The 72089-nt window shown below is 42.5% G+C and overlaps 3 long non-coding RNA genes across 5 annotated transcripts; 1 reads left to right on the forward strand and 2 right to left on the reverse strand.

The window, feature by feature from the left end:
- Positions 1-35375: 35375 nt before the first annotated feature.
- Positions 35376-46408, reverse strand: LOC310669219. The gene is made up of 3 exons (XR_014507078.1): positions 46172-46408; positions 45252-45368; positions 35376-35579 (listed from the first exon to the last, which is right to left on the reverse strand). It is a non-coding gene; the product is annotated as an uncharacterized lncRNA (long non-coding RNA).
- A 475-nt stretch (positions 46409-46883) lies between these two features.
- On the reverse strand, positions 46884-52481 carry LOC310668952. Its single transcript, XR_014506931.1, has 3 exons — positions 52387-52481; positions 50791-50868; positions 46884-47649 (listed from the first exon to the last, which is right to left on the reverse strand). It is a non-coding gene; the product is annotated as an uncharacterized lncRNA (long non-coding RNA).
- Positions 52482-59271: 6790 nt separating this feature from the next.
- Positions 59272-65997, forward strand: LOC310668950. 3 transcript variants are annotated; one of them, XR_014506927.1, is made up of 4 exons: positions 59272-59626; positions 60406-60518; positions 61598-61709; positions 65777-65997. It is a non-coding gene; the product is annotated as an uncharacterized lncRNA (long non-coding RNA). The 3 variants fall into 3 exon arrangements; XR_014506928.1 differs by having other exon boundaries at positions 59273-59563; XR_014506929.1 differs by lacking the exon at positions 59272-59626 and having other exon boundaries at positions 59633-60518.
- The last annotated feature ends 6092 nt before the right edge of the window (positions 65998-72089 follow it).

Raw genomic sequence — 72089 nt, forward strand, 5'->3', positions numbered from 1 at the left:
GTGTTTATATCACAGCTCTTGGCATTGAAGGAATTGACAGTTTTCTGTAGATACTATTCTCAAAAATATGAAGATGATTCTCAGATAATACTAATCTTCCTGGTACAGCAGAACACCTATAAGTGTGGTTATGACACAACACAGTGACTGTCCAATAAACCATGGTTTACTGGAGCACTGTGTCCACATACTTCCTTCTTTCATATGCCATAATGCAAAACTTCCAATCTTTGTTAAAACAGAACCTTCCCTTACATTAAAACCAGAAAACAATTGTTTTAGTTCCAATTACCAACCAGGATTTAATCTACAATGTAGTCTAGTTGATATCCTGTCATGAGATTAAACAATTTCCTGATTCAGGTGGAACATGAAAAGTGTGGTTTTAACAAACCCCCAAAGCTTTGTGTTATAGCACATACAAAAAGGGACACAGGAAAGAGTGGTAGAAGCATATGGGCACAATACTTGTTCTCAATCCAGTAAACCATTGTGCATTGGACTAAGATTATTACGAGTAAGTCAGGCCTTGTGACCCTCCAATGTGATAGGGTTGTTTATAGTGTATTCATAGCTTGGGAGCTTCATTGGCTCGTCTATTTGCTTCCATGCCCAAGTCAAGACACATGTTCTAATCTTTAAGGCCCTAAATGGATTGAAATCCCAAATCCTTTTGAAAGAATGCATCCTTCCATACCACCCTGTCCATAAATTAAACTCTTCAGATCAGAGCCTTAGCTGAGTACCATCAGTCACTGAAGTGTGTTACACATGTATAAAGCAGATGGACTTTTCTGTGGGAATACCTTAACTTTGGACTAGCTTCCAAAGATGTGTGATTAGTGCTAACACTGCAATCAGTCTGGTACCAAGTTAAGCCATTTTTATTTTCTCAGGCGTTTTAAACTGACTTTATGCCTGTCTTCTTCGTAGCATATTCATTTGATGCTTCTAAAATTTATTGCTGTCTGGATGATGATTTACCATGTTCTTTATTATTGTACACCATCCTGAAATCCATTAGAATGGAGATTTAAATTTTAAAATAAACAAAAACAAAACCGTTGCCCTCATTTAAACCCCAAAGTGTTTTATCAATTGCAGAGCTAAATTAAACATCATTGTGCAAGGCAAAATACAAACACATTACTGAAGATGATTGTGCATCAGATTACACAAGAAACATCTCTCTGTTGTGCAAGAAACACCAGCTACGGCAGCTGTTCTTTGTTGCACGAACTTTAAACCTTGCTATCAGCTAGGGCCCTTGCATTAGCTGACAGAAAACGTTGGATACTACCCTCTATAATTACAGGACTACAATTAAAGTTTGACAGCAGCAGTTAAACATACTGCTGTAAATATGCAATCAATAGCTTGACTGGAAAGGTTTTTAAATATATCTTAAGGGCAACAGGGGAACACAGATGGAGTGAGTTTGCCCACATTTTCTTTAATGGTAAAATTGTGATTCTGAACAAACCTTAATTGGTGCTGTCTTCAGTTTTCCAGAATATGTGTTTGTCCAAAAGGGCAGCAAAAAGCATCATCAATGTCAAGTATTCATTACAAATGAGGGGGCAAGATAATAAGGTTGTTTTGAAGAAATATAATGAGTAGAGTTTGTCACCATTACTCTGAAAAGAAAAAATTGCAGTATAGGATAATAGGCCATAATGACCATCAAGCATGTTTACTGTTCTCCAAATATGTATTTAACTAAAATAAGGTGATATTTCTGGATACTCATCGTACATGGCCTGATCAAAATGCACTTGTATCACACTCTTTTGACTCTGTGACTGGTAAAGTTAATGACTGACCTGGCCATTTTTTCTCAAATTAATAGCAGAGATGACTCTCTTTTTTTGTCCAAATAGATGGATTTTAAAGTTCCTGGGTAGGAGAATCACCCAAAGAATTTTAAGGAAGCAACAAAAGTTTGATAAGATTAAGGTTAAGGTTAAGCTTTCTGTTCTACCTACCAGTGAAATTTCCACTTGAAAGTAGCCCACTGGGACATACCAAGAAATGCACAAGGAGATGACCAAATCAGCCTGGGTTCCACTGAGTCTTGAGCCGGCTCTACAGTTGTCAGTTAACCTAGGGCCCAGTTGTGAAGCCACCTCCAGGCTGGTGTAGTGCAGAGCATGGGTTTGCCAGTACCTTGGTTTCTGTCCTAGCCCGTGTGAGCAGCAGGTCTGCAAAGTGGTGGATGCACCACTTTTCTCAAGCCCTGCTGATGTATGGCTGGGTTATGATTTCTGTGTTAGCCTTTAAAGTGCAATAAGACCTTTTCTCCAGTTCCCGCTAACTGGTGTTGAGGCCCAGCTGCTACATGTTGCCGCTTCCAAATTGTAAAGGGGAATCATCGCAAGGCAATCATACATACAATCACAGTTGTATGTGAGTTTTAGAACAGTGTGCAAAAATAGAATTAACAAGGTCCTCCCATCTTCCGGAAGGAACTATTGTTTCACAGAACTTAGCTCGTGAATCCCCTGTTATCAGAACCTCTCTTTAATATTTCTACAAGATAACAAATCTAGGGAAACCATTTAGAAAGCACATGGAATGAATTGTACATAAGTAGAAGCTAATTCTGTGGCAAAGAGAGATTAGGAAGATGCAGATACTGAGCAAGGTAATTAAAATGAATATCAGCTGATGAGGCTTGATCTGATACAAACTATATTTGAGGCAACAAGTATCTTCCAACCCTGACAGGCTCTTGCATGAGATAAGGAAGATTATGAGGGTTTTTGGGTTGGGTTTTTTTGCTGACTAAAGTTACAATTAAGTATTTATATAATCTTTTATGGTAGTTTTGTCCTAGATAGTTCCATGTCTAAATATGTAACCTGTGACTTTGCTTTCTTTAAAAGAAAGAGGAAAAACAGGAAGTGTGGTGTAGTGGTGATTAGGACCTGGGAGACCAGTGCTCAAATTCCACTCAGCTACAAGGCTCACTTGTGCGACCTTAGTCCAGTCACTCTCTTTCAGCTTAGCCTATTCACAGGGCTGTTGTGAGGATAATATGCTCAGAGGGAGAATCATGTGTGCCCCCTTGAGCTTCACCAGGGAAAAGCAGAATATAAATGCAATAAATAAAAATGAGAGGAATAAAAAGCAACCAGGAGAGAGCCAATCTAGCTTTTCTAGGAAGAGAGGTCCGAAGACTGAGAGTAGCCACCAAGAAGGTTAGCATCAAGATTTGCAGCTCTCCTTCAAGATTTGTACTTCTCAGTTTTGTGGTACAGTTCTCCAGCATAGGCATGCATACAAAAATGCTTAAGTTAAATCAAAAGTATACACACCTTAGTTAAAGTAACATACCCTGCCCCCAGCACAAAAGAAAATAAAAACAACAGTGGGGAAAATGCTTGAGCAAAACTACACACAAAAATGTGCTTGTTGGAAGAAATGTGCAAGAAAATGCATTTAGATTTTAATGTGTTGCTTTTTAAATCACAAACATGCTCAGAAATGGAGCAGACTCAATTTAAGACTGGAAAAGCAGGCAATGGAGAGAAACTGAAATTGACTGAATCCCCATATGCACTATACATTTACAGCAGATTCATATCAGTTTAGATAGTCATGGCTTCCCCCACAGAATCATGGGAACTGTAGTTTGTTAAGAGTTAAGTTGTTACAAGACTCGTGTTTCGCTCACTGAGCTACTGGGAAGTCCACAGAGTTACCTGGGAAGAGAGTTTGCTTGCATGCTAAAGCATTCTGTTTAGTGCAGTGGGGCCTGAATATAACAAATACTTCTAAGGTTTCAGAAGAATGCTCAAGAGATGGTGCAATCCTGGGCCCTTTCTTCTTCTATAGATTTGGCTTGCTTTCTCAATTGAAGATTTCCAGCTCTCCTCAGCCATTGATCCAACTGATTACAGCTGAAGATGTTGAGTAAACAAAACTGCACAGCATGCCACACTGACAAGAGACTCAGCTAGCTTGTAATCAAGACTATAATGAGGAATTTATTTGTTCCTTTCTCCCTAGGCTTGCCCATCATTACATGTTCATTAAGGAATAATTGTCATTGATCGACAGCTCTACATATGGATGATGGTAAGAGAAATAGGGCTATTAGACCTTCACCAACTCAAACAAGTGCATGCCACAACCAATAAGGTAGATTAATGAGAAGAATTAAGCTGAAGGAGAGTTACATTATGGACCATTTTCCTGTCTTATTTTATTTATGATTACTGTCAACTTTGTAACGTTGCAGAGACCTTCAGAAGGCAAAGGATAACCAAGTGAAACGTATCCAAAACCTCCGGCTATGTTGTTTGAATGTTCCAACTCTCAGCTGCTGATGGTCATAATTTTTAATGTGGCAGACATAATTGGGCTAGGAGATTTGAGATTACAATGATGCAATTAGTTTTATGACCTTTCCATTTCTTACGTGTCCTTAAATGCTACTTCCTTATCCTATAATCCTGCCCAAGATTTAATTATTTATCTATCTATCTAGCATGACACACATGGTTTCCCAGTCACACTACCACTCAGAACCTAATGGTTGGCATATTGCATAGTCCCATTTATTTACATAACGACTGTTATGTAATGGGCCACAGAGCTACTTAGAAAGTTTTCATTTTCCATTGGGTGGACCATTTGCTTCTTATGAAACTCCATGCAATAAAGACCTATAAGACCAGGGCTATTTAACCCACTTGCTCGAAGCAGAGTGCATAGCTACAGGATAGCCTGAAATTTCTTCACGACCACCACTTTCCAGGGAATCCAGTAAGTCAGAGATCAATAATGGAAGAGCTAAGCTTGCATTTCCAGGTGCATTATGTGCATGGCCAGGTGAGAGACCAACCAAAAATAAGACAGAGGACATTGCTGTTGGGTTGAAATAGGCCACAACTTTTATTGATTACATATGTAAACCGGTTTTGGGTGTGCATTGTGACCCCAAAGGTCATTTCTAGACCCAAACTCAGTGAGCTCTTTAGTTGTAACAGTGATGCAAATGATCATGGTTCCACAATATAAGAGATATCAGGGCAGTTTGACTGTCTGTATGAACCCTCAGTGATAAAAATATCAACAAATGTGTGAATGCACATGGGAGAATGCAAATAATATAGTATTTTGTGTAGGATTTTCACTGGAATAGGAGTTGCCTTGTCTTCCAATCCTGATTCATATACAGTGGTACCTTGGGTTACAGACTCTTCAGGTTACAGACTCTGCTAACCCAGAAATAGTACCTTGGGTTAAGAACTTTGCTTCAGGCTGAGAACAGAAAACGCGTGGCGGTGGCAGCACAGCAGCAGCGGGAGGCCCCATTAGCTAAAGTGGTACCTCAGGTTAAGAACAGTTTCAGGTTAAGAATGGACCTCCAGAATGAATTAAGTTCTTAACCCAAGGTACCACTGTACAAAACAGGCAGCTACATCTTGATGATTATTGCTTCATTTCTTATAAACAATCAGATCTGGTTATGTGATGATATGTGAAGTGGAATCATAGGAAGGACATTGGTGTACTCTAGTGGCCTGTGAGTAAAAGCTAGAGCTGTACATAGCCCCCACAATTCAATTTTGGAGCCAAACCAGTGTTTTGAAGCAGCCCTGATCTAACCTGCGATGATATGGGCATTACCCAATGCAGAGGCAGACCCTGAGCCTTGCACGGTCATGCAGTTGAAGGGTGTGACAAGGAGCTGCGCTTTTTCTCCCCCCCCCCCCATTAACATATGGATGGGAAGTGGGAGAAGAAGGAGGCACACACAGGCTACCTGCAAGTCTCCTCCTTCCCACTCTCCTCTCCACCAGACCACCCTGCTTTTGTTATTCCTGGAGCAGTCCAGATGGACATCATTTGAACCAGATGATCCAGGGCTGCCTTAAGTCAATCCAGCTCAATCTCAGGACATCATAAAGGTAAAGGTAAAGGTACCCCTGCCCGTACGGGCCAGACTTGCCAGACTCTAGGGTTGTGCGCTCATCTCACTCTAAAGGCCGGGAGCCAGCGCTGTCTGAAGACACTTCCGGGTCACGTGGCCAGTGTGACAAGCTGCATCTGGCGTGCCAGCGCAGCACACGGAACCGCCGTTTACCTTTCCACTAGTAAGCGGTCCCTATTTATCTACTTGCACCCGGGGGTGCTTTCGAACTGCTAGGTTGGCAGGCGCTGGGACCGAACGACGGGAGCGCACCCCGCCACGGGGATTCGAGCCGCCGACCTTTCGATCGGCAAGTCCTAGGTGCTGAGGCTTTAACCCACAGTGCCACCCGCACAGGACATCATAAATCGGTCCTATTTGGTCCCCTGGATCTAGTGCAGAATCCCAGTAAAAAAAGCGGGTGTCACTCAGAAACAGCTGACTGCGTGGTTCCATCACCAAGATGACCAAGACGTGTAGAGAGCTTCCTTTCCCCTTCCAAATGCACAGCTTGGATATAGGGTGATAAAAAATCTTATACACGTGGAGGGAAGGGGAAGAGGATTTGGGCTCAATACGAATAGAAACCTCCTCACATGCTCCTAAATTTAGTGCAAAAGACTAAGCCCCATCCTTGTGTGGTATGACTGCCATTGCCCAGCCTGAGCAGAGCTTAGAAGTATCAACAAACTATGTTTGTATCAACACAACTCAAACACAACTTCTAAATTAACTTGGGGGGGGGTTGTCATGGGTTGTTTACTGTACTTTTACCTGGCAGACAAGCAGGAGGTTAAATCCCCTCTTTGTTTTAATTTTCATTGAAGAGATTAAAATAATTAAGTGCTTATTAGCCCTGGGGCTGGCCTTTTTCTAAAGAGCCTTCTTATATAATTGGCAAGCTGCCACTTACCCTTTCCTCACTGCCACTCAGTTTATACGCTCTAAAGGAGAATAAAAGGCCATTGCTTTAATCATACAGGGAACAAGTCTTGTTGACCCAACCATCAACGCCGGGAAGGCTAAACACTCTCTCATGACTAATCCTTCATCATAAACAACAGCTAATAAATTAACTTATGATAGAAATACCAAGAAATGCACAACCAAATGTAGGGCAGTGTCCTGTTTCCCCTTGGATTTGACCTTGCCTGTTAATAACATAATTCATTACATGAAATGTCTTTCCTGATCATGTTCTTTCAAGGCTGCAGAAGTTTTCCATGGAAACTACTATCCACTTTAATTCTCTCTCTCTCTCTCTCTCTCTCTCTCTCTCTCTCTCTCTCTCAAACTCCAGAAATTCAGAGTTAAAACTAGTGCACTGACTGTTCCTTGAGGTGCCTGATTTGGCCACAGTGGCACACGCCTTAGTTGCATCCTGTTTGGATTACTTTGAAAGGTGTTTAGAAACTCCAACTGGCTCAAAGAGCTGCAGCCAGATTTTTGCCAGGGGCTGGTTATAGGGAGCAGACGACCCCCTTGCTACAACTGCTTCACTGGCTGCCAGTCTGTTTCCAGGCACAATTCAAGCTGCTGCTTATGAGCTATGAATCTCTAAATGACTTAGGTCCAAGCTATCTGAAAGCCCATATTCCCTCATATGGACCTGCCTTTGTCTTGGGATGTTTGGGAGAGGTCCTTCTCTTGGTCCTGCCACCCTTATAGCCATCCTTGGTGGGGTAAAGGGAGAGGGCCTTCTCAGTGGCTGCTCCCAAACTCTGGAACTCCCTCCCTAGAGAAGCTGGACTGGCTCTCTCTTCATTGTCCTTCTGCCAGCAGGTGAAGACGTCTTTGTTCCAACAAGCTTTTGTGAAATCTGCCCACCTTTCTCAGTGGGCAGTGTTGCGGCCAAGCATCCTGGCCCCCACTGTGATCCAGCTTGGGGGCAGGGGAGTTGATGCCCCCTCATGCTGACCCCAGCCACTGGCCCAGCATGGCCCCATTGGCCAATCAGTGCCAGCAGAGGGTGTGACTGTGGAAAATTTAACCGTGGTGCAGCTGGGACGCTCTCCTCTCACCCTTTTCATCAGACCTGAGTGCTTTTAATGAAGGGGCTGGTGCCATGCTGTTTTTACTGTAATTATTTGTAATATTTTAATAAACATTATATATGTACAATCATACCTTGGGTAACAGATGCTTCAGGTTGTGCACCATGCCGAACCCAGAAGTACCTGAACAGGTTACTTCAGGAACAAGTTACTTCAGCGCTTGCGCATGCGCAGAAGCACTAAATCGCACTTTGCAGAAGCACCAAATCACGACCTGCGCATGCACAAATGTAGTGCTGCAGGTTGCAAACGCTGCGGGTTGTGAACGTGCTTTCCGCATGGATCATGTTCGCAACCCGAGTGTCCACTTTTACTTCTGTCAATAAATTGCTCTTTTTTCTATTTTCTTAGCAGTTCTCACTTTTTTATGTAAGCCACCTTGGGTCCCTTCAGGGAAAAAGGTGTGGATAAATAAATATATGATAATAATAATGATGATGATTTATACAGCACTAACCCATCAGTCCACCTGTCTACTTCCACTGGTATCAGCTTCAAGCAATTCAGGCATGAATCTTTTCTAGCCCTCCCACTTGCATCCTTCTGAGTAGAGGTGGTAGGAATCAAGACTGGAACCTTCTGCATGAAAACAGGGGTGTCAACAGGATGCTATGAGCCTTATACACTATATGCAGATTGGGCCCTCCAACCCACTCACAAAAAGAGGATATGCTTGCTTTGTGGCACATTCAAATTTGTATCATCTTCTGCAGATTGGACTGAAGGGACCAAAAATAAAAGGTTAAGTACCTTCACATTTTGCTTCATAACTTTCTAGATGGACTAGACTTAAAAAGAAAAAGAAAAAACCAAGAAAGAAAGTTCAGAGACTAGTACCTTTGCTGGTTGTAGGTCCAATGCAACAGCAGCCCCTGAACCCACATCTTGGTCACTCTGCATGCAAAGCATGTATCCTACCTTTGAGCAATAGTCCCCATTCCATCAGTTTGCACTCTTCAGGCTCTTGCTTCTGAGAAAGGGTGTAGGCCTCTGGGATCCATGGGTAAAGCCTTCCTTCAAGTGTTTAGCCTGAACATGCATAAAGTGTGGAGGGTGTTGAAGGGTGCCTTGCTTCCTGGCTAGAAGCCCCCTTCAGACATTCCTGTTCAAAACAGGAAAGTGAGGAATGGAGCTAGCACACTCAGTTTGCATGAGGATGTTGGGTATGGGGCCAGTATGCATACTTCCGGGGACACAGGTGGCGCTGTGGTCTAAACCACTGATTGATGATCGTAAGGTCGGCGGTTCGAATCCCCGCGATGGGGTGAGCTCCTGTTGCTCGGTCCCTGCTCCTGCCAACTTAGCAGTTCGAAAGCACATCAAAGTGCAAGTAGATAAATAGGTACTGCTCCAGCGGGAATGTAAACGGCATTTCCATGCGTTGCTCTGGTTCACCAGAAGTGGCTTAGTCATGCTGGCCACATGACCTGGAAAAACTGTCTGTGGACAAACGTCGGCTCCCTCAACCAGGAAAGCGAGATGAGCGCCGCTACCCGAGAGTCGTTCACGGCTGGACTTAACTGTCAGGGATCCTTTACCTTTAATACATACTTCCAGTCCTTTGCCCACTTTGTCCCCCTCCTGTGGGCTGCAGAATTAGAATAATAACATCATGTGAACCATAAGAGATTCCTTGTGTTGCTTTGGAAGGAGATATCCCCAGCATTCTGACCCAAGTACAATATAGAGTATAGGAATCATCTCGTACCTCCAGTATCTAAACTCTGTAGCTCAGTGCTTTGCTGATGACAAGACTGTCCCTTCTATGGGATGATACACCCACACATGTATGCTGTATGTACATGACTGCATCTGTGAATAGAAACCAGAAGGAGCATCATGTGTAAATAAGTCATCACAGTCCCTGTCTATGTTTCTGTCACCACAAAGAAGAATTTAGTATCTTTAATGGGGTTAGTTCTCACATTCCACTGCTAATCTTAAATGACACATAGGTAATGAAGTGTAGGGAAATAAAATGAGAGACTTGCATATGTTAATCAGCCCTTGGTATTTAATACCTGCATGCCACCTGCAAAACTCAGATATAAATTAACAATATAGATTTGCACAAGTTTATTATTATTATTATTATTATTAAAAAAACGTTTTCCAGGGCACCCACTATAAAGTCGTCCTTTTAGAAAGACTAACAACTGCCCTCATTTGCTCTAGTCAAATCTCATTGGATGTTCAGAATGTGGCCACTTATCTCCCTATGCAATCCTTGAGTGGGTGAGTTCACCTGTGCAACTAATTTAAGAAAGATGAAGATGAAGCATTACACACACACACACACACACATATATCTATACACACACACACGACACACACACATACACAAAAATAAGACTCAAGAGGCGGCCACAGTATATAGTAGTATGGAACAAGGATGGGAAATATTCCACACCATTCCGATTTCTGGGTTCCATAAAAGCATGGTGCAATGTATTATATAAAGGATAGCACAATTCTGCAAATTCATCGCGAGTGCTAGAGTAAAGCCTGACAGCTGTGCAGCCAAAATAGAAGTTAAGCCTCAACACTCCTGCTGTCTAAAGGCAATATTTCTGTTTCATGTCCTGTTTGTTTGACTAGACCCTTCCTTTGATAAATTATTTTAATTCAGAGCATACGCTGCTTGAGCATTGGGTCGTTGCACAGGTGCGTGTCACCTGCTGATGAGATGCCAAACCTCTGTAGTATGAAGATATTTCATGATAGCTTTGAGGGTAGGGCGGGGTGGGGGTGGGGGTGGGATGATGTTTTGACAGTTTTATTTCTTGTCCCTTGCACTCACTTTGTCAAGTAGCCCATAGTTAATGACGTCAACTGGCTAATCACAACCATTTTGTTTAAAGATGAAAATACATTAAAGCACAAGAGCAACAATCGCAATGGATGTGGGCAATACTTCATCTTTAGCACACCATCAGTGTCTAAACTAGAGACAGTACTGAACTTTGGAACTTGGGAGTTTGGAAACAAACAGCCCCACTTTTAATGAGCATTTTAATGATGAGCAATTGTGAACAAGCCCTCCTCCCTCTCCTGATTTTTGGCTCAGCTAGAAGCTCACACTTCTAGCAGCCTATCACAATACCTGCCCACCTCTTTTCCAACCAAATCTTATCCTGAGAGAGGAGAGGGAAGGCACTGGCAAGGATGGGTGGCAGGCTTGTAGACGCACCAAGGCTCATTTATAGTCCCTAGATGCTGTTGTTTTATTCTGACAAGAAGGCTGATGTTCCTGATCCCCAGGACAGCGTTGGGGCTCAGACACAGTGGCAGTGAGTTCACCTTGCAACACCACTGCTCTGTAGGGCCACCCCAAGACATTTTGGCACTTGAAGGAAACCACAAAGCCTTCCAGCCAGGAAACATGTGTGAGTGAAGATCACAGGAACAAGGGGTGGGGATAAAGATCTACATTGAGAACAAAGGTCGAGGGAGACCAGCAGTGCCTCCTGTTCTCCAAGAAGTTGCTGTAGAAGCAGCATGGGGAGGGGGGTGCTGCTGCCAAGAATACAGTAGACTAAGCTTCCCAGGAATGTGCCACAGCTGTCACTGCCACCTTGGCAGCAACAGTGGTTGATGCATTCTTTGGAACCTGGATCTGCTGCCTCTGCAGATCCTGCCGCCTGAGGCATTCCCTCACCTTGCCTCATGGGTGGGCCGGCCCTGCTACTCTGCCCCATTCTGGTATGTGATCCTGGTGCTGGGAGGATGTGTCAACACTGTCCACTTCTGTGCCATTTCCCGCAAACCTGATGAAAATGTGGCTCTGTGTACAGACCCTTCCCCCAGCATTCCCTGTTCCCATAGGCACCAATGGCCTGCAAGGCAGTTCACTAAGTAGAATCAGTAGGTACTGCTGCTTTAGCAAAAGAAATGGAAGGACCTTCCTACACACCCTTTTGAAACCATGGAGGCAGCAGTAGAGATGAAGAAGGTTAGGCTTGTGTCCAGCCACTGGCGGAAGAATGTGGGGGCAGAGGAGCGGGCCGCACTGGGTACCATCCAGGGGGGTGCCATCGCAGTTGTCCTCACCCTAGGATGCTCTGCGCACCCCTGGGACACTCAGCGCTCATTGCACATGCACTGAGATGTGCGCCATGTCCCCTGCAGGTGGCGCGCCATGCCCCCTGGGACACACATACGCCACACCCCCGGATGTGCACCGCTCCCAGTGCCGGAGCACGTAGCTCCATCACTCTGTCCAGCTCAAATCCCACCTCATCAACTCAGTTCAGATTCATTAGGTTAACTTTAATCAAGCAACATTCTGTTAGCTCAGCCTCAGGCCCCTTTTGAAAATGACAGCATAAATAAGAAGGCTGGCCTACCTTACAGACAGAGTTGTTGTAGAGAAAGACCATAGCCCTGGGACTTCTTTCAGAGCATGAAGAATGACATCATCTGCTGGAGCCCCAAGATAACTTACAGACCCCCAGTGCTTTGGCAAGAGATTGATGTGATAAAAGGCTTTTATGTTTGTGTCAGATTAGCACAGAGGAAGTCAAAGAATAGGAGCAACGATCACACAGAGGTTGGATACCTGTTTCCTTTGATGGGGTTCCTACTTCATGTTAGTAGTTGAAGTGATAACATCTCTTTGCAATATATTTTGCATTTTAATTATAAGTGAAAATTCGCATTACAGGTGAGTCAATATCCTTTTCTTTTTTATGCTAAAGCTCAAACTGACTTCAAGTTGTTGTGGTTGCTGAATCTATGCTGTTCAGTTTTGCTTGTAATTGTTTTATTTGTTTTTCTAAGCACAAGTGTTTTAGATGTGGAGAGCAGGTAAGAAACTGACATGCCCAAAATGGATGCCTTCAGGGGCTAGGGTCCCAGTTACAGGAGATATAAGCCTTCATCAAAGTACAGATGCTCCAAGTGTCCCCATTTTCCAAGGACATGCCTGGAGTTACAGAAGCCATCCCAGTTTCTAATTTGATCCCAGAATGTCCCATTTTCCTTTTTCCTCCACGTCTTGGAGAACAATTAAAAGTGGTGTGTGTGTAGGTGCAAAAAGAGAGTTCTGTTTATCCTGAAAATAAAATACCTGCACCAGGTGAAAGAAACAGTGAAACTGGCATACATATATAATATGTATAATTTTGAAGGGAAAGGTCACCGATTCTTTTATTCCAATGTTTCAGCAGCCGAGCATTTCTTAGGAAACATGTGGAACATTTATTCCTTTATTGTAAATGGAGGCCATCCCTGCTTGCTTCTCTTGTCAACACTGCCTACCCCCTTGCCCTTCCCCCATATCTGGCCAACGTCCTCCCTTTAAACCTCCACCATCCCCTCCATTCCTCTAAAGTTCATACTCTGTCATGCCTGTGCTTCAAAATCTACTGCTGCATCACTCCTTGCAGACATGATGTAATGATATCACTGACGTTGGCAGGATCTGAGACAGAGCAATGGGAGCTCACTTCGTCACACAGATTCGAACCGCAGACCTCCCAATCGACAAACCCAAGAAACCCAGTGTTTTAGACCACAGCACCACCTGCATCCCTGTAGCAGTGGTCTAAACCACTGAGCCTCTTGGGCTTGTTGACTGGAAGGTCGGTGGTTTGAATCTGCATGATGGGGTGAGCTCCTGTTGCTCTTTCCCAGCTCCTGCCAACCTAGCAGTTCGAAAGCACACCAGTGCAAATAGATAAATAGGTACTGCTGTGGAGGGAAGGTAAATGGCATTTCCGTGCACTCTGGCACTCGTCACGTCCTCTGTGCATCAGTAGCGATTTAGTCATACTGGCCACATGACCTGGAAAGCTGTCTGTGGACAAACACCAGCTCCCTCGGCCTGAAGCAAGATGAGTGCTGCAACCATCCAGGGGGTCCTTTGCCTTTACCTTTATCACTGGTGTAATGAAAACGACGCTCATAAATTCTTACTTTATTATCATTTTTTGCATTTATGTCCCCCCTTTGTTTTCACCAAGGAGCACAGTGCCCCTGCTCATTTAGTCCACAACACAACACTGAGAGGTAGTGATTGGGCCAAGGTCACCCAGGTCCTAGTCCAACACTAGTCTAACCACTACACTACACTATACCAGCTGTCTAAATGCTGTGATTGATGTATAAATATATAGAAACATACTTGAAGAGTTGTTTCCATGCCTACCTCCCCATTTGCTGTATCTCTGACATCACTGCCACATGGGTTATAAATAATCAGGGAGGCTCAAGAGGGGGGAAAGGAGGTGGAAGAGAAATTAGTCATGAATGCCAGATAGAATTTTCCATCTGAAATCTTGATTCATACAGCAGTTCTGGATAAATCTGACAATGCCGCCTCTGAAAAGGGCAAGGACTGAATCAGTGATGAGATAAAATGTCTATCACATGGAGCTCAGGTGGCTATTTAAGATTACAGGAGGCGATGCAGCCACATGACAGCAGGAGGAAGTCTCGTGTGGCGCGTTGTGCCTGTACAGCAATGATTGAAGCGACGGGGTGCCGAAAGCGATTCATGCACACATGCATTAAGACACATTGGCTCAATCGAAACCCGTATGCATTGGCACTGTGAAAACAAAGGCTGTCTGTTCTGGGCACGATTTTGCTAATCCTCCTTAACCATCAGCGCGACTGGCCTCCACAATTAAGACACGAGGAAAATCTTCCCTGTCATTTCGGCTAACCGCTGGGTTTCAAGTTCACCTCAGTTAATGACATAACTGAAACAAAATGGTTTCTTGCAAAATAAATAAATAAAATGAGTGTGGTGTGATTTGTCTGTAATGCTGCTGACCATTTTGCGGCTGGCCTGGGCTGTGACAATACTGAGAGGGAGGGGGAGAAAAACCTTTTCAATTTTGTTAAGCATTAAAGTTTCTTGATTATATAATTTGAATGAAGTAACTATCAACTTGCCAGTGTGTCGAATAATAGATTCCATGTAATGTATCTTAATGATCTGCTCTTCTTTGAAAAAAGACTAATAAGCACATAGGAAGACACTGTGATCTGGTGAGGAATGTGGAAGGAAATGCAGTACTGGGGCAGAGGGGCAGAATTATTTGGTCCAATCAACTGTCCCCAGGCAGCATTCCCTCTCTCTAGGTCACATTCCACATTGGCCATGCTTCACAGCTCAGGTGCTTTTGCCTGCCTTGATTGTGTTGCTTAATTGTGATTGGGTTTCTTTCCTGTCTGGATGGAGGCTAGAAACAGATTGCATGAATGTGGGACATAAAATGAAACTCAATACTCCCCAGAAGACGCTTTGCAAACCACAGTTCTTGTTTGGGATTTAAGGTCAAGCATGGTTTGCTGCACAGCCCTCTTATCCAGGAGATTCTTCAATCTATGCCAGTCTACACAGTTGACACACATATTTTTTCAATAAGTTGCTTTAAACAGTGGTTCTGATGACACAGGGAAAAATTAATTCTGACTATAAAACAAATGCAGAAAGACTTTTAAAAGGCAGGGAAAAGAAATAAAGTTACTTCCCAATGCTGGTTTTCCCTATCTCTTATAGTAATTTTATTAGCTTGCAGCACATTGCTGCCGCAGTAGCACCAGATGGGTCTGAAGAAATGATAGCTTTTTAACAATATTATGTCATCTCTGACTGCTCCTCTAAGTGTTCTTCCCTTCATTCAAAAGTTAAATGGACTCTCAAAGCATGAACAAGAATAAATATGTAACATTTGTTACAAGGACATTAACAAGAAAGAACATGATAACAGTCAAATATATTCCAATATATAGAAACTGTATGAAATGTCTCCTTAAGTCCTCTCAGGTGGGAGCTGGGATGCTGAAAATATACCCACCTTTCTTGATGCATTAGAGAGACATTAGACATTTTCTTCTTGCAAATGACAGGTCTTTTTCCCCGGTATGTTTCTGTCACTCATAATATGTTAACTGGTATGGGGTGAGAAAATGTATAATCACAGTAGCAGTTTAAGTTTGCCTTCAAACCAGACCAGAGAGACACCAAACTGAACAAAGCCCACAAGCCATACACAAGATGCTTTGCAAGATTTCATATTTCAAGAACGAATGAAAAAGAAACAGCCCCTGGTGGGCTGTGATGCATAGCTGATGGGGCTGGGTTTGGATAAGTGAGTCACAAATTGCATACAGTAGGTCTACATCAGAAAGTCACAGGAACATAGGAACCAGCCTTGCTGGGTCACACCAAAGGCCCCACTAGTCTCAAATCCTGATTTAACAATGGCCAACTAGATGGTCATGGGAAGTCCACAAGCAGGACTTGAGTGGAAAGGCATTCTCCTCCCTTATGATTTCAAACAATTATTACTCAGATGCTGTCTCTGGTAGTTGAGTTAGAACATAGCCATTGATAGCCTTATGCCCAGAGATCTGTCACAACTTCTTAAAGCCATCCAAGCTGGTATCCATCACTACCCTGTGAGACTGAATTCCCTAGTTTAACTTTGCATTATACAAAGCAGTACTGTAGGAAATGTGGTGTAGTAGTTAAAGTGTCTGACTAGGACCAGGGTTCAAATTCTGCTGGACCGCAATGCCTTTGAGCCAGATTCTTTCTCTTAGGCTAATCTACCCAACAGAGCAGTTGTGATGACAACATGTAGATTCTGAAACTCATATTGATGTTTGACACCATGTGTTATGTGGGGCAGATGAGGGGATGCAGGAATAGGTAATGAGAGGATCAGATGGAGGGGCTTGGGGTGGTCTATAGGATGTGGTAGGTGAGGAATTCTTCAGCTTGGAGTAACATCTGGGTCAGGGAAGAATTCAGAAGTTGTAATGCTTAATTTGCATTATGGTCCCCTGAAACCTATATATTCATGTATGAGAATTTTGGGTTCAGCCATAAAGGTAAAGATACCCCTGACCAATAGGTCCAGTCACGGACGACTCTGGGGTTGCAGAGCTCATCTCAATTTACTGGCCAAGGGAGCTGATGTTTGTCTGCAGACAGCTTCCCGGTCATGTGGCCAGCATGACTAAGCCACTTCTGGTGAACCAGAGAAGCGCACGGAAACGCCGTTTACCTTCCCACTGGAGTGGTACCTCTTTATCTACTTGCACTTTGACGTGCTTTCAAACTGCTAGGTCTGCAGCAGCTGGGACCGAACAACGGGAGCTCACCTTGTTATGGGGATTCGAACCGCCAACCTTCTGATCGGCAAGCCCTAGGCTCAGTGGTTTAGACCACAGCACCATCCGCGTCCATAGATTCAGCTATATTACTAGCCAAAAATTATATTTGTGTAGTGGTTAGGGATCAGTGGAATGGCTTACTTTTGGTCTGTAATTGTACCAGAACCCAGCTGGTTCATCTCTGCCAGTGTACTTGGCAGGTTTTTGCAGGTGTGATGTTTGTGTGTGATTTTTAAAAAAATACAACGGTTAAATTGTGTAAAAACTAGTCTCTGTTGTTTGGCTCATCATTTTCACATCATTCTTTCGTGGGATGGGTGGGTGAGGCTTAGCTGATGATCTTAGCTTTTGGTGAAATCTGATATAAGGAGAATTTTGTAATGATGGCCTATTTTAATTTCCCACCATGTTTTGTTTTGTTTTTAATTGCAAGAAATACTGACATTTCATAATTTTACTATTGCACCATGCAAGAACAAGAATCACAAACACTCCTGCAGAATCTGCCCCATCAAGTTACCACCCAAAAGCTATTCCAGAAATATTGCAAAAAATATTGTTTTTATTTTGAATTGCACATTGGGAGTGGGCAGCAACATAATCTTTCCAATGCCTGGGTTCTCTAAAGCTCTTAATCCAGCCTTGCCCATAATCCTATCTTTAATGCACTTAAACACTACCTGTTCCTTTCTATACACAAATGAGGATGTTTGCTTTCTCTTGCTAAAGAGTGGTTGCTAACACAGTGCCTTTCTCCTCCATTAGTCTTTAAATTCTTGCTGCTTTCGCTCAACCACAATGATTCGTCACCTTATATTTTCTCATTTTAAGGACATTTGCAGGGCTCTCTTTCAAATCTTCTCTTTCATCTGCCAAAGAACTTTGTTAAACCGATTTTGAAGCTTCTTGGCTGACATGGCCTGAGCTTGGCTACCAAACTGGTCTGTTATCACCGCAGGTGATACCTACATTGCTATTTTAATTATTTGTGCCTTTTTCTTTATTGTACAGTTTCCTTTCATCATCTCCTGGGCTGCTGCATTTGGAGATACACCTCTTATGAATAAAGGCTTTGTCAGAGTGTCAATTGCATACCCTTTGCACAGCTGCAGTATAAAATAATTTGAAATCTTTCTGCTGAATACGCTGCCACTACACAATCCTGTGCATCTTGCCCTTTCCTCAAGGTTCAGGACAAGGTATAGATATAGTATAATATAGTGAATACCAAAGAACCTGCTTCTCATCTCCAAGGCCAGATCTCAAAATATATTTGGAATATATGTTCAAAAGCCACATTCCCACCTAGGCAACATTTGGAAGACAGCATACCTGGCAGGCAGTGTTGTAGGTGATGCAGTAGATATGACTCCTACCTTTAGAAAGGAGACTACATTCCAGGTGATATCAAATTTATGTCATATGATTGGCAGGTGGGTAGAATTTGCTAGAAATGGCCTGGTGGTCCAAATTAGACTCACAAGGGCAGAGTTTTCAGGGCTATCACACTCTTTGGATTTGTCTGTTCTTATCTATCTGCTCTCTATATGTGTAAGTAGGAATTAGAATTCCTCATATTAATATATGGCTTTTCTCCAGCCGAATCAGCATATTAAAGTCGTTTCTTATAGCTCCCTGAGGGCCGATCTGACATTGAGTTTCATTTCCTGCATGGACAACTAGTGACAGCTTGATTGCTAAATGGGTATTTTGCTTGAAAATCAAATCTCTCAAACCCATTTATGCAATCAATGAAAACTGTGAAAAGTCGGTTCGGGGTCAACTTGTATTTGCTATTGTGTTTACCCTAATAAATTTACCACTTTGACACCTCTACAAAAGCCATGTTTGGGTGGAACAACCAAGTTATAGAAACAGGTGTGCCCCTCCCCCCACCGCCAAAAGCTTTCTTTCCCTCTTCTCTTTGAAAGTCCATTTAGAATAAAACAATTCATCTCCTTGATGTGATACTTTAAGAAAGAAGTCCCCTCACTGTGTAATAAAACAAACAGAAGACAGACTCCAGCTTCAAAAAGTAATCATAAAATCTTCACATTCATCTTCTAGTTTTTACTTCATTACCAACAAAACAACCTGTGCTGCTTCCAGGGAATAACGGACATTTTGGGGGAGGGCTGTTTCATATGTGCAACCTTTCAAATTCCTTAGCACAATATGTCTCTCAGCTTTCCTATAGTGCCTATTGTGCTCACCATTCCAAAGTAGATGAGGAGGAGAAGGTGAAAAGTTAAACATACAATCACAATCTATAGTAGTTTCTGGAATTCCATAGATAGTGGACTTCTTCATTATCAGTTTTCCTTTCATTCCCATTTTCATAAAACTCTGTTATTGTCATCAATGTTCATGATTTCTGTCACCTCTTTTAATTTACAATGTCCTTGGCCATTATAACTTTTCATGCGATTGGGGGTTTTCCAGAAGAAAGAGAACTCAGAAGTGGCATATAAATGAAAACAACAACACAGAAACTTTATTTTAATAAGCCTGCCAAGGAGATGTGGAACTGGCTAGGGATGAAGGAGACATTTGTGTGGTTCATATTTTAATGGGGACTTCTTACGGATTTGCACTAAGCAAATCAACTGGCAAACCGAAGCATAGCCTCTTTCACAATTCACATCTCTCTGAATTCTGCAATGCAGTCTCCAACCAAAGAATGCACATCAAAATGTGTATATTAATGAAAAGTGTGTGCAGAAACTTGTAGATTAGTTACATAACTCATGCTACAATGCAATGTATTCATGGAAATTTCTTTCAAATATTAATTTTCTAAGCAAAACTCCATTGTATCATCACTATTTCAATTGCTTTATAAGACAATCACATAGCCAGAATGCTCATATCCTTCATACATCCCCCACCAAGACTGCAGGGGATTTCTTCACCGCTATTTTTAAAAATAAACTTTAAGTCTCAAGAGATTTCTGTACAACCAAATCTTGAATGAACTTTAGCATGGTGTACAGCCTGTATCCAATTCCTCATCCTATCATAGACAGTATCCCACTTCAGAGAAATGTAGTAGTAGTAGCAGCTCTGTATCTCATTCTAGTAGAAGCTCATGAGCAGTGTCAGTAGGTCAGCTCATAAAGGGAAAGGACTCAAGGTTGACCAAAGAAGTGTACAGAAAAGAGATCAGCCAAATCCTGTCCTGAGCACACCCAGCCCAATGAGGACAGGCCATTGGATGTTTATTTCTTTATTGGCAAAGCATTTGGTTATATCAGCTCCATAGGTGCAAAGTTTATACGTACCACCCCTGCTGACTAAATGCATAGGCGATCTGCCTCTACAGCTCTGTGCTCCAACCCAGACAGTTGGAGCAGTAGCATGAACACTCCCTTTTCAGCTTTCTCAAACTGCCTCTTCTGACACAATATGCACAAGCAACCAGCAACTTTTCCTGTGCGGCAGCTCCCATCTGTTTAAGTCCCTCCTTGTGCATGGAGACTGGAGAGAGGCGGGGAGGGCATATTCCCTGCAATTCTTATCACACCTTCTCTCCCCCCAATCTCTGACTGCCTGGTCTCTTCCTTGTGACTCCCTTGTACCACCAGCTTCAGCACCTGCCTCACAGGTGGCACAGAAACTCACAAATCTCTGGCCCCTTCCCTTGGACCATCCTCCTACCCCCCTGCTCCCTCCCACACATCCCCCTCCTCCTCAGACTCCTGCCTGTCCCTGACATCCCAGCTGGCAATCATCTGGAGCAGGTCACATGGTTTTCTCTGGGCCTTGCAGATTGCTCTAGGTGAGGCTTCCTCAATGGGCTGAGCAACTGGAAGACCTGCTCCTGCTGTGCTATTCACAGCCCACTCTATCTTTGTCCCATTCTGCGAGTTGGCTCTCACAATGCCTAAATTATGGGCAAGGGATCCCTTTTTCACTCTAGGAAGGGAAATCTATTGGGGAACCAGCTGAACAGGGATCCAAAAGTAAGTAGGACCTGAGCCATATGTGAAATTGTTGGAGCACTACAGTGCCTAAGCAAGGAACATATTGAAAACTAGGACATGGGAGGAGGCCAGGATTCATTTCACCCCTCAGCCATGAAGTTCTCTGGGTGACTTCTATCCTAGGCTACGTAGGCTTGTGGTGAAGACTCAGATGAGAAGGGAGACCACAAGGTGTATCACATTGAGCTTCCTGGAGGGAAGATGGGCTGTAAATGAAATAACAATAGCCCTGACCAACAATGGGCAAATCTGTCAATTTCAATTTTTCTCAGTTTCTCATTTTTCCAGTTCCCCACATTTCCATATCAATCTGTATCTAAAAAATAAAAATAAAATGTCATCATGAAAATCCATCAATATTTTCTGCAAATTTCTCCAATTGTATAAATTCTTATAGAAAATTTCCCCTCAATATGTACACATTTGCAAAATCATTACCCCAACATAATGCATTTATGCACATTATTTTCACTAATATATGCATTTATATGTGCATTTTACTCTTGTATGTGCATTTTTACACATTGCTCGGCTGGAAAACGGCATTGCAAAATTCAGAGAACTTCATATTTTAAAGGATGGCTGTGTTTTGGTTTGCATTTCATTTAGGAAATGGGTAAATTAAATATATCGATATTTAAATGCAAACTGAAGCAAATTTCTTCCCCATCCAAATTCCTGACCCACATAATTTTGCACTGTCCCACTACCATATATGTGCCTACTAAAGTTTTGCCATGGAGTCAGTTGCCACAGCTCATCAATATACGGGTATCCTCTGCTAAACTCAAAACTGGCAGTCAATCAACCTGAAGATTCCACAAATTAATCCCACAGACTCAATCCATCTCAGCAGTTGTTTACATCATCAGGTTTCTTTCTTTTTCCCTCCTCCACCTCCCGTAGTCAATAAATTATCTCAACTGCACCCGTGGTATTTCCTCTGTGCCGCCTTCAGGTATTTGGCCATATATTTCCTTCTGCTTTATTGTTTTCGTGTTTTGACATTGATCAAAGCTACCTATGGCTGGCACGTAAACAAGAACTTGAAGAGTAAAAGGGATTTGGCAAAGCCCACTGGACTTTGCTGCAAGTTTGTTGATTATTGTACAGCGTCCACAATTCAGCAACGGGAAGTCCCCATCAAATGAAAACAAATTCTCATTCCTGCCTGTTGTCATTTTTCACTGACGGGCTTTAAAAGGGGTGTGCGCACAAGGGGGTGGCGAGAGCTTTCCTGTCAGGAAAAGAAAAAAATCAGATAGCTGCTATGAAGGAGCCAAGTTTGCTGCTTTCTATAGTAACAATTTTTAAGTGTGCTTTAAAAAAAAAGCATGAAGAAAGGGAGAATTCTTCCCCCACCCCCCTTCATATTATGAGATGTCAGCCTGAACTAAAAATTAATCGGTATGAGATAATGCTGATAATTGAATCCTAGTATAATGAGGAGCTTAGTCATAGTCAATACTGGAAGAGGAAACAGAGAAAATCCTAGGCAATGAGACACAGACAACTTTTGTGCAGTCATCTCCTCCATATGGACAAGGGAGAAGACAATTTGAGCATATTACACCTATCCTGGTCCTACTACACTGGCTATCAGCTAGTTTCCAGGCCCAACTCAAAGTGCTGGTTTTTACCTATAGAGCCTTAAAACAGCTGAGGACCACAATATTTCATGGGCCACCTCTTTCCATAGGAAGCCACCTACACTCTGAGATCAATTTTTCTGAGGCACTTTATCATGTGCTTCTTACATGAGAGGTCTGGAGTGTGGCAACACAAGAACAGGCCTTTTCTGCAGTGGCTCCCTGTTTGCGGAATGCTTTCCCCTTCATTGGGGCACCAGGCAAATACATTCCTCTTTAACCAGGCCTTTGTCTGATTGACATCCAATCCCCTTTTACAATGTGTTGGTGGGGATTATTGTGTTGTTTTTGTTTATATTTTTATTATGTATTTTGCATTTTTATGTTGTAAACAACCTTGAGACATGTGGGTATAGGGTGGTATAAAAAATTAATAATAATAATAATAATAATAATAATAATAATAATAATAATAGTGACATTAGAAGAGCTCTGCTGGATTGGATTGATTTACCAAGCCAGCAGAACATCAATGAAAATATTGTGTAACTCAATTTCCCCCAATTACTCATGAATAGTGAGAATCATTTTATTTTATACTTTAATTCTCTTTTAACGTTTGTTTGATTGTTTACTAGTATTTTAAATGAATATGCTATATTTTTATATATGCTGGAAGCCACCCAGAGTGGCTGGGGCAACCCAGTCAGATGTTGTTGTTTGTTGTTTAGTCGTTCAGTCGTGTCCGACTCTTCGTGACCCCATGGACCAGAGCACGCCAGGCACTTCTGTCTTCCACTGCCACCCGCAGTTTGGTCAGATTCATGTTTGTAGCTTCGAGAACACTGTCTAACCATCTCGTCCTCTGTCGTCCCCTTCTCCTTGTGCCCTCCATCTTTCCCAACATCAAGGTCTTTTCCAGTGAGTCTTCTCTTCTCATGAGGTGGCCAAAGTATTGGAGCCTCAGCTTCACGATCTGTCCTTCCAGTGAGCACTCAGGGCTGATTTCCTTAAGAATTGATGTGTTTGATCTTCTTGCAGTCCATGGGACTCTCAAGAGTCTCCTCCAGCACCATAATTCAAAAGCGTCAATTCTTCGGCGATCAGCCTTCTTGATGGTCCAGCTCTCACTTCCATACATCACTACTGGGAAAACCATAGCTTTTACTATACGGACCTTTGTTGGCAAGGTGATGTCTCTACTTTTTAGAATGCTATCTAGGTTTGCCATTGCTTTCCTCCCTAGAAGCAGGCGTCTCTTAATTTCGTGGCTGCTGTCACCATCTGCAGTGATCATGGAACCCAAGAAAGTAAAATCTCTCACTGCCTCCATTTCCTCCCCTTCTATTTGCCAGGAGGTGATGGGACCAGTGGCCATGATCTTCGTTTTTTTGATGTTGAGCTTCAGACCATATTTTGTGCTCTCCTCTTTCACCCTCAATAAAAGGTTTTTTAATTCCTCCTCACTTTCTGCCATCAAGGTTGTGTCATCTGCATATCTGAGGTTGTTGATATTTCTTCCAGCAATCTTAATTCCGGCTAGGGATTCATCCAGCCCGCCTTTCGCATGATGAATTCTGCATATAAGTTAAATAAGGAGGGAGACAAAATACAGCCTTGTCGTACTCCTTTCCCAATTTTGAACCAATCAGTTGTTCCATATCCAGTTCTAACTGTAGCTTCTTGTCCCACATAGAGATTTCTCAGGAGACAGATGAGGTGATCAGGCACTCCCATTTCTTTAAGAACTTGCCATAGTTTGCTGTGATCGACACAGTCAAAGGCTTTTGCATAGTCAATGAAGCAGAAGTAGATGTCTTTCTGGAACTCTCTAGCTTTCTCCATAATCCAGCGCATGTTTGCAATTTGGTCTCTGGTTCCCCTGCCTCTTCTAAATCCAGCTTGCACTTCTGGGAGTTCTCGGTCCACATACTGCTTGAGCCTTCCTTGAAGAATTTTAAGCATAACCTTGCTAGCGTGTGAAATGAGTGCAATTGTGTGGTAGTTGGAGCATTCTTTAGCACTGCCCTTCTTTGGGATTGGGATGTAGACTGACCTTCTCCAATCTTCTGGCCACTGCTGAGTTTTCCAAACTTGCTGGCATATTGCGTGTAGCACCTTAACAGCATCATCTTTTAAAATTTTAAATAGTTCAGCTGGAATACCATCACTTCCACTGGCCTTGTTATTTGCAATACTTTCTAAGGCCCATTTGACTTCACTCTCCAGGATGTCTGGCTCAAGGTCAGCAACCACACTACCTGGGGTGTACGAGACATCCATATCTTTCTGGTATAATTCCTCTGTGTATTCTTGCCACCTCTTCTTGATGTCTTCTGCTTCTGTTAGGTCCTTACCACTTTTGTCCTTTATTATGGTAATCTTTGAACGAAATGTTCCTTTCATATCTCCAATTTTCTTGAACAGATCTCTGGTTCTTCCCATTCTGTTGTTTTCCTCTATTTCTTTGCATTGCTCATTTAAGAAGGCCTTCTTGTCTCTCCTTGCTATTTTTTGGAATTCTGCATTCAATTTCCTGTATCTTTCTCTATCTCCCTCGCATTTTGCTTGCCTTCTCTCCTCCGCTATTTGTAAGGCCTCATTGGACAGCCACTTTGCTTTCTTGCATTTCCTTTTCATTGGGATGGTTTTCGTTGCTGCCTCCTGTATAATGTTTCGAGCCTCCATCCATAGTTCTTCAGGCACTCTGTCCAGCAATTCTAAATCCTTAAACCTGTTCCTCACTTCCACTGTGTACTCATAAGGGATTTGGTTTAGATTGTATCTTACCGGCCCAGTGGTTTTTCCTACTTTCTTCAGTTTAAGCTTGAATTTTGCTATAAGAAGCTGATGATCTGAGCCACAGTCAGCTCCAGGTCTTGTTTTTGCTGACTGTATAGAGCTTCTCCATCTTTGGCTGCAGAGAATATAATCAATCTGATTTCTATGCTGCCCATCTGGTGATGTCCATGTGTAGAGTCGTCTCTTGTGTTGTTGGAAAAGAGTGTTTGTGATGACCAGCTTGTTCTCTTGACAGAACTCTATTAGCCTTTGCCCTGCTTCGTTTTGAATTCCAAGACCAAATTTGCCAGTTGTTCCTTTTATCTCTTGATTCCCTACTTTAGCATTCCAATCCCCTATAATGAGAAGAACATCCTTCTTTGGTGTCACTTCTATAAGCTGTTGTAAGTCTTCATAGAATTGGTCAATTTCAGTTTCTTCAGCACCAGTAGTTGGTGCATAAACTTGGATTACTGTGATGTTAAAAGGTCTGCCTTGGATTCGTATCGAGATCATTCTATCATTTTTGAGATTGCATCCCAGTACAGCTTTCGCCACTCTTTTGTTGACAATGAGGGCCACTCCATTTCTTTTACGGGTTTCTTGCCCACAGTAGTAGATATGATAGTCATCCGAACTGAATTCGCCCATTCCCGTCCATTTTAGTTCACTGATGCCCAAGATGTCAATGTTTATTCTTGCCATCTCATTTTTGACCACATCCAACTTACCCAGGTTCATGGTTCTTACATTCCAGGTTCCTATGCAATATTTTTCTTTACAGCATTGGACTTTCCTTTCGCTTCCATGCATATCCGCAACTGAGCGTCCTTTCGGCTTTGGCCCAGCCGCTTCATCAGCTCTGGATCTACTTGTACTTGTCCTCCGCTCTTCCCCAGTAGCATGTTGGACGCCTTCCGACCTGAGGGGCTCATCTTCCAGCGTCATATCTTTTATATGCCTGTTGTCTTTGTCCATGGAGTTTTCTTGGCAGGGATACTGGAGTGGCTTGCCGATTCCTACTCCAGGTGGATCACGTTTGGTCAAAACTCTCCACTATGACCTGTTCATCTTGGGTGCCCTGCTCGGCATAGTTCATAGCTTCTCTGAGTTCTTCAAGCCCCTTCGCCACGGCAAGGCAGTGATCCATGAAGGGGACCAGTCAGATGGGCGGGGTACAAATAATAAATTATTATTAGACATTATTTCAAATCACTTGGAGGTCTTTTGTTCTAGTAAACAGTATGTAAATTCTGATCATGTATTTAAAAGCATTTGTAAAAAACTTAGTATTTTAACTCTAAGAAGTATATGGCATAAAAACAAACACTATCATAAAAATAAAAAAATACTACTTTTGCTGTGAGGATTGGGGTTACAGAAGCAGTTTCAGGAGTAATAATATTGTGCAGTTTTCTCCCAAACTTGCTCTCCAGATCAGTTGTTGGATTACTACTTCCATCATCCCTCTCACAAATCATGCAAACTGTGTAAATCAGGTTCATTTTGAAATTATACATTTCCTATGAATTAATGAGGACAAATCAGCCCAGTTTAGGGCTGCCATACATTTGGGACCTCCCGGACATTACAAAAAATTGTGGGGGTTTTTTTTGTGAAAAATAAAAATAAAATAAAGCTCAACAACTTTGGGGTCTTCCTAAAAAAAGCTTTTTGAAATATGGAAACCCTAATTGTGACCTATCAGTGATCAACAGGGATAGTGGAGAATTTCATAATAATCAAATACGGATGCCAGGTCTGAAGCAGTTTTCTTATTCGCCTATCAGCTGGTTGGTTTCCATACAACTGCTAGAGATCTTTAAAAATACGGAATTAAAAGGGGGAGGTATCTGACAAAATCAATTCCACTGTTTTCAAACCCAGGACATATTTAACTATTACTTCTTATACAGATATCACCTTGTTGGTTGTCATTGTTATAGAAATACCTTCAGATCAGTTGTGATGAAATGTGTATTCCACTGAAATCTGTTTTCCTGAGGTGATTGTGGTAACTCTTAACATTCATTGCTATGCTTCTTATCCTGTCTCTCTTTGTACATAGCTCTTCATTTCATGATTTGTGCTTGATGGATGTTAAAGTAGCAATGTTTAATGCTAGCGGTTTATATATACATAAGCAAGTAATTTTTAAACAAAAGAACAATTCTCTGAGCTTCTCAGAGTTTCAATCTCATACATCGTTGTACAAAAGCTTTGTCAGCTTCACTTTTGCAAAATACTAAGGAGAAATACAGCCAGCTCTGTTCACCAAGCCTCTACATCATTTCATTGTTTGGACGGCTGAAATATAATCACAACCATGTACTTCATGTATTTCCTTTTGTCATCATCAGCGAGCATCATCTTGTTCCAGACTCACACACATGCTATAATCCAAAAATATTGGTCATTTAAAAAAAAAAAAATTCTGGTGTTCTCTCTGTATTTTGCAGCAATTGACTTTGCCAACTGTTCTTCTGCAGGTGGCCGTTCACGGCTTTACAAGAAGAAGGGGAAGGGAGGGTGAGTAAGATGACTGAATTTGTTGTTGTGTTGCAATGGGATTTTTTTCCCCCTATTGGGAATGTCTTGTTGATTATCTGTGTCACACACAGACAATGGTTTTACTTTGTTTGTTTGTTTCCTACCCCAAGTAAAGAAGGCTTTAGGGTGAAACTGCCTGGGGGCAATGGCTACTTGATGGTGGATAATCAATAACAGCAGCCATATTATAAATAGTGAAATACACACAGGCACAGGCACACGGAAAGCCATTACGTAGGAAGTGATCACTCCACCATCAGCAGAATTGAAAACAACAATGTTGTTTTCGCAAACTGCCACAGTGGGCGAGATCATGCAAATTTAACAACAGTGGTCTGAGTCTGAGCACACAATCTAAAGATGAACAGGTACGGAATGGTGAACTAAATACCTAGCAATCACTACCCAACTGGAATGTTCACAAATGAAAACCATGGAAGGGGATAGCTAATAAAGACTTCTGATGTGTTTATTGTGCTCAGTCGTCAATGTTTCACAAAGACACCAACTTTCCTCCCCTCTTCCAGCCAATATACTTGGCCTCATTCGTGCGTGTTCTCAGAAAACCTGTCTTCCAATTAAGCTATTTAATGACCCAGCAGACTATCTGGAAGTCCTAAATATTAGCTGTGCCCTTGAGTTAACTTAATTACAAAAAAAAAAAAGAGTCAAGGAAATTACTTTTGCTCAAAATCTCTTCCCTTGTTTTGAAGTTTGACTTTAAATGCAACTTTTTAAAGGTGGTTCAGGGGGAAGGGGAGAAGAAGAATGAAAAAAAGTAAGATCTGGTATATCTGGCTGCCTTCCAACCCTGGAGTTCAGAACTAAATATTACTAATCAGTGGCATATTTGGGGGGGGGGGCAGTTTAAAAGGCACTTTAAGCAAATTAACTTGGCTTAACTATAGCTAGATAGGATTGTGAGTAGGCATTGGTGTTGAAAAAGCACACATATTAGAATTAAAAATGGCTGTGTTTGCAGAGGTGGCATAATATATATTTTTTAATTTTTGCATGGCATGGAGAAAATAGAGAAAAAGCTTTTCTTCCTCTCTCATAACACTGTAACTTGTGGCCATTCAATGAAGATGACTGCTGGAAGATTCAGTACAGTCAAAAGAAAGTACTTCTTTGCACAGTGCATAGTTAAACTATGGAACCATTGGAGAACTATGGGAGTCCACAGGAGGCAGCAATAGTCATCAACTTGGATGGTTTTAAAAGAGGATTAGACAAATTCATGGAGGAGAAGGCTATCAATAGCTACTGGCAATGTATTACTGGCTCAAAAATGGAAACAAGAAGAATTACCTACGATTGAAGAATGGAGAATGAAATTAATGGACTATGCAGAACTTGACAAATTAACAGGAAGGATCCGAAACCGGCGGGACCAGAGGTTTACCGAGGACCGGAGCAAATTTACAGACTATTTGAAAAGTATATGCAGTGATGAAACAATGTTTGTAGGTTTACAAGAAGCTCTGTGAAGAATGAATTGTAGAAATATTGTAAAAATGAAAAATGAGATAAGATAGGTTATTAATGCAAGGCAATATTAATTAAGAAATGCATAAGAAGTGATTAAGACGGAGGATTATCAGAGGTGTTGATGGAAGTCCAACAAGAATGTATGTGTGATAAACAGTGTGGTATGTTTAATAATTTTGTATTCTAAAACCAATAAGAATATTTATTAAAAAAAATAGCTACTGGCAATGATGGCCTCCGAATACCAGTTTCTTGGAACTGCAATGTTCTTGTGCTTGGGTCCTGCTTGTGGGCTTCCCACAGACATCTGGTTGGTCACTGTGAGAACAGGATGCTGGACAATTCTTGTCTTACGTTCTTAGTTATACTGTGCGCAAGCTATGTCCATAGGACAATGCACAGCCCTCTTTATGTTTCTGGAGAAGCTGTGGTGCCTCAGTGTCAGATTGCAATTTGCTCCATATATTAGGGATGCAAAACCTTTTTCATTCCAAGGGCCACATTCCCTCCCGGACAGCCTTCTGAGGGCCACGTGGCAGCAGTGGGTGGGACAAGGGGCAGAAGTGGGCGGGTAACAATGGATGCAAATTTTACCTTTGAGAAGTAGGCTAGTTTGTACACAAACACACACCAGAATTTTGAAGATGGGTGTCTTCACCTCTTAGGGAAGATTTGTGGTGAGCTGGGACATCCCTGGTGCTCCCTCAAGAATTCTGAAGCGTTCAATGGAAATTCCCTTTTGTTCTGGAGAGGAACCAAGCAATCCCCCTCTCCCTGGGTTATGAAACAAAATGAAAACAAATAATAGAGCCATTATTCTGAGGACAAAAGCTTTTGCTACTCTTTGGCGCTTGCTGGAAGTAAATAGATGGGCCGCGGACAAAGAGATACAATGAAGTTTCCTTCTGTATAATATTAAGCAAGCTGGTTCATGTGTTTTTTTATTTTAAAAAAGCTCGTTTGAGTGTGGTTTGCGTTGTTTAATTTGTACTCAGTGAGTTTTGCTGCAAGTTCTGGAAGCTCTTTTGGCGTTACGTTGGCCATAAATGCTTCTTTAAACCTATGGTGGGAAGGCTGGGCATTTCATCGCATCCAAATGAGCAAGAAGGCATTTTGGGATCCCGGGATCAGTGTTAGAAACTCAGATATAAAAGCTAGGTGCCAAATGGCTCCTTAAACCAGGGTTACAGTCACTAAAACGGAATGCCTAGTTGCGATTTGGGGGCCAGGTGGCTTGAAAGTTGTATTTTTCAATATGACTTTTTAGTCCTGCAATTCATTATGATTGCATAGATTAAATATAATGACCAGAATGTGTTGCTTTTCAAGATCCAATAATTCCAAGGCAGGCACCTCCAGATGGTGGAGACTATGGGTAGGCAAACTAAGGCCCGGGGTCCAGATCTGACTCCTAATCGGGGTCCAGATCCGACCAACAACCTCCAGGGTCCCAAAGTGGAGAAAGGCTGGCCTCTGGAGCACGGTTTTCAACTGAGGGTTTCTGATGCAGCTATCCAGGTGATGAAAGTTTGGAAGGTGGTTAAAGTTTGGAAGGAGGCATATTTCCTTGCCCCCAAAGGGGCTGCAGACCTACAGGGGGCTGGGGAAATGGGGCTCAGTGGTTTTATGCCTATAGGGCAGGAGAGCAACCTTATTTCATATAAATCAGGTGAGCAGTACAGTGGTACCTTGGGTTACAGACGCTTCAGGTTACAGATGCTTCAGGTTACAGGCTATCCTAACGCAGAAATAGTACCTCGGGTTAAGAACTTTGCTTCAGGATGAGAACAGAAATTGCGTGGCGGCGGCGCAGCAGCAGCGAGAGGCTCCATTAGCTAATGTGGTACCTCAGGTTAAGAAGAGTTTCAGGTTAAGAACGGACCTCCAGAACGAATTACGTTCTTAACCTGAGGTACCACTGTATTTGCTGAGCTATAAGCAGAACAGAACTTATCAGATAAGTAAACTTGTTGCATGTGCTTTCCATAATTTTCGCAGGATTGCCAAATTTAGGTCTCTCTCTCTCTCTCTCTCTCTCTCTGTGGGTGGAACTTTAATTTGAGTATTTACAGCCTCAGCAGTGGCCTTTTGCATTGAGAAGATCATGTTTGGATCATGAAGCAGAGTGCGGCAGGAGAGAATGGAGGGGCACTTCACAGCTTGTACTCACTGTGTATATCTTTTTGTTTTGTCTCTTCCTCTTCTCTTCCCGGTCCTTAAAAGGGACGTGAAAGCTGGAAACATCCTTCTAGGAGAAGATGGCTCGGTCCAGATTGCAGGTGAACCTTTTTATTATTATCATCATTATAATTACCATTGTTGTTGTTATTTGCCGTGTAGCTTGCTCTCTGCTTCCATGCCAGAGAGAGAACCCTGAGGACAACCATCTTTCAATATCACATGGAAGAGGGAACAAGCTTGTTTTCTCTTGCTCTGGAGGGCAAGACACGAACCAATGGCTTAAAGTTACAAAAAAGGAGATTCCAACTAAACATCAGGAATAACTTTCTGACAGTAAGAGCAGTTAGATAGTGGAACAGTCTCCCTTGGGAAGTTGTGGACTCTCCTTCCTTGGAGGTTTTTAAGCAGAGGTTGGATGGCCATCTGTCATGGATACTTTAGCTGAGATTCCTGCATTGCAGGGGGTTGGACTAGATGGCTCTCGGGGTCCCTTCCAACTCTTAACTTGTAGCTCCACCCTTTCTAGCCTCTATTCAGACAAGTAAGAGGCACTTTCAGATGCCAAGGGCACATTGCAACTAGAAAAAAACAAGAACATTTGGAATTTAAATCAGGGCCAATGAAGGGTGGGGGAAGGGAGTGTGGCTTGGATAGAGTACTGAAGGCCAGATAGAGGGGGTTTGGAAGGCACTATTTAAGTCTGAAGTTCCCAACACCTGCCATCGTGCACTGCAAATGAAACTTAATAAGAACATACCACTGAACAAGTTCCTGTACTTATATGTTGTTCTTATATTTACATGAAAACCAAAACAACAAAAAAAGTGGGGGGAGAAGAAAAGTTCCAAACATTAGCTTTCTGGAATTTTGACACATAAGCCTCTTCATTCTATTACAATATTTGTTCTTATTTATAATATCACGGAGATAGATCTCGGACCATCAGTAAGAAAATTAAAGTAAATGGTTTTGTGACTAGGCCAATTAAGTGCAATTTGCATAGCGAAACATGCTTCGCAATTTGCGACGATAATTAGACCTCCCGGTGTTCTCAGGTTCCCTCCAGATGTGCCCCATCTGTACTAAATGAGGAAAAGAAAGGGGGGAAGTGCAGAACTTCTTCAGCTTGTTTTGAAGTTTCAAATAGCTAATGCTTTCCCAGCAAATTTATAGCAGCACCACTGCTATGTAATTTGGATAGTGTCATTAGAAACTTTATTAGTCGCAAGTCATTATTGCTACTTGGGACTATAAGAAGGGCTATTAAGAATGAATGACCACCCAGGATAGGAAGCAATCTAATAAGTGTAACATTTCTGATTACGTTATTCCCCACTGACAAAAAATGGTATTTTCTCAATGGCTCACAACAGGTTTAATAGATACAGAGGAAAGACAGTTAGTGGGCAATAAAGTGTGAAGCAAAACATTAGCTTCAAATAAATAGCAGAATTCCTCATTCAGTTGTAATCGTCTTGGGTTTTTAAACAGCCAAGGATCCCCAGTCTATATTGTCATAACAGAGAAAGGTGTGATCAAGCCCTAGGATCGGAGGCTCCCCTCCCCCCTCCCTTCTTCTCCAAACAAGTTGTTTATATAGCTAAAGTAGCTTTTTTTAAAAAAAGCCCCCCCCCTCCACAAAGAACATTTGTTTAAAAAGCAACAGACCTTGGAGAACATCCAGAAGGCAACCCATCTGCTTCTCCAGTATCAGAGGAGTTGCAGCTGCGAAACAAGATTCGTGAAGCTGGAGAAACCATAGACTGATATTGAACAACCATGTTGGAACTGAAGCTAAGAACTGAACTTAAGACTGGAAACTGAGAGGAGTGTAATTGACAGATTTATCCCTTCCCTAAGCGTGGGGGACCTTTTTTTCCAGGCCAAGAACCACATGACCTTTCGGGCAACCTTCTAGAAGCCCGAAGTCAGAAGTGGGCACCGCTAGAGGCAAAAAGTGGACATGGTGAGAGGCAGAGCAACAACAGTAAGATAGTTACCACACGTTTATGCATCAATCTCTGCCCTCTATCCAGTACACCAGGTTTCCTCAAACTCGGCCCTACAGATGTTTTTGGCCTACAACTCCCACAATCCCTAGCTAGCAAGACCAGTGGTCAGGGATGATGGGAATTGTAGTCTCAAAACATCTGGAGGGCCACGTTTGAGGAAGCCTGCAGTACACCAAGAAGCAATATAGTGGTAAGGTAAAGGTAAAGGGACACCTGACCATTAGGTCCAATCGTGACCTACTCTGGGGTTGCGGCGCTCATCTTGCTTTATTGGCCAAGCGAGCCGGCGTACAGCTTCTGGGTCATGTGGCCAGCATGACTAAGCCACTTCTGGCGAACCAGAGCAGCGCACGGAAACGCTGTGTACTTTCCTGCTGCTAAAGGTAAAGGTAAAGGTACCCCTGCCCGTACGGGCCAGTCATGTCCGACTCTGGGGTTGCGCGCTCATCTCGCTCAAGAGGCCGGGAGCCGGCGCCGCCCGAAGACACTTCCGGGTCACGTGGCCAGCGTGACGAAGCTGCAACTGGCGAGCCAGCACCAGTGCAGCACACGGAAACACCGTTTACCTTCCTGCTATAAAGCGGTACCTATTTATCTACTTGCACTTAGGGGTGCTTCAAACTGCTAGGTGAGCAGAAGCTGGGACCGAACGACGGAAGCTCACCCCGCCACGGGGATTCGAACCGCCGACCTTACGATCAGCAAGTCCTAGGCACTGAGGTTTTACCCACAGCGCCACCCGCGTCCTATTGCAAAGTTTAGAGAAGTGCAAATTCTGAAGGACAATTGTGTTTCAGTTCACATTTTGGTTTGAGTTGTAAAGATTAGAATTGGGTTTTTTAATTAAAAATTAAAACGAAATGAAATGCCTTTCTAGCTCCATTCCCAGAAAGATCCCTATTCTTGAGAACCAAAACCACATGGCACCTCCTAGAAGGGAAACATGAGCTGTGAGCCAGTGTGCCCAAGTGTCAGACTACGAGCAGGAAGTTTTGGGTTTAAAGCTGCACTGAGACATAGTAATCAGCCACAGATAAAGCCAGGCAGTTTTCCAGCCTAGCCTAGTATTGTCTGCACTAACTGGCAGGGGCTATTCAGGGTTTTAAAGAGGTGTCTCTCCCAGCCCTACCTGGAGATGCCACAGACTTACTCTTGGACTTTCTGCATGGAAAGCAGATGCTCTGCTACTGAGCCATGGCCATTCTCATTCCTCTATCATAAAGAGCAGTTCCCATCACCTCCTACCTGAGCTCCTTCAAACAGGAGATGCCACCAGGAATTGAACTTGGCACATTCAGCATGCAAAACATGTGCATTGCTATTGTCACAATAATCCCAACTTGCTTTGCAGGGCTGTTGTAGGAGCAGAGTGCCCATGAGGGGCAGAAACCTTGTACCGTTACCCTGAACTCCTTGGAGGAAATGCAATATCTTTTTCTATCGTCTTGAAAACCAGGCTTGAATTTGTGCATCTCTGAATATGGATCAATGGGGCAGTCTACTGCCTGCCTGTGTTACTGCTGCATTCATTCATAAGTCTGCTCCATTCCATTTCCCCATCTATCTATTTTCCACTTGGAAATTCATATTTAAATGAGTATTTAAGTACATATTTTAATGCACTTTAAAAATCATTTCTAAATGTGTTTTATTCTAAAATACACATTTGCAAACAGATTTATTTGGTATTTGAGAACTGGACCCCCAAAAGCGAGAGAATGCATTTTTCTGGGGGGGTAATACAAATCTGATCAGCTCCCAACCATTATTCTCTCATTTTTAACTGTTTTTCTTTAGTTTGAAGTGAGTTCTTCATTGTTTCTTGCTTCTTGTTTTCTTATTTGCTTCATGTTTTGTAGCATGTCATGGTATCTGTTGCAAATGACCTGCGGACCATACATATAATCAATAACATTCAAATAAAACTATAATCCACGTGGGCTTGAATTCCTCAAAAATAAGAACATATTTTGCATTTTTATGTTGTGAACTGTCCTGTGATGTTTAAGACGAAGGGCAGTATACAAACTTAATAAATAAATAAATCCCCCATAAACTTAATAGATAAATAAATAAATCCCCCATGAACCCCAAACCGGCCAGAAACAGAAATGATCATAGATGGAAGATTCCTTCCCCCGCCAACTGACTTTGCCAGCGTAAGTTGAAGTTGCTACAGGTGGAATTAGGTAAATTGGCAATCTTCTCTGGGCCAGAATAACCTCTTGGAAAGTGATCTCGATTTGCTTCATTACAACACCTGCTTGCAATAAGATGGGATCTTATCTATTTCTGTAATAAAATGCCATGGTAGAACTGTGTCCTTAATTATCCTACTAAATAATGGGACGCATTTAAAGCCTTTCCACTCCATCTCCCACCACTCATTAGTGTCCTTTATGAGTTATTTGTCTCAACGTTATTGCATTTTCATTTAATTTTTTTTCCTAAGGAAAAAAAAAATTAGGTTCAAATGCAAATTCATTCTGGTACACATATAAAATGAATACATAATTAATGGTTCTGTTTCAGACATTTTAATCACCCAAAATATGCTAAGTGCTTCTCAGAACAATCGTAAGGCAAGTAAGCTAAATATCTGTGTTTGAGATTCAGTTTGTATTGTGAGTTTACAGGGGGTCAGATGCCAAGTTATGATCAACTGCAGTGTCACCTGGGGAAATATATCATGCAACAATGCAGTATGCTTCTGGATGCAATACTAAGCACTCTTACTAGTGAGTAAGTCTCATTTAACTCAGTAGAGCATACTTTGGAGAAAATGCTGAGGGTCACAAGGCTCTGACATATGGAGGATAAGCTTGGAATGTAAGTTTTGGGTGTTGACTCCACAGTGGCTTAAGAGGCAACTGGCTAATTCAAACAGGGACAAGTGATATAATGCTGATAAAGGCTATTTGAGGTATATGATGTTGGACATGCCCTGTAGTGGCTTCCTTTCTGATCAGAAATTATTGCTCATATTAATTTATTTAGGAAAATCCTTGCTATTTGTAGATGTTCACGCTTTTTAATGTCATATTCCTTTGCGGAGGGACTAGCAGGTGGGGCTATTGGTTTCTTGTGTTTTGGGTTCTTGTTTTTATTATGTACTTTGTAGTTTTATTCTGTATTTTATATTGTTAACTGCCCTGAGATATTCGGATTAAGGGCGGTATACAAAATTAACAAAAACATCATCAACAACAACGGATCCCACAAGCCCTTCTGGTTGCAAGCATAAAAACCCACCATCCATTACTCAATGGTGTGAAGATCTTACTGCAGTTTCTACATCTGAATACTTTATCAGTGTCATAACACTTTTGAGTCAATGAGACACATGCAAATAATAACGGGAGAGGATTAGGTAACAACTATTTGAAAGCCCTCTGTCTCCAAGCCTGTGCTAAACTGCCAACCTATGAGCTAAACACTAATGCCGATCATAAGCCCTTTTGGGTAGTAATTGTATCTGTCTGATTTTGGGTAAGGAACTAGCACTCTCCTAACATGAAAACAATGTTGCATAATTGGTGTGGTGATTAATGATGTCATGGTAAATATGCTGTCATGCAGAGTGAAGAGATGAGCTTCTTTTTCCCCCCAATAATTTTTACTAAGTTCCCATTTGCCAAATTAAACATATCATACCAATTAGTCCAAATTATATCAATACACATCATAAAGTCCAAATGTTTTCCAATTTTTTTTTTTTTGTGGGGGGGTACCCATGCTCCTCAATCGTCAGGAATCCAAAGATCCAAATTCGTGCTGCTTTCCTTACTGCAATGATGTTTCCAGTCCCATCTTCTCATATTTGTCATTTATTCATTTTCATTTTCTGTCACCTCCGAGTGATGAGATGACCTTCTATTTGAGTTTTTATATATCTCCATAGCTGAAAAGACTTGCTGAATAGCATTACAAAGGCATTTCAAAGAGCCCACCAGTGAAAGAGAAAGGAGGGTCACTTGCCCAGGCAGGCGCATTATGTGATCCATGAGAGCAACAAAATAACCAGACTGTATAACTGAGATGGGATAAAATCAGGCCAAATCTTTATTGAGAGCAGCAGACAGGGCAAGGGTTGGCATGGCATTGGGTCCCAGGATCAAGTCATCATTCCACACGCCCCATGTTGATGGAATGCATCATTTCTGCCCTCATACAAACAATGTTCTTCTGCCTAACCAAGATAAGCCATAATCTTACTGAGGGAAAGGCGAAAAAGAACCCAACAAAGTGCCAATCGGGTTGAGAGGTGGGGGGGAGGGAATCATTTCTGGCCCTGTCAACCAATGACCTAAAATTGCTCAGTTAAGGCTCTAGCCCAATGACAGGTGGGAAGCTCTCAAAGCAAAATGGCTGTGAGCCCAAGTGGGAGCAGCCTTATACAGGCTTCCCCTCTCCTCTTCAGCAAGGGCTCATGGGACAGCTTTTTCCCATCACACAGAAGATACAGTCATACCTTGGGATAAATACGCTTCAGGTTGAGCGCTTTCAGGTTGCACTCCGTGGTGACCCAGAAGTAATGGAGCATGTTACTTCTGGGTTTCACTGCTCGCGCATGCGCAGACGGTCAAAATGATGTCACAGGCATGCACGGAAGCGACGAAATGCGACCCACACATGCGCAGACGTGCTGTCGCGTCATACGTTCTTTTGGGGATGCGAACGGGGCTCCAGAACGGATCCCATTCACATCCCGAGGTACCACTGTTCTGGGCAAAACCTTGCCCAGTATTTTGCTGCAATCTATGGGTCACAGTGTCATCGGGCAAAGGCATCCTGTGCTTATTGGACATGAAAAGGGGCTTCTATGCAAGATGTTTTTTGAACATTCGCCCTGATGTGTTTTCACAAGTTTGATGAGCAATTGCTATCCCACACATTCCAGGGAATCTTGATGAACAATTGAATGAGCAATTGAAACAAAGTGCAATTTGAGAGAGAGGTGGAAGCAGGTTAGTTGTTGGAGAGTACTGACAGACCCTCCAAGTGTCCCAATTTTCCAGGGACAGTCCTGCAATTACAAAAGCCATCCTGGTTTCTGATTTGATCCCAGAATGTTCTGCTTTTCCTTTTTCCTCTATGCCTCGGAGAACAAGCAAATGATCTGTGTTTAGGTGCAAAAACAGATTCCTGTTTATCCTGAAAATAAAATACCTGCACTAAATGAAGGAAATGGTGAAGCTGGCATATGAAGCCATTCCTATAATTTTGAAGCAAAAGGTCACCAATCCACTTTAAATTATTTCATCACAATGCTTCAGCAATCAGCCATTTCTTAGAAAAAGCAGGGAGTGTTGATTCCTTTATTGTAAATGGAACCTTACACTGTCTTCTCAGACGTAAGTCCCACTGTATTCAATGGAGCTTACTCCCAGGTAACTGGGTAAAGACAAGACAGCCTTACACTGTAATCCTAAGTATTTTTACTCAGAACTAAGTCCCACTGAGTTCAGCAGGATTTACTCTCTCGTATGTTCCTGATCTGGGACGTGGGTGGTGCTGTGGGTTAAACCACAGAGCCAAAGACCTGCCGATCAGAAGGTCAGTGGTTCGAATCCCTGTGATGGGGTAAGCTCCCGTTACTCGGTCCCTGCTCCTGCCAAACTAGCAGTTCGAAAGCACGTCAAAGTGCAAGTAGATAAATAGGTACCGCTCCGGCGGGAAGGTAAACTGCGTTTCCGTGCGTTGCTCTGGTTTGCCAGAAGTGGCTTAGTCATGCTGGCCACATGACCTGGAAGCTGTACGCCGGCTCCCTCGGCCAATAAAGCGAGATGAGCACCGCAACCCCAGAGTCAGTCACGACTGGACCTAATGGTCAGGGGTCCCTTTACCTTTACCTTTTATGTTCCTGATCATTCTCACATTTTCTATTATTATTATTATTATTATTATTATTAATTTCACATTTTCCCAATGGGGACTCAAAGCAGCTTATTGCTAAATTTTGATTTCATTCTATTTATCTTTGGAAGGTGTACATGATCCCTGCCCTCACACATTTTTTTTTTCTTTACAACAATCTTGTGAGGTTGTTGAGATGGAGAGGTTGTCATTGGCTCAAGGTGACCAATGTTGATGTGAATATGACTTCTATGTGTGCAGTGAGATCAAGCGAGGGAGAAACTTCCTGATGCAGAAGAGGATGTCCCTGTTTTCATGTTGGAAGGAAATGTTGGAGGGAATGCACTGAATCAGCATTAATTGTGCAATCTGATTTTGCTGGTATGTGATTGAATCCCTGAGATTGGGGGCAGGTGGGGTTACTACACAACTCTGCCACTGCTCAATATATTACAATTGAAAAGAGGACAAAGTCTCAAGAGCCAATAATTTATAAGCTTTATTATTGTTTGTTTGTTTGTTTATTAAATTTAAATCTTTGTCCCCAAAGGAGCAAAAAGTGGCTAACAATAAGTGATGAAGCAACAAGAACTAAAAAAAAAAGAAAAAAAAAAGGCTAATACACTTTCAGACTGGGAAAGATCTCAATTTAAAAGGCTAGTTGGAAGAGGAAGGTCTCCAGTAGGCATTGAAAAGACAACAGAGGCTGCATATAAGGTGTGAGATGTTCTTTCAGGTATATTTCAAGTTTGACCCACATTAGATCTTGGAAACTCTCTGGAGATAGATGACTCTCCAACTGGGGGGGAAAGAGCCAGTTGTTAGAGCCATCAAGCAGGGAAGGAAGTTTAGATTTCACTGGTAAGCACTGCTTGAGAGCACATAGTGATGCCACTGCAACAGCCTTAGGATCTACAGTTGTAAACTACTTCTAGAAGCACTGCTTAGTTACAGTGGTATTAGATGATGCATAGAGATGTTGTAGAATTCTGATAAAAGCCTCAATTGGCAGGTTCATGTACACATGGGTACAGAATGGCAGAAAGGGGAAATGGAAAATGGAGTCTGAAATCTGCAAAATTCAAGAGCTACAGCTTGTGACCTTTTTATAATGCAAAACTCAAATGTATGTAAGCTAAGTCTTTACAGTGCAGCAGCATCGAGCACAGACGTAGATCTGAATCTATCACAAAGATCACTGTGTTTCCTATATTATTATTTATTAAATTTCTATAACACCTGAGGATCACAGGATGCTCTACAATATAAAAACTAAAACACACATAACATGAACCCTAGAACTGTTTTGGAAAGTGGTTTGTTAAAGCAGGTGATGGTTGATGTATCTCCATGTATATACAGTTGGGAGCAGAAAATGATCTGAGTCAGGTTTTGCATTCATTCATCCAACAAGGAAGTTATTTGTTCCTTGCAAACTTTCATTATCACAGTAGAACAAAGGAGGGGGGCAGAAAGAGACAATAATTAAAGCCCTCAAAGACCCATATAAAAAGGTAAAGGTACCCCTGCCCGTACGGGCCAGTCTTGACAGACTCTAGGGTTGTGCGCTCATCTCACTCTAGAGGCCGGGAGCCAGCGCTGTCCGCAGACACTTCCGGGTCACGTGGCCAGTGTAACGTTGCTGCTCTGGCGAGCCTGCACCAGAGCAGCACATGGAACGCCGTTTACCTTCCCGCTATAAAGCAGTACCTATTTATCTACTTGCACTTTAAGGGTGCTTTCGAACTGCTAAGTGGGCAGGAGCTGGGACCAAAAGACGGGAGCTCACCCCGCCGTGGGGATTCGAACCGCTGACCATGCGATTGGTAAGTCCTAGGCGCTGAGGTTTTACCCACAGAGCCACTTGCGTCTTATACTAAGGCTTAATGTCAAATGTGCAGTATCCTAAAGTACAAGATACCCAAGCTAAAGCAATAAAACGAGTTCTGCATTTCTAATAGTTTTATTTATTTTGTTTACATTTAATACAAAGCAGGAAAGGAATCCTGGTCTCCGTACATCAAAAAGATGCGACATGTTAGCAAAACCGTGGTGCAAAAAAAGAGCCATAAACAATGCTTTTAATTCCAGGAGCGCTATATTATGGATAAACAAAAGCACAAAAATGAGGCGATAAAAATAAAGGGGAATCCAGTCCATCAAAGCAAATGTGCTAAGAGTATGGCACTGTAAAATCATCCTGATGAAGGACCCATTTCAAACGCTCGCTAACTGAATCAATGGCTCCATATTTATTTTATTTAATGAGCGGCCTTCCACTAAAGGAAGCTTCACATTTCATTTAGCCAAGGGCTGATTCTCACAATGCAGGATTCTGCCTCCTCCTCCTCTCCAGCACTTAGCGTAAGAGGAGACCCTGCTGTTTCAGGCCAAAAGTCTATCTAGCCCTAGCATCCTACCCAGATTGGCTAGCCACACATCTGTGGGAAGATCGCAAGCAGAAATGGAGGGGGATAGCTCTGTCCCACATTTATGCCCCGTTGGTCCACAAAAGTCTACTTCCTCTGAAAAATACAGGTTGCATACAGTCACCACAGCTAATTTTGTGTATGGCTTTGTGATGTTTTTTTAAAAAAATAATACAAGTTAAAAAGAGCAGAACATCGACTGCTGCATTGTTCTCAAGTCTCCTCCCACTCAAGAGAGGAAAGAAGCAAGAACTAGGAACCTACTTTAGGCAATAGGAAGGGACAGAGGATGATTAATGAAGGATAAGGCTAGCAAAGGCTACTAGTCACAATGGCTATGTTCCACCTCCTCTGTCAGAGGAATTTCCACTTTCTGGAAGTCTCAAGTTCAGAGAGCTGCTCTTCTGCTTGAATCCTTCTTGTGAGCTTCCCATATGCATCAGGTTGGCCACTGTGAGAACAGGATGCTGGACTAGATGGGGAATTGGCCTGATCCACCAGGACTCTTCTTGTGTTCTTATGGTCTTATGAAGCATTTCTGATGCTTCCTGCCATCCCAGGAACTGATTTCAGGAGTGGGATGGAGACAGTGCTTAAGAAGGGAATAGCAGGTGTTAATTCCCGAAGAAAACGCAGTCTGAACTGAAGAAAAGAAACAGAAGGGAAATGTGCATAGAATTGCCCCTTTAGGTTTCACCAGGGAGGGGGCACAGATTTGCATAAAGTTTGCATTTGCCAATTTATACATAGCGGTGGAAATAAATAGGGTAAATAAAAGTCATTTCTCTCATTTAAATATAAATAACAGAAACACACTATAACTCACCATAGTGAGGATGGCTGTACTAGGTGTCTTGTGTGCCTACAGAGTCTATTACTCAGGTGCCAACCATTGATGGGTCACTTCAAGACCCTCCCTTGTTCTCCCTTCTTAGGGTTCTATATCTCTGGACCAGGCAGTCTTTCAACTAGAGGACATTTTCAAATGAAGAACTGTCCTCTGTCCCTGAATTGTTATGAGCTGCACTACCTAGCCCCGTGTACACACAGAAATAAGTCCCATTGCGTTCAATAAGGCCTGCTCCTAAGGATGTGACAAGAAGATTGCAGCCCAAACTTCTGTGGTATAAAACACTGCATATCTGAGCACATCTCTTTATCACTGCTATTATATTCAAATTAATGAAAACCACTCTTGGATGACAAAAACGCAGGCAATCTCAACTTGTGGATTTGTTCCAAGCATTCAGAAACTTGATTTCTATTGTGACACAGGTCGAGCAGTCAGGCAAATTGAGGATGAATGAGGCTTGTTGCTATGTTGATGAGGAGGAGATGGAATGATTCACAATGTACTATGACCTTCCAACCACCACTCTCCTACTCCCTGTGAAAGCTAGAATGCTAAGCCATCATCATTGTATTCACATTCTCTCAAGATTCGCTGAAGAGATTTTTATACCCATACACTTCAGAGCTCAGTCACGCAGCTAACACTTGAAGTAACCACGATGCGCTGGTACAAAGGCAAGTGTCGAAACATACTGGCATGAACACTGATTTACTGAGAATCAAAAATCTAGAGCTCCGCAGACAGATAAGGATGAGTGGAGCTGTTTGGTTCCACTTCTGAAAGCTTTGCTGGAGCCAGGAATGTATACTTTCCACTCTGACAGTACTTCAGAATAGCTTGCAGAATTAAAGTGGTTTCCACAACCCACCATTACAGATACGAGGAGATGAGGATGGATGAATCTGTCAATTTCAGATTCTCTTAGTTAAGCATTTATCCCATCTTATATTCAGCAGGCCACATTTCTGCATCAGTGTGAGACTTTAAAAAAGAAAACTCGTGAAAATTCTTCAGTATCTTAGTGGGTGCTTATTATACATAATTTTGCATGCAACTGTCTCCCTCATAGTCTCTCATATGAAACTCTCATATGGGTATCTCCCTCATATAATGTTTTGGATGTTTGTCTTAATTAATATGTACATTGTTATGCACACTTTTCCCTAATATGCACACTTTTTTTAAGTGAAAGAACTACATCACCAAATTAAGAAAAGTGTGAATATTGAAGAACAGCTGAGTTTCAGTTTCCATATTATTTTAAGAGACAACCAGTTACGTCGATCTGCATTATAACTAAAGCCAAACCAAACTTCTTTTACTTGTTCTTCCACTCTCCCATGTGGGGAGAGGCTAAGGATGACCTGCAAACATGGGGGGTCTGTGGTGTGGTTTATTTGTTTATGTGGTTTATTTGTTTTTAAAAAACCAATAATTGTCATGCTCCTGTCCCAAGACACATACACTTGAGAGTAAGGAAGAGACCTCTATACAGGCTGAACAAAAAGCACAGGATCCAAGTGTGATTCCAAGGCACACACACAAGACAAGAGACTCAGAATTGAACAAAAGCAATGAAGGGTTTTCTGCCTCAGCTGCCCAAATAAATTGCCCAGCTTTGATTTCTGGAAGTGGTGGTGTCATTTGCTGCATAATTGTGGGGATTTTCATTGCAATTTCATGTGAGAAAATTTGGGGTGGTATACAGCTCTTTCCCACTATTTTAAATCAGCATGATATTTAAAATTTAGAATGATACACATGGTATTTGGTTCAAAAGGCCACTGTTTCATAACAGGTAATGCAGTGTAAAAGGAATGTTAGGCTCCATGGCAGAAGTACTAGCATTATAATCACAAAAAACTAATACAAAAATCCCCACGTCTGAATACACTCTTCCACTTGCCCAAAGTGTCTAGTTGTGGAAACATTACAGCAAGTATGGCCTATGTTCTGGAATTCTTTCTGGCTCAACAAGGTCAATAGGTTTGCAGCCTGCATTATTTTAGAGACAGAATCTTCCCCATCCCTTTCCACAACTAGGAGAGTGTGCTTGTACATGACTAGAGTTAGTAAAGAAACAGAACAAGGGGGAATTACTTAGCAGCAGAGAAGAGGTGGATTCTACACACGTATAAAAATGTTCTGAAAATGCTGTTTTTAAAAGTGTTCTCTCTGTCTCTCTCTCTCTCTCTCTCTCTCTCTATATATATATATAAATTTCCATAAGGTTCACCATCGTCATCTAGTGTCACATTGTATATTGCACTTAAAACACACTTAAAACGTTTTATTTGCAACTGTACAGCTGAGTCCAGAGACTAATTAAGTCTCTGATAATCCAGGAAAGAAGTTTTATGGGGTGGGGAAAACACATGAACAGCTCTCGCTGCAAAGATGTCTGCTTTCTTAAAACTTACGACAGCTGAACCAATAGCCTTCACTTCACCTTTCCAGTTTTGCTGAGCTGGACGATGCTTTATTGGCCATTGCATTTGAGATAAAGCATTTCCTCCTCTCCTCTCTGGTTGTTAATCCTGTCAAACCATCATGGTCATTAATTTCCATCATCTGGGCAAACCATTTGTTTCTCCAACATGGCAATAGACTACAGGGTCTCTTCTGACACCATTAATTGTTGATAGTGCATATGGCAAGACACAGTGCCTCCGAACTATATTGCTGCATTCCTCCCCCCAAATCTCTGAGTGGTGTAAGATCCCAGGGCTTCCAGGTGCTTGTTCAGGGTTCGTATTTCCTTTGGAAATGAGACACAGCAGAGGCTGTGGTGTCTTTATGACAGATGGTTTATCTACACATATATACAACCTTAGCCTATGAAGGAGCAATTCAGAGCATTAACACCCAAGAGGGCCTTCCTTCCTTCATAGCCACAATCTTTGATTCAAACGGGAATCAAACAGGACTCTGTCTTCTAAGTTTGCTGCTTGATTCTAGTTCACATCACTCCAACTCTCACTCCTGCCATTTTGTCTTTCTAACTACCTGTGAATTGAGGTAGGAGCCCCCATTCATTTATGGTCTTGCTCAGAATCCCTTCCTTTGTTCCCTTAATGGCCCATCACCCAGACTCTCAGCTGAGCGGGAAGCTAGCCTAGTTTGTATTTTAACACTTGCTGGATCCTGAGGTTATTAGGGTCTCAACATTTAGCCAACTCCTCACCCCAAAAATACGTTATAACAATATTAACTGCCTGTATAAAAGCAGCAGCAGCAACCACATTGATTTAGATCAGAGATTTTTCAGCCTAGGAAACTGAGCATCACATGCCAGTCTGGATGGAGCCAAAGGCAAAAGTGGGTTGAACAACCACTTTACCTTTGTACAGCAGGGCAGTTTCTACACAGCCAGCCAGCCACCCTTTTCTATCCTCCATCAGGCAAGGAAGAGTTCAAGATGAAAAGACTAAAATATGCTCAGTATTTTTCCTCATCACCTTCTTGCAAAAAATACAAATATCAAAACAGACCAGGTTAAGAAACAATTCAACGTCATGGTATTTGTGGGCATGAAACTGGAAATTTTGGAATTAACTACATTGCTCTTTTTTACATGGTTCTTTATATATATATATATATATATATATATATATATATATATATATTAGATTAGTTTAGATTGCTATGCTTCTTTCCCTTCCAAATGGCTTCTAGATTTTCTCTGCCCTCCCCCAGTTCACCCAAGTTTCAGAGGAAAATAAATGGAATTTAGAATGCAAAGATTTGACAAAAGGGGTCTGACATGTTATTCCCACTAGCAGATGCACCAAGTTGCCTCCCCCACATTGAGGGGGCATGGTCATGTGACTCGTCATGTGATGTGCCACATGACATCACCCAGTGAGTGCTGGGCAGGGGTGGCAAGCGTACTTGTTTGGCCCGGCCCCCACCTGGTTCCTGGGCTGCCAGCCAGAGGCTGGGAAGAGCAAAAGATCACCTTCCCTATTCACAGCCCGTGCCTGGCTCCCAGGCGCCCAAGTGGCCAGGATTGGGGTGTGTGTGTGTGTGTGAGAGAGAGAGAGAGAGATTAGTTCAGAATCTTATTTCCTTGTATTGCTGTTACTGGCTGCTAGCCTGCCCTTTACTGTTCAGTCCCAGGGCAGGTTATATACAGCTCACTATAATATGTAGATTGTTCTTTACCTACCTGTCTAATGATTTGCCAACCTGATGCCCTTCAGACATTCTAGACTCTTGGGCTAATAGGAGCTGTATCCCAAAAAGAATCTGGAGAGTGCTGGGTTGTTGAAGACTGCTTTACAATGAACAAAAGGATAACAGGGAATGGATTTGCAGACTGTGATGCTTCATATCTTTGGGTTTCATTTTAATAGTAAAAAATTGACTTGGAAGGAATGTGGGTTGCAGGCAGAGAGAAAGGTTGAGGGACACCTGGATTTTTGGAAGATGTTCCCAGCATAAGGGGCAGCAAGGGAGAATGGGTCTTGGAGTCTTAGAGCTTACATAGCAGGGAATAATAGATGGATGTAGCAGTATTTTAGCCTAGTGCCTCTGTTGATTAGGCACTGCCATATCAAGGAAACTGGGCAGTAGTAAGCAGCCAGTCACAGTTGTTCTTGGCAGCCCTCCTGACTATCTAAGGAACAGAAGTCCGATGTTGTGACAAATTCAAGTGACCAGGGAAAGGGTTTTCTACAACAGCTACAACAGCAGCCTTTGTACTATCCTATCTAATACTGAAGGTGATGACACCTGAGCATAGTTACTAGATCACAGCTCTGTCCTCTGAGGCTAGAAAATAAACTCAAATCACGGTTGAGCTCATATCGTTGAAAACTGCTTAGATATATAGGAGAAGACAGAGGCGCACAAGAACATTGTCATATGCATTGCCACCACAGTGCAGAATCCATAAGTATTCTAAGGTACACTTTTAAAAAGTTGATCTGCATTAGATGTAAGCGAAAAGACTGTAGCATACATTATAGATAGAAAAGTGACAAAATCCGATAGGGCTCATTTTTACACCTGTCTCATGTAGCAAAATGCCTGATTTGCAGACACCCTCATTACTTCAGTATGACAAAATAGCACAGATCAAACACTTCAAAGCATCACAGAAATAACACACTTGGAGGAAAGTTACCTACTTTTTATCTCTTTTGCTAGAACTTTGCAAAAAGAAAAGGGGAAAAAAGCCATGAAAAAAACCCACCCTGCTCATTTGCGATGGAATTATTTGTGCCTGTTGCTGTGTGTGACAGATTTCTGCAAATATAAGTTGAAACAGGTGGGGAGAAAGCAGCCATTGGCAAACAGAAAATTCTAGAAAACATTAAATGAAATGGCCCCCCAAATTTCATCATCCACTAGTTTTTTGAAGAACACATGGGAACAGAGGCCCCAAAGCTTGCTTTACTTGGCACTTCCCAGTTTTGTTTTGCATCACATTAGATTGTGAGTATTTGAGCATGGACTCTATTATAGTTTAGTCTATGTACAATCCTTTTAAAAAATGCAGGTGCTTTGTAAGTGTTAAATAACAACAAAAGCAGCAGTCATAATAGTGTCCTGATCCAAAGTCAATTCATTCTGATATAAGCCTGTGCTGTTTGATGTGATCTATTCCCAGGTCCACACAGGACTGAATGGCAAGTTTCACTCAAAGTCCCGAGATCCCAGACCAGCTGAAGTGTCAAACCAAATACTGTGCTCTAGTGCATATAATTTCCATATATTTCATCCTCACTCACAAAGCAAAATAAGTAAATGTAGGTTTTTTGTTTTGTTTTAAAAAATCAAATGAACAAATAAATCAATAAAATACTAGTGTGGTGTTATGACCTGGTCTCTGAACTGCAATTTCTCTCTTAAATTCCTGCTTCTGCTCTACCTTGAAGTTAAAGGGGGCCTTTATCCAGCTCCATCCTCTATGTATTAGCTTCACAACTGTAATACCAGAAGAGCAAAACCGACCTACTTTATGGGGTAGTTGGAAAGTCCAAGGATCAATGATGGCTTGTGATGTGGGACAGAGGTGGTGGTGTCCTCCTGTCTGTGCAAAAATCATCAGGATGGGGGCAGAAAGAGGTGCGGAAGCTCCAGGCTGCAGTAGCAGGCTTGCAAGTGTGTGTGTGTGTGTGTGCACCTGTGGTGCTCTAGACACTAGATCACATTCAGCTTTACCACTGATGTCTTGCCCTTGTTCATACCCATGCTACTGGGAGAAAGCCACTTCCAAGCAGGAGAGGAGGTGGGGTTGCGAGCCCCATGCCCTCTCCACATGTGCGGGGGCTGACTCACAGCCCCCGCGAGACTGAGGGAATCCTCAGGCGCGTCATCTCCTTGGCCAGCCAATCAACTGGCCAGGGAGGCGTGGCCCGGGCTATTTAGGGCCGGTGCGGCTGAGGCTTTCCTCTCTTCTTCATGCCAGCTGCTCCGGTTTCCCACCCTGCCCGCCCTTAGGTTTGGCTCTCTGACATTGCTATGGACTTCGGTTGGTCGCCGTCAAGGGGCCTGGTAGGAATTTTTCCACTTGGCAAATTGGCACCAGCCATTTGGTTTTTTCGCCTACCTCGTAACAAATCGTCACAACTTCTTCAGCATTGGCGGTTAGGCACTGGTAAGGGTATTGTTATGCAGATGGGGGGGGGAGGAAGTGCCATCACCTTCCCCCAAATTGAAGGGTAGTCCGCTAAAGGATTACGGGGGGCGTTGCCCTGTCCGAAGACTCCCCCTACTGGCGGTTAACCCTTGCCGGTCTTCAAGCAATCAGGCTGAAGCCGGTTAGTCGATAGGACCAATGCCTAAGCCAATAGCACTCAATTCCTGCAATCAATAAAGTTGTGACCTTTTTCGCCCATTAACCTTAAATGTTGTGTCTTGTGTCTTTATTTTCCAAGGGGGGAGGCAGGACTAGCCACGCAAAACCACTGTCCTCTCCATCTAATCCATCCATGTCAAACAGATAAAACTCTTAACAGTACAGCCCTATGTGTTTTTACTTGGGTGTGGGTAAAAGCCTCAGCGCCTAGGGCTTGCCGATCGAAAGGTCGGCGGTTCAAATCCCCGCGACGGGGTGCGCTCCCGTTGCTCGGTCCCAGCGCCTGCCAACCTAGCAGTTCGAAAGCACCCCTGGGGGCAAGTAGATAAATAGGGATCGCTTACTAGCGGGAAGGTAAACGGCGTTCCGTGTGGGGCTCTGGCTCACCAGAGCAGCGATGTCACGCTGGCCACGTGACCCGGAAGTGTCTCCGGACAGCGCTGGCCCCCGGCCTCTTGAGTGAGATGGGCGCACAACCCTAGAGTCTGTCAAGACTGGCCCGTATGGGCAGGGGTACCTTTACTTTACCTTCTAAGTCCCACTGTGCTTAACAGGACTTTTCCCCTTAAGTGTGGTTAGGTACTATCTAAACTGCTAAGCATAACTGTTTTTTTTTTTCTGTTTGGGTTAAATTGTTAAATTGTTATAACTTCAATAAGATCTCTTTTAAAAAAGTTTAATTTACCAGATGTATGAAGAATTCTAAGTGAATTTTGTATTTGTACCTGCACATTGCAATCCCATCAGATTCATTAGGATGGTTCAAGAAAGCAGCACCGGGGTGTGGGGGTGTGGAGATGACTTTATAATAAATTATAATAGAATACAGATGTGTGAATAAGTAACCTTGAAAGTGTCCCTTTACAAACAGTAAATCTCTGCAGTTTAAAAAAAAAAAAGAATGCTACAATTTGACCTGTAATTCCAATAATGAATACACAACCGAGATACAATCTACACTGAGATAAAGAAACACAGCTTAGTCTCAACACAACAGGGCATGCCAATCAATTGCTATTGATTGTTCATGATCCTACAAAGGATAAAGACGTCATCTCTAGTATTTCCAAATTTGTCATGGCACAAAAAATATACCAGATCTAAAATGAATTATACATTTAAATTATGAGAAACTAAGGCTGTGCAAATACTACTTACCTGGTCTGGCTTTTGGGTGGGGGGCGGGGAAGCATCCTAAAGCCTTTCCAATTTCTTTAAGAACAAAAGAAGAGCTGTGTTGCATCTGGTTAAAGGGCCATCCAGTCACCATTCTGTTCTCATATCAGCCAGCCAGATGCCTTTGGGAAGCCCACAAATAGGACCTGAGTGCAACAGCACTCTGATTCCCAGTGACCAATAGTCAAGGGCATACTGCCTCCAGTGGTGGAGGCAAAAGGTAAAGGACCCCTGGACGGTTAAGTCCAGTCAAAGGTGACTATGGGGTTGCAGCGCTCATCTAGCTTTCAGGCAAAGGGAGCCAGCGTTTGTCCACAGACAGGTTTCCAAGTCATGTGGCCAGCATGACTAAACCACTTCTGGTGCAACTGAACACCGTGATGGAAACCAGAGCGCACAAAAATGCCTTCCCGCCACAGTGGTACCTACAGTATTTATCTACTTGTACTTGTACTGACATACTTTCGAACTGCTAGGTTGGCAGGAGCTGGGACAGAGCAACAAAAGCTCACCCTGTCACTGGGATTTGAACCGCCGACCTTCCGATCAGCAAGCCCAAGAGGCTCAGTGGTTTAGACCACAGCGCCACCCAAGTCCCATAGGACATAACAATCATTGCTAGTAGTCACTGATAGTCTTAACCTCCATGAATTTGTCTAATCACCTTTTAAAGCAATGTGAGTTTGTGGCCATCCTGATGTCTTGTGATTCCATAGTTTGCACTGTGTAGAGAACTTTCTGTCTGCCCAGAATCTTCCACCTTTTGGCTTCATTGGATGACCCTGGCTTTTAGTATTATGAGAGAGGAAGAAGACTTTTATCTGTCCACTTCTTCCACACCATGCTTAGTCCCCCCCCCCTCCAAAAGAAACCCATTGATCATTTTGGTTTCCCCATCTCTAGTTTCCATTTTGTGGTGAAGCAACCAGTACTGTACTTCAATATAGATAAAATATGTAAAAGTCATGCACCTGCAAATAATTGTTCCAGATGGTAAAATGTGGAAATTCTATCTGCTTTCTCTACAGTTTTCAGTTAGGGCCCCTGAAGCTTAGATCCATTGCTGCTTCTGCTATTTTAGATAAGTGATGTGGTTCTTCTGGGCTGATTGTAAAGAAAGGATAGTTTGCACTGAATACATTTCTGTTGCTTAGTCTCTTGGGAGTTGGACATGCCTGCTCTACAGCATACATGGGCAGTTTTGTATATCTTTATCATTTCCCCTTAATCATGTTTTAAAAATCCCTAAGAGCAGCTTATTTGTTTCTTTGCTTTTTTAAAAAAATAATAATATCTGGTTTCATTACTTAATATGAATTTGATGAGGGAACTGAATTCTCCTTTTCAAGATGGGCAATGCCAAGTTTTGCCATCAGTCCAGTTCTGCCCTTGATACCAAGACTAAAACCTAGATCTGATTTCCACCAATAAAAAGCACCAAATTTATCAGATTACAGGAAATATCAACTCTCACCAACTCTACCCCAAATAACAAAGCAAAACAAAAACTCCACCAAATACATTTTGAAAGATCAGTGACTTGATATGTCTAAACAGGTGTGTGAAAAAGATACTCTGGCTTCCCATTTCTGTTTAATGAGAATGTACACCCGTGACACCTGCAGACTCTTCATCAGATCCTTGAAAAAGTAATTGGATCAAGTTTCTTTAAAAAGAAGAAGAAAGAAAAATCAGATAGCAGAAGTTATACGGAGACCCAGATGAGTTTGGGATTGTGCTGAATGAACTGAGCCAAACTTTGTGATGAAACAAACAACATTCTAATAAATCGGGTCCTCCCATAAAGACTAGGGCGGTGAGACCTGGAAAACCGACACTCTGTGTTGTGGGTGGGTATGATTGGTCAGCCACAACACCCAATTGGTAGGTCCCTCGAAGATGGGTGCAATCTGGCCAATGGGATGCAGTCCAAACGGTTCGAGGGACCTATTTATACCCATGCACATGACCCAGAGCTTCCTCTTTCGGCGCATGCATTTGGAACACCAACAGTGTGTCCTCTGTGAGCCGAGAGAGAGAGCGATGTACCTTCGATGGATCGTCCTGGTGATATCTTTCCATTATCCCTTCTTTTAATTCCTTTCACCCTCTTCCTTTTCCCTCATTTTAATTTTAAGTTAATCCTCCCCATCCGGTTCCTGAGTGCTCCCTTTTGCGGGGTTTGCTACGGATTCCGATTTTATATTTGTGGCTTTGTGTAGCATCTGCTATTTCCTCTAAGGGCCTTAGCTTATGAGTCGGTTGATCCGGGGGCTCCCAGAGCATCACTGCGGCCCGGAAAAAACCTCTGCTCAGCGGTCCCTCTTATTATTTGCGGAGGTGATTTCGCCCACGGGGTTTTTGCCTTTGGCGCTTTTGGCTGTGGAGTTTCCTCTGTTTTCCTGAGTTCTGGGAGCAGCAATTTTGAGCAGTTATAGCCGTGCCTTTATTTTAAAGAGCCTTGAATTGAGTTTAGTGAGGGCGAAAATATTTTGAGTTATAGTGATTGTTTTGTTTGCTGTTTCAGCTTTTGAGAGTTCCCTCTCTGTAAGCCTGGTGAATTCTATACCCCCGCCTCCCAATTTTAAGGCTGTTTGGGGGTAACTACTGGGGCCGGTGGCCATTTTCCCTGGCTTATTTTGGTGGGAGCGCCATCTTGTTTTGGCAGGAGCACCATTTTAATGGTTAAGAGTTAATTTATTTATTTTGTAGTGTGGGAGAACTTATTGAGATGCCTGTTAAAAGGAACCCATGTCCTTTAGGACCCATCTCAGTCGCTGCGTTCAGTGCAAGCCCCAGCAGTTCCGCAGCAAACACTGGATCGTCTGGGTGCTATCGTTGCCAATATTGGCTCAGACACTGCAGCCTTGACAAGGTTGAATTCGGAGCTTGAGTCATTGGCTCAGCAGTTTGGGAGGCAGCCTGATCCCCAGCCTGGCCCATCCTCTTCTTCTACTGTTTATGAAGCCCATGGTCCCTTCGATGCAAGTGAAGGGAGCGAAGCTTTTGATTCCTCTGGGGCTTTGTTTTCCCAGGATTCCAGTCCCAGGTAGTCCCAGGGGTCGTGCCAGGAGTATGGGTGGAGTGCTAAAAAGTTGCAAAATGACTTGGGGATTCAAAATATATTTTGGTTAATTTAATATAATTAGTATTTCTTGGGAAGTAACATTTGTGTAAAATTGCATGGAAATCATAAAAAATGATTGCCAAGTATTTGCAGTTATAATATATATTAATAGTATTTGTTATTTGATGTTGTTATTATTAAGTAATGCCCGGCATTTTAAGAAGGTAACATTAACATTCTTTGGTTTTCTGAAAGTTTGTGTGCGTCTTCACCAAATGCAGACTTATCAAGCTACGTGTCATCCAGTCACAAAAATAAAAGCAGATCTGAATTCCTCATACCCAAAAACATATTTTGAATACCCTTCCCTGAAGAAATTTGCAAAAATTAAGCTTCACCGCACTAAATGACACATTTCATGGACCCAAAGGTCTTTTCCTTATCCCATGCTTTCAGATCACAGGTCCAAGTGGTTTTCCTTTTGCTCCATCACTTATCCCAGGAAAAATCACTGCTTTCCACTGAATGCAACAAATGTCAACCCACAGAAAAACCAATTGATTCCCCCCCCCCCAAATTCATCAGAATACTGTGGGTTTCCTGGGAACGGAGGGGAAGTGAGATAGGCCCTCTATCTTCCTTTCTCTTTTCACACAAATTCATACAACTAGATTGGTAGGGGAAGGGATGTTATTTGGTTTCTCATTTATTTAAAACATTTCAGTTTGCAGATGGGAGAATCCTATCTCAAAACAAATAATGCTTGTGATTTGAGATTTCCCTTAGGGCCCTGCAGAGGAGAAAGGATTAAACACACCCTCCACACTTGACCTGATCTTGATAAGCCCCCCAGATTCAGTGCCCCACCCAAAAATGCATTTTAAATGTAATGGCACTTTCAACATCACCACTGGTTTGCCTCTAAGACCACAATGTAGTTCAAATCAGGATAAAAGCAAGCTGTCACCCCCAATCCAATGATCTGCCCAGCGCCCCCCCCCCCCAGGTTGCCCAGTCCCAGGCATGCAGGAGAGCGGAGCTGGCCAGCTGCCTCAGGGTCTTGCTGGCTTGGTCGCCCCCGAACTCATGGTGCAGAGCTGCCTGCAGCAGAAAGGCCCGTCCGTCAGTCAGAGCACCTGGATTCAATTATCGGGCCCTGGACTCTCAGCCTGGCGCCCCTTACAGCCCGGCACCCAGGTGACCCACACCCCTAACCCTGCTCAGAGTTGTTAAGAGACAACCCGTCAGAGGAAAAACACATACATATCATGGTTAATGTGCACAACTCCCTCTACAAAGGGCCTGCCCAAAGCATTTTGGCCCTTGAGGTAAAGCAGAAAAGGAACACACACATACACACCCAAGGAAGAAGAGGCAAGTGAAGATCTACATCAGGAACAAGAGAGGAATAAAGATCAACATCAGGATCTGCTTCTCCTCGGGATCGTGCTGCCTGAGGCGGTCACCTCACCTTGTCTCATGGATTGGCTAGCCCTGCTACTATATGGTCAGAGGTTGTGCATATTCCCCATGAGGCATGGTGAATGTCTCCTTAATTGATGAACTCGCAATACCCCAAACATGTCCATGTGTATGCATCTAATTAAAGCTTCAAAATTATTTACTTCACAATAATTTTCCATCATTGCTCTAGGTAAGAAGCAGGTTGCCTACTTCTCTATAAATATGTGAGAAAAAATGTCTAAGCTCACACTTCAGGAAAAGGCTGTATTTCATGTTGTGCTTCCTTGATAATGTCTCCATAATGAAACCTTCTGGGAAGCCTATCTACCGTTGTACCTGCATCTCTTGATATAAAAGGGAAGAGAAAGGTTTCTATAAAACATGCAACACTTAGTGTAGCTTGAAAAATCTGATGTATTTTTTGGTTCTCTTTCCAAAGATCCTGACCTTGTGATATATATAATTCATAAACACAAAGGTAAATATTAAATCGTAATTGAGCAAAGCAGAGTAATGAAATATCTGTGAATCCAAAATTTAAAAGAACTGTGCAATTGCTTTACAGATGCCTACATATTATTTCTGAGGGGTTTGATATATTGCAGAAATACACACACACACATATACACAGTGTGTGTGTGTGTATTTCTGCAATATATCAGAAATGAATTAAATTCGTTCCAGGGGTCCGTCTGCAACCAGAAATGTCCGTAGGCAGAGGTGTCTCTTCTGCGATTGAGCGCTTCTGCGCATGCGGCGAAACCCAAAAGTATACACTTCCAAGTTTGCTGCATTCGTAATCCGAAAGTTACGTATCCAGAGCGGTACGTAACTAGAGGATCCACCGTGTATGTATGTGTCTGTGCGTGTGTGCGCCGACATAAAGACTACATCAAGGTGAGTCAGGCATCTTTAGGGTTATCTCATTAGTTTTGTTTCATTGTATTGATCCAATTTTCTGCACAGTGAAAATTCTGGGTAAAGCTTGACAACCTCGTCATATTTCTGCTTTCCTTCCTATTCACATACTTTGGCACTGGCTGTAGAAAGACATTACTTTGGGAGCTAGGGATCTAAGATGGTAGTGATTTCCATTCCAACCTGTATTTGTCACAATCAGCACTGTTTCCATTTTGCTGTAGTTCAGTTTCTGCCAAATATTAAGTTGTTGGTTTTTCCCCCCTGTCTGCTATTTAAGGTACATTATGTAACAATTTTCATAACCGACTTTCATTTCAGTGTAAAGGAAACATCAAAACAATGTTAGAGTCACCAACGGCATATTGTTCCTGAACTTAAAAACAGCAAAGATATCAATTAATACTTCTTGCATTTACTTGACTGATTTTCATTCCTGACTAAAGACGAGCATACCAACTCCAGCAATTTCTGCTTCTTTTTCCACTGGAATACTTTGACATTGTTACTATTTAAATGTTCTTCCTCTGGACAGCAACCCCACCACCACCACAATCCTCACACACTGTGTATGTTGCTAGGAAACAGAAGTAGTCATAATTGTTACCTTCCAAATAAGCATACCTAATAGAGAGTTCACTAAATTACTGAAATTTATATTTATATCAAGAAGAAACAAATATCAGCATTTGGGAGTGGGGAGATCCACACCTATTAGGGAGCGACTACATTTTGATAGTTGCGATGTGCAAATATCTAGGAGCAGTTTTCAAAGCAATTTCCTCATTTACTTTTCAACATTATCGAGTAATTCAGAGCAATGACGATTGAAGTTGGGAGGCTGTGTATCAGCTGGAGACATTTTGCAAAAGAAATATGTTGCATATACTATTTTCTTTCCCTTAGTAGTTGTACGGGAGGAGATATTGGTATGTGTCTAGAGGCACTGGATCTCTCAGTTTTCCGAATGTGAAAGACAAGTGAAACCTTTGGGAATAGTGGCTTGGGACAGTAGTTCCCCATGTTGCAGGCTTCTCTAGACCCTGGTCTTTCTGACTGAGAAAGAAGAGGAATGCGGACAGTGGTGAAGTTGCAGCACTCGCTTGAGTCACCACTACATCTTGGGAGCTGAGTCAATGCTACTTATTAGGAAAGGAGTGAGGTGTCAGGGAGGTCAGTGCGATGCAAGTATATATCAGCAGGGATGCCGGATTGCCTTCACTTGTGCTTTTGTACTATGCTAAATTTCCTGCCCTCTTGCCCTTCCCCTGTCCGATAGCAGCAATGACTCAGATGTCCAGAGGCCAGGTGAGCACTGCCACCCCACCCCACTGCTTCAGAAAGTCCTTTTGGACTGCTGCTAAAAGAGGTTGGCAAACTAGTTGTGTGGGCCAGATTTGGCCCATAGGAAACCAGCTCCCGACCTCTGCATGTTTGTTTGTTTTTTCTCAGAAAAAATAAAAGTAATACTCAGGTATTTTTAAACACTCATAATTCAAAATCTTCATATGGAAAATTCAGTGATCTCAAATGTTGATGGCAGGATTAATTCTCAGCCATCTCCCTTAGGGGACTGCTGATTCTGTCTAATTTTTCCTGAAGTTCTTTAGCCCATTACCATCTCTTGATAAGTCCCCCCGAAGGTCTGCCTTTTAAACCATTTACCAAATCTGTCTTTCAATCATCACACTGCTACAGCCATTTTCTTATGGACATTTCATAAGACTGATCCCCAGGCACCTACCTGAATTCCAGCACTTTGTATTAGCATCAACCGTGCAACTCGACATTCCCTATCACAGGAACTGTGTTCGGTCTCAAGAAAGATGAACATATCATTTTTGACATGGAGCTCAAAAAGGCTTGTTTTGTGGGTTGAGGGATAAGCCACGATCCAGGGGATAAGTTTTGTTCCCTGTCTTCTTTGCCAAGATTATTGCAGAAATTCTGCTTAACAACAAATTACATTCATAAATACAGGCTGGCAATGGCACTTGAAAGACAGCTTGCATACCACGACAAGACAGAAATATGCATATATGTATATGTGTGTGTGTGTGTATACATATACATATACAGTGATGCCCCGCAAGACGAATGCCTCGCAAGACGGAAAACCCGCTAGACGAAAGGGTTTTCCGTTTTGGAGGTGCTAAATTTCTCTATGGGCTTGCTTCGCAAGATGAAAATGTCTTGCGATTCCTGGGGGGTTTTTTCCGCTCCCCAACCCCTTTTTCTAAGGCACTAAGCTGCTAATAGCCTTTTAGCAGCTAATCCGCTAATCCCTTAAGCCTTTAATAGCCGCTAATAGCCGCTAAACCGCTAATAGCGCTAATCCGCTAATAGGGTTGCTTCGCAAGACGAAAAAACCGCTAGACGAAGAGACTCACGGAATGGATTCTTTTTGTCTTGCGAGGCACCACTGTATAGATATACACACACACCTATACATATACAGTGGTATCTCTGGTTACGAAAATTCATTCCGGCAGTCCGTTCTTAACCTGAAACCATTCTTAACCTGAGATACCACTTTGGCTAATGGGGCCTCCCACTGCCACCGCACGATTTCTGTTCTCATTTTGAGGTAAAGTTCTTAACCCGAGGTACTACTTCCAGGTTAGTGGAGTTTGTAACCCGAGTTACCACTGTGAGTGTGTGTGTGTATCACAGAAACGATCCTCCCACTATACATTTTTTTTCCAGTGTAATTACATTATGGAATTTGAAAATGGGGTGGGGGAAGAGATGCTGATTGAGACAGTGAATTCCTTTATAGCAGCACAATGAGTAGGAATGAAGTGTTGCGTAACGGTAAATTAATCAACACAGAGTTTTCTTCATAAACAGAATAAAACTTTTACTTGAGAAAATAAAGTTGTTCAGAAACAACATAGTTAAAGAGCATACACAGAGTGCTCATAACAGCTATCTGGCTCTTCACAGAGGCACAGTCTTAGTTATTGATTTACTAGAGTCCTGGAGCCACTCTGTCTGCAACAACACAACACACACACACTGGCTGAGACACACACACACAGATAGAGAGAGAGAGAGACACTGAGGCCCACAGAGAGGCTGGCTACTTTTATAGGGAGAACAAGTCATCACCCAAGATGAGTCACGAGTCACAGTGGCTTAGCAGTTTGCTGTTAGCAGGCTTAGGCTTGAATGATTGTGTAGACCTTGTAGGCCTTACTGCTTCTGCTCTCAAGAACCTTTGTCTCATGACATGAAGTGTGTGTGTGTGTGTGTAAATAATCTCTGTCTGGGATGCAGCAGTAAAACCCCAGTAGCATCCAGTAAGGATCCTTGAACAATTCTCGTTTTGAAAAACAATTATCACCCCAAAGGCAGAGCCGAAGGTTTTACTTATTCATTTATTTATTCAATGCCTTTCCATTCTGCCCTTTTAAAGCAAAACCTTTCCAATGTGCTAACAAAACATCAATACAACACAGATATACAAGGATAGAACAAGGTCAATAAATTAACAGCTAAACAGCAGCAATTAAAACATAGAACTTAGCATGAATTCAGCAGTCAAATGCAAAGAAGAACAGCCACGAAAATATGCTTTAGTTATTCTTTTTCTTTGCAAAAAGAAATGCAAAGTGGGTTACAACAACAGCACATACATGAGTATGCCATCAATACATTTTTCTCCAGAGAAGGTACTTCCAAAGAGGTGGGCTACTCCTGCAAAGCCCCTATCTCTGTTACCTTTATTCCCCCAAGAACTTTTGAGTCTTTTTAAAAGAGAAGAATCATCGCCTGGAGTACATCTAGAGTTACCTATCCCACTTTCACACCCAATATGCAGGCATTGCAGGTTTGCATATTTTTTTTAGCAAACTACAAAGCCTATTTCAACCACCAGCACCATTCAGACCAAAACAAGGGGGGAGGTACCATACTATGTGAAGCAATGTCTCTCGTGAGCTGCAGTTAGTTAGGGGGAGAACTGTAGCTGAATGATAAAAACAACATGCATGACAAGCACAAGATCCTAGTTTCACTTCCTGGCGTTGATGGGTGGGGCTGGGGAAGACTCCCATTTGAAACCCTGAAGAGCCACTGCTTGTGGCCTGTTGGAACCCATAATACCATATGCTGTTCTCTTGTCTGGTTTATTCACCCTTAGGGAACTGAAGGGTCATGGGGTCTTGGCATGCAAATGGATGGATTTACTTACAAATGCAAAGCAAGGTGTCTCGGAGGATGAAGTACTTGGCTGAATTGAAGGAACAAAGTTGGGTATGGTGAGGCAATCCATTTCCCCTAAGGAGGCCCTTTCCTTCTTTGCTTTTTCACCTCTTCCTGCTTCCACAACTGCTTGGCAATAAGGTCTCATTGCTTTCATTATTCTTAGAAGAAAAATAGCCCAGAACATCACAATTTTGTTTAGTAACTCATTCTAGCCAGACCTCTGGCTCTACTCCTCATCTTCTGGTCTCAACAAACATGCCTTGATTCTCTGTGTCCAGAACAGCAGTCCATATATTGGTGAACTATTCCTCCCATAACCCCTGATCATTGACCATGTTGTCTATTGTTGATGGAAGTTGTAATCCAACAGTATGTGGATGGCGCCACATTGGAGTCAGCTGCTCTAGAATATTGGCTGGTTTCACCAACAGGGCCTTGTCTGCACAGCTGATGCTGATGCCAGCTTGTGAAAATAGCATTGATGAACTAGAGGAATGAACACAGCAGATTACTAGTTTTTGTTCAAAGAAAGGAGAAGGAAAATGAAGATGACGGATGGACAAAGATATGCAGAGAGAGGATTTTATGTAAAGCTTAACCCTAAATGGCCTCTGTCCAGTAAACCTGAAGGAGCGTCTCCACCCCCATCGTTCAGCGTGGACACTGAGGTCCAGCACCGAGGGCCTTCTGGTGGTTCCCTCGCTGCGAGAAGCCAAGTTACAGGGAACCAGCTAGAGGGCCTTCTCAGTAGTGGTGACCGCCCTGTGGTACGCCCTCCCACCAGATGACAAAGAGAAAAACAACTGCCAGACTTTTAGAAGACATCTGAAGGCAGCCCTGTTTAGGGAAGCTTTTAATGTTTAATAAACTATTGTATTTTAATATTCTGTTGGAAGGGCAGGATATAAATAAATTATTATTATTATTATTATTATTATTATTATTATTATTATTATTATTACCAAAGTAGGTACCATCTAAAACCCTGAAATCTCATACACACTACCCTGGTTTTCTTGTATGTTGTTATTCCTTCACAGTAAAATTACTTTTGTAGACCTTCAACATTGTTAGAAGTGTAATCAAACTTTGTTACATAAAGTTTTTTTGTTTTGTTTTTTACTTAGATGGATGTTTGGCTACTAAAATTAGATGCAACATTTTGGAACGTTTACTAATCAGCCATCTGCATAACGGAGGCCTATTTTGCAATAGCAGGGGTAATTACAGCTTTAAAAGGTAAGCGGTCACTTTGTCACCTTTATGTTAATTAGTTATTGTGCTCAGTGCCGCCAAATTTGTGGGGAGATTGTTGGACCTCTGATTTGCTGATGAAGTAATTAATTTACCTAATTATCAATATCAGTGGTATAAGGAAGAGGGGTAAAGTGATACTTTTGCCATATGTAGCACCCTTTCATAAGAAACATGAATATGCTCGTGGGCTAATAAAATAATTTTACAATGTTTATGTTTTGTTCACCTATCTGCTAGTCTAGGGATGTGGAACTTTGAAAATGAGTTATGTGTGGTTAAGGGGCATCAAATCTTCTCTCCAGTCCACACTTAATTTAAAATGGCATCTCAGCCTGAGAAGGGATGGAAATAAAATGCTAACAAAAGAGTGATTGCAGGTCTCGGTGTTTAACATGTAAGATCTCTCATCTTAAAAAATTAATTAGTCCATAATAGTCCATCCTATGAAAGGAAGTCAGGGAAAGTAATATTAGTTATTATGAGTTGGATGGTTCCTCATGCACCAAACGGCTATCAAGACACATGAGGGCTTGGAAGAGATGGAATAAAGGCTTTGGTATACACAACAGTCTTCTGTTCTGTAGCTCAAAACATATCAAGGGGGCAATTGTCAACCCTAAACTTTTAGTAATGGTATTTCTGTGTTTGCCTTTGACAATGGCATAGTTGTGTTTGATCCCACATTTTAAGAGTGAATTTGGAACTGACCATCTCCACCTTTGGTCACATGTCACTACCCAACAGGAAATGGTAAGGTGCTACTCCACCCACCCCATTCTGCCATTGCTGCCAAAGCCTCCTTTATCTGGGATGCATGATGGTGTCTGAAGCAGCGGCAGCTGGTTCTGCAAGCTATTCTGTTAAAGATATATTTGTTATTTATATTTTAGGAAAGCTAACATAGTGTACATCACAAGGCTTGGGTCTGTTTAAAGTGGCATTAGCTAACAAGGATGTTGGCTGCTACGGTTTATAAAACTAAACAAATTAGATGGCAACTATCAATAACTGAGCAACTTTCTCTTCCAGGAGGAACAACTTTGCTTTCTCAAGCTGCTGCTATAAAATGCAAAATAATGACTTTTTAAAATTGGGGTGGGTGGGTGATTCTTTTATCCTCAGTGCAGGCCTGGTAAACAGAGAATCTGATATAATGTTCCAATACACAAAGAGATATTACAGAGCTGAGAAGAAAATGTGGCCATTTCACCCCTCTTTACAATGACCGTGAAAAATTACAGCAGCTAATTAAATAGCCACTGCTTCTTCCCTCCCCACTTCACTGCTCAACCTCTATCATTTTAATAAGCCATTCTTCAGAACAAAATGCTGTATTCATAATGGATGATATTCAGTTATGATCAATACTCATGCAAGATTTAGCATCCGATTTTAAACAGACGGTTACAATGCTCAGAAATAAATAGTGCATGGAACAGACACTCCCTGCATGATTCAGAGCACAGAGGAAGGAAGCACTATTCTTTTTTAGGCGAAACACCTCTACTACATAATGCCTTCTTCCTTTTCAGAGGTTGGGATCTGACTTCAGATTCACAGCAATTCTGCATTTCTTCCTTTGAATCTGTACACTAAAGTTTAAAAAGTTGACACCGTGAATGTCTGCAGGAGGGGAGGGGACAAAGGGCCTTTGGATATGTAAAGAGATCCGTCTTCACTACGCTATAACAAGGTTCTATGAGCCTTCTTTGCTATATTTATATCCAGCACAAGATCCCAGATCCACAGTCTCCCTCCCCCAGGGAAAAAGCATGTGGGACAAGCAAAGCATTTTAAATTTTATATATATATATATATATATATATATATATATATATATATATATATTGCTCTTGAAGTCCTTACTAGTTATTGCTGTTCCATAATTTTTCTGGGGAGGTGCAAGGGTTGCATTGAGATGTGTTCAACTGCCATCTATGGTCAGAGACCGAAAGGTCTACACACTTTGTTGGAAATATCACCTGATAGAAATAAATCTTGAAGAGGAAGAGCAAGAACTTCTTGCATGACTAGCTACTATTTGGAGCAGATAGCACAAAAAGTAGATGTGCAAAAAGGCTGGCATAATAGAAATAATTCCCTTTGTACAGGGGTACCTCTGGTTGCGAACGGGATCTGTTCCGGAGGCCCGTTCACAACATGAAAAGCCTGCAACCTGAAGCGCTGTATCTGCGCAGGTGCGTGGTGCGATTTGGCACTTGTGCACATGCATAAAGCACGATTTAGCACTTGTGCACATGCGTGAGCGGCGAAACCCGGAAGTAACACATTCCGTTACTTCCGGGTCGCCACGGAGCGCAACCCGAAAGTGCTCAACCTGAAGCAACTTCAACCCAATGTATGACTGTACTTAAAAAAAAAAAAAAAAGACTGCAGAGGTGGGGGGGGGGGCATTCATGCACACAGCCCTAGTACTTTGTGACCAGCTGCAAAACTCAGTTCTGCTCATACAGTTTCTCCTGAGCCCCCACCCTGAGCCAGTTTTCTGGGCCTAAGACCATCAAATACCATTAAAGACACATCACTAGCTATTAGCTAAGCAAAACTCTACCAACTGTTAACTTTCCACTTGACATTGCCCAACAACATTTAGCAGTCGAAGGAAACAGATTTAGAAATAGCGCTAATGATGCTCAAGAGATGGCTGACTAGAGAGCTATTGTTTTACACAGTCTCTTTTGAGACTAAGGACACTCTTGACAAATTGGATATTGGCTTTTTGGCAGCATTTCTAGCCTCAGCATCCACATGAGAAAGGCACGGAGGAAGAAATTTGCACAGCCCTTCAGGCTTGCTCATGGGGTATCTCTTCTGCTATTAAATATCAGAGTGTGTAACTCACAAAATCAATGAGTATGATCAGTCTTCTTCCTTTGTACGAAAAGCTGCCACCTGCCACATTCAGGCCCCCATGGGCAGATTCCCCTTTTCTCTCCTAACTTGAGTTCTCATAACGGGGACAAAATCTTGCAGGGAAATGCCAGCAGATCATAATTAGGCATCCGAGTTCCACAATTGGTACAGCATTGGTTGAGGCATAAATGGTAATTGCACCATGGCTGCTACACAGGGAACTTACATGTGTGTGTGTTAGGGCTCAACATTATCTATTCTATTTAATCAAATTCTGCTTACTTCCCGCATTTATATAAACCTTCCTGTCCAGGTACTTCATGCAGTTACAGTTTAAAATAATAGCCTTTAATATATTGGAAATGATACAAAGGGGGGGGGGGGAGGGAAAGGAAAACCAGAAAATATGGGTACCAGTTCCATCATTTTCCTCCCAGATGATGCTACATAATGAACAGGCAGAATGACCACTGCAAAAGGTGATTCTGAGAAATGCTTTCCCTTCTTACCATACACATACGCCGTACCATACGCATCCCCTGGAAATTGTTCATTAGACAAGCATTTGCATAACGAGTCCAAAATTTCCACTTATTCCAATGGGAACATTTATTATCTGTAATTTGTCTGATCTCCCCACCTTCCATACCCCCCATTGTTCATTTCTGGAATGGCTGCAGACAACCACCAAAAGAGAGACAAAGGAAAAACTGATTTGTCTGATGTCTCCTGCTCTTTGACTTGTCCTCTATGTTTCAACATGGTCTCTGCCTGAAAAGGGCTGCCACCAACCATCAGAGCACAAACAAGTAATGCAGTGAGGAAATAGGCATATTCCAGCTGCTGCAATATTTGAATCTGTGGTGTGCATAACAAGGTTTGGGCATCATTCTCTATGTTGGGATAACTGATTTTTTGTAGTTGGACCTGCATGTGGTCAAATGAAATATTGGTCCATTCAATGGGGGGGGGTGTTCACTGTCTAATTTCCTTCTCTCTCTCTCTCTCTCTGGACTCAGCTATAGATGGGTAAAGAAAAAGTGTTTTATATGCATTGTATATGCATTATAACATTGTGATACCAGATGGCACTGTGGAGTTCGATTTTTACCAACACAATTTCTCATACAAAGTTTACAACACATTTTCCTGAAATGCTTCTTTGCTGTGTCTAGATCCAGCCTCTCTCTCTGTCTCTCTGGCAGCCAGGTGGAATGGATACTGATGACAAAGGTTCTTGGAGAGGAGAGGATTCTAGCCAAGCTGATGGAGAAGGCCACACTGTTTCGTCTCTCCCTCTGCAGCAGTGAGAGGTTTGACTCCTTGGCCCCATCTGCACTACTCATTTAAAGCAACATTATATGGTCATAATTCCCCAGCCCCCTCCAGCATCCTGGGAACTATAGGGGAACTGAGAATTGTTAGGAGACCCCAAGTCCTCAAGTTCCTTCAGAAGAGGGATTGAATGTTAAACCCCTCAGAATTGTAACTCTGTGAATGGATTAAGGGTCTCCTAACAACTCTTAACACTACTAACAAACTCCAGTTCCCAGCATTCTTTGCAGGGAGTCGTGACTGTTTAAAGTGGTATGATACTGCTTTAAATTTTATTTACAACCCACATCTTCTAAGTGCTTCAACCATCTCAATGATGTTTAAAAATTAAAGTATACACAATTTACATACTATATGCTCAGCACCAATTAGTGTGTTTTCAAACTATCATCTTGTATCAACTCAGCCTCTTTTTCATTTCTTCTGAACATCATTTATTCAACAGAAGAAGCTCACAGAACGATTTTGACTTGATCTTTTGAAGCTGACATGTCACTTTACTCTAGAATGCAACTTGAAATTCTCTTTATTAAAGTTTTAGCACCAAGCTCCCTGCTAATCGTTTCATGCAAAAAAATGTGAAGAACCTCACACTTTGTAAAACTCTTACCGCGATCACAAGAAAAGAGGAGAGATCAATGAAGGGTCTCAAAGATCTCTGCCTTATTGCTTCAAAGGAACAAAGGGTGTACAAATCAAGTCTGCAAAAATCGAATCGTCCCAAACCCTAGAGGATTTGTGTTAAACAAAACTAATCAGTTCTTCTAATGTTTTGGCACTGATTAACACATAAGTCTGCAGCTCGAAAGGTTCGTTTTACCTAAAGGACTTTTCTTTGAGGGCCGACTGCAGTAAAGACTTGAATCCGTACCATGGGTGAAAGCACTGGCGGAGGAAGGAGTTGTGGTAGGTGCAGTTTGCCCTAGGTGTCATCCCTGAGGGGGAGTGACATTGCTGCGCCACCGCCCCCTGGGACACTCGCTGTGGGCAGCACCTACCTGGGACACCTGCTCCGCCCCCCGGGTGCACAGCATGTGCACCTCTCCGGGTGCTGGAGCAGCTAGCTCCGCCTCTGGGTGAAAGGTACTGAAATCACATTCATAGCCTCCATTGATCTCTATTCTCTATTCCATTACTATTCTCTCTCTGGACACACACACATACCATTTTGTTCCTACTTTTGCCTTTTCAGGATGTCTAGATAAAATGCAGTTAGTGTGATCCACTGGCATTATCAGTCTTCAGGGTTCACCTCTCCTGCTAGAAGTTAAATTTCTGGGTGGGGAAAGTGACTCTAATGCGGGGGTGGTCCATGTAGTGCCCTTCAGATGTCGTGGGACTACATTGTCCCTGACCATTGGTTATGCTGGCTAAGATTTATGAGAGTTGCTGTGGCATCCTACAATATCTGGCACTCAGGATTTCCCTCCTGTTGATGAGCCTAAGCTATTGGAAAAGTAACTGCCCTTGATTAGGTATATCATTTTAGATAATAAATTATAAAGGAAAACTCATTTTGAATCTGACCAGACACAGGTAAGAGCTCAATGTTGAGCCTACCAAGTAGCAATAGTGATGGCAAAGAGAACTTTCTTCACCGCCTGCAGAAAATAGCAGCAGGAGTCCCTTTTAGGTGGTTCATAATTTAACGGAACCACCTTTGCCATCGGGGCCTGGTAAAGACCCCAAGATCTCCTGCAACGATTTTGCAGGGGTTTTTTTGCAGATAAAGTCGCTCAGATTCGGAAAGAGGTAGACTCTACCATGGAAGCAGGGCTGGGGAAAGAGAGTGTTAGAGTCTTAACTCATCAATTCCAATCTGTTACCTCCAAGGATGTGGACAGGCTGCTTGGATGAGTGAAACTGACCACCTGTCTCCTTGATCCTTGCCCATCATGGCTAATAAAAGCGGACTGGGAAGGACTGGGCGATGGGCTCTGCGGGGTGCCTTCCCAGATCCGCTGAAAGAGGCAGTTATTAAACCGCTTCTTAAAAAAAATATCTTTAGACCCGGCCAATATGGCCAATTATCACCTAGCCTCAAATCTTCCATTCTTGGGCAAGGTGATTGAGCAGGTGGTTGCTGAACAACTCCAAGCATGCCTGGAGGATGCGAACCACTTGGATCCCTTCCAATCGGGATTCAGGCCTTATCATGGGACTGAAACTTCCTTGGTCGTGCTGGTCAATGATCTCCAGTGGGCTAGGGACAAAGGTGAAAGCTGTTTCCTCTTAGTGGCCTTTGATACCATTGACCGTAACATCCTTCTGGGCCATCTAAAGGAGCTGGGAGCACTGTTATACAGTGGTTCTGCTCCTTCCTCCTGGGCCATGTCCAGAAAGTGGTGTTGGGGGATGAGTGTTCAGACCCCTGCGTTCTCACTTGTGGACTGCCTCAGGGTTCCATTCTCTCCCCCATGTTTTTTAACATCTACATGAAGCCGCTGGGAGAGATCATCAGGGGGTTTGGGCTGGGTGTTCATCAGTATACAGATGATACTCAGCTCTACCTCTCTTTCAAATCAGAATCAGTGAGGGCAGTGAAGGTCTCTTGTGAGTGCCTGGAGGCAGTTGAAGGATGGATGGTGGTTAACGGATTGAGGTTGAATCCTGACAAGCCAGAAGTACTGTCTTGGGGGGGGGACAGGTGGGTGTGGGGGACTCCCTGGTCCTGAATGGGGCAACTGTGCCCCTGAAGGACCTGGGAGTCATTTTGGACTCACAGCTGTCCATGGAGGCACAGGTCAATTCTGTGTCTAGGGCAGCTGTCTACCAACTCCATCTGGTACGCAGGCTGAGACCCTACCTGCCCGTGGACTGTCTTGCCAGAGTGGCTCTAGTTATCTCCCGCTTGGACTACTGCAATGTGCTCTACATAGGGCTACCTTTGAAGGTGACCCGGAAACTACAACTAATCCAGAATTCGGCAGCTAGACTGGTGACTGGGAGCGGCCCCTGAGACCACATAACACCAGTCTTGAAAGACCTACATTGGTTCCCAGTACGTTTCTGAGCATAATTCAAAGTGTTGGTGCTGACCTTTAAAGCCCTAAATGGCCTCAGCCCAGTATACCTGAAGGAGTGTCTCCATCCCCATCGTTCAACCCGGACATTGAGGTCCTTCTGGTGGTTCCCTCACTGCGAGAAGCAAAGTTACAGGGAACCAGGTAGAGGGTAGTGGCATCCGCCCTGTAAAACACCCTCCCATTAGATGTCAAAGATATAAACAATTATCTGACATTTAGAAGACATCTGAAGGCACCCAGGTTTTGGAAAGTTTTTAATGACTGATGTTTTAATGTATTTTTAATCTTTTATTGGAAGCTGTCCAGAGTGGGCAGGGTAGAAATAAATTATTATTATTATTATCTTCATCATTATTATTAATATTATAGAAAACTTTATAAGTATTGTGCAAAACTTACTATATAAAAACAATGTAAAACAATCCCTGCATCCCTATAATAACAAATAAAATAAAAGTCAAAATTTCCAACTTCAGGGTATAGCTTAAACAACCAAAATGCACATCCCATCCGCCAATTTTATTATAAGTAGCACCATAGCGAATAGCAATTCCATCTCATTAAAAAGTGAGAGAATAAATATGATTCAGATTTTCCACATGATTTCATTCGCATCCTTTCATGGTAATCCTGTAACAGACCATGTTGCACAGCTTTAGCAAGCTGTTGCAAGCTGTTATGACTTATATGTCATAAGTTCAGCATCACATGTTCAAAATCATATGTATAAGAAAAACGAGATCACCCTGCAATCATACATGTAGGTGAGTGCAAATGAAGGCTTAAGTTCCATGCAGTTCCCACTGTCCTCACCACTAAGACCCCAAGTTCTGCAGAGGGCTTATGCTGGCATTTACTTTGCCATTATTGGGATCCCCAATTGCACAGAAAGTTATATTTACATTCAAGTGAATATAAGTCCAAGCTCCCTACAAACCTAACACCCAGGGAAAATCTGAGACTGATGCACTGGACTATTGGAGGTAGGTCTTATATGGATGCCCTTCTCACTCATGGATTTAACTTCACATCTTCAGGTGAAAATTTCCCCTTTGTTTCCCAGTGTTCTGGTATGTTATTTGCTTTGGCCTTTGGTCTTTATTGTATCTTGCTCAAAGGCTTCTGCATCCCGATTCACTTCAAATTCCTTCCCACAAGCCAGCCCTGAAAAAGGATATATTAGAGCCCATCTTTGTGCTCAATTCATCCACCACTGAGATGCTACTTCTATTCTCTAACATGAACATATCATGTATGTGTCCATAAATTATCAATAATGGAGGGGGGGGGGAAATCAGCCTGGTATTAACAGCTAACAATGTTATTGCAACTATTTTTGGACAATGTTACATGCTCCAGTATTATATTTATTTTGAGAGAGGTTAAAAAGAAAACGGTCAATCAAAACTTTCTTCTACTCCGAACTAGTACGGTAGGGTGCCTCCAGGAGGTGTAAAAATATTGATGTAGTTCACACTATGGGGGGAAAGTACATTCACAATTAGCAGTATCCCTGAAGCCAATTTCCCGCACTGTTGGATGTCCTTTCTCCAATGCTACATGGGGTCTAATTTTAAGAACATACAAGAATTTATCAGAAGTTTTCTATGGGTCAAAAGAAAGAGAGTTGCTTTTAATAAGAACCAAAGCTTTTCTTCTCGGAGAGTAATGAGACCTTTTGATATTTGCATTTTCTTTAATTTGCCCTGAGCTTTGTTTCGGAAGCAGAGGGGGAGGGGAGGAATCCTTGCATTTCATGTATACCCCCACTCCAAAGTTATGCATTTGTAGATACATTTTCTTTAATAATATTGATTCTCCACACACACACACGTACACACACTTTTCGAGGGTTCTTTTTTTTGCGAACTGCATTGCAAAATTCAGAGAAGTGCAAATTTCAAAAGATAGGCATGTTTCTGTTCATGGATTATTCTGGGGGTGTTCTAGATAGGTTGTTTCATGCGAAAATGTGACCTAAACCAGATTTCCTTCCTATATCTGGCTTGCTGTGATCCATACGTGGGCTGCATTTAACTTTGTAGATGACAAGTTGTGTGGGCCCATTCCAAACAGCTGGACCACACAAGCAGTTTGATTGTACACAATAAAAGCAATACTTTTAAGAGAGCAGCAAAGCACACAGAACATTCCTCCCTAATCCCTCCAAGGCTTTCTGAACTTACTGTTTAAAAAGTGTGATGCAAATAGGATAATTTTTGACATTTTGCTTCTGTCATTAGAAAGTATTGATTTTATGACATTTTCCGCCTCTTATTATGTGACAACAGGAACCCTGGCTTCAGAATGCTAATATCCAGTGATATCCAGGGACCACTTAAATTCATTTCAGCTGTGCTGAGTTGTGTGCAGCAATCATGCCAAGGAATCCCTATGGATAACACTGTAGTTAGCAGATAAACAGCAATTTGGTGAGCTCTTGATGAAAATAAACACACTCGCACATGTGAACCATACAATATCTTAATCAAGTATTCAGAAGAACATGTGAGTGCTTAAACTGGGGAGAAAGAGTAGGCGTCTCCTTGCACACAGTGGACACACCTGCTTCCTATGCAACCTTCCTAGAATGTTTGAAGGGACCTTGTAAACACAATCATTTGCATGTGCTTAAAAGCCTCCTCGTGGTAAAGACTCTCCTCCCCAGAGGGGAGGGGAGTGGTTGTGGGCGGGAGCTCCAACCCCCGCCCACGCAGGGGCGTGAGCCCCTGCCCCTTCCTGCGTACCTGGCCGGCGCCTCACGCCCAGGGGGCGGCTCCCACCTGGAGCCGCCCATAGCAGGAGCGTGCCTAGCCATCCTTTATCTTCAGGCGCCGCCCCCCCCCCTCAGCCTCTTTTCGTCGTCGCCGCTCCGAGAGTCTTCCTCATTTTCTCTTCGTCCGCTCAGAGTCAGGGTTCCTGTTCACAGAGAGACTTTAAATACACTCAGACAGATATGATTGCAAGGCCCATCGGTACCTTCCTTGTGGGGAGGCTGCCTCTTGTGCTCCTGACAATTACCGTATTTTTCCGTGTATAAAACGATATCCCCCCCCCCAATTTTTTAAGTTTAAAATTGGGGGTCGTCTTAGACACGGAATGTTGCAATTAAATATATAAATAAATG

Source organism: Podarcis tiliguerta, assembly GCF_965153285.1.
Source record: "Podarcis tiliguerta genome assembly, chromosome: Z".
In the NCBI taxonomy this organism is placed as follows: Eukaryota; Metazoa; Chordata; class Lepidosauria; order Squamata; family Lacertidae; genus Podarcis; species Podarcis tiliguerta.